At 38.0% G+C, this 72,089-nt stretch overlaps 1 long non-coding RNA gene across 4 annotated transcripts; it reads left to right on the forward strand.

Moving 5' to 3' along the window:
- The first annotated feature begins 33,796 nt into the window (after positions 1 to 33,796).
- On the forward strand, positions 33,797 to 37,218 carry LOC145099596 (uncharacterized). 4 transcript variants are annotated; one of them, XR_013704629.1, is made up of 6 exons: positions 33,797 to 34,210; positions 34,408 to 35,545; positions 35,676 to 35,758; positions 36,522 to 36,567; positions 36,832 to 36,912; positions 37,055 to 37,218. It is a non-coding gene; the product is annotated as an uncharacterized LOC145099596 (long non-coding RNA). The 4 variants fall into 4 exon arrangements; XR_013704631.1 differs by having other exon boundaries at positions 33,800 to 34,567; positions 34,998 to 35,545; XR_013704632.1 differs by having other exon boundaries at positions 33,806 to 35,389; positions 35,500 to 35,545.
- Positions 37,219 to 72,089: the final 34,871 nt, after the last annotated feature.

Genomic DNA, 72,089 nt, shown 5'->3' on the forward strand with positions numbered 1-72,089 from the left:
ATGATTGTGAAAGAGTTACAGTTTGTTCTTTCAAGATTATGAAAGAATATCGGTAGGTTGGAAAATCTTTTTTGTATATCAGATTAAATCCAGTCATTATAAGAATTGGTATGTTTCAATGAATTCGGTCGAGACTATATAAATGGATTTCATTTCAAATTGAATGCACGGAAATACTGTTTGAAATGAAAATTCTAATGTTGGAAAAGACAATACATTATGCAGGGTGTAAAGCAGTAGTCAAAGTCTATGATACCGTTGTAAAATAATGTGAAAGAGTTGAATTTATATAGATATAAATTAAACAAAATAAAGTGAATTCTTATAGAAGGTAGGGTTTTCTAAAATGGAAATGTTTTCTATTAAAGGAACATCTGACAACCTATTACATAGGGATTAAAACGACCATCAATGGCTCTGGCATTTCCCATTCAGATGGAAGGGGAACAACATTCACATTCCTAGTCTGGTATGTAGTTAAAAATATATTAGCCCATTAATATATTTGAACCATGTTGGCTAATTCCGTTTTGTTTATATAATGTGCTGCAGCAAGAGCATGACCACATGCTATACCAAGACTGCGCCATTTCCCACAAGAACATGTGTCAGTTCAGATCCACAACACATCTACGTTTCCGATCAAAAACATGGAAAATATCCGAAGGTAACAAAGACGGGATCTCAGGTGGGATTTCCGTCGCTTCCTATTGCAGAGACTTTTGCATCCTCCTTTGAAGGACCATCTCTACGTAACGGGTGAATACAGTGCTCAACATTCCTGAAAACTCAATGGATAATAAATTATCGATATTTAAGTGGTTTATAAAATGTTCCTATATTACCTCCCATGACATAGCGTTCTGCAAACGTCTGTTGGATGTACTGAACAATTGCATCAATTAGCATTATTATTGGTACATTGCGCTGACTAAACGATAACACCATTAGGAATTCTGGAATATTAATGTTTAGTACATTCCAACGTATATTAGGGAAATAAGCGCGTGCCCGTTTCATATATCTGATGTTGGCAAGAAACTTCCTGTGCACCATAGCTTAACTTAGAAAATGTTTGTTTAAAATCTTGCATGGTATATGCTTTGTATACACGGAAGAACAAGTAGTCTAAATTTATGCTTTGACCAATTCTTAATCGACAATAAATCAAAACACTGTTAGACGAATAACCATGATAAGCATTAGGGAATACTTGACCAATGCAAGAAGAAATGGTATCGCCCATGTTGGTTATGAGTGCAACTTCCCTACCCTCTTCGATAGCATCCTTCAACCTCATAAGGAACCAAGTGCAGGAGTTAACATTATTTGCTACCCTGATACCAAATGCTATTGGCGTAGTGTTGTGTTTTCCATCAATAGCAACAGCTACTAACATTGTATTAAGATACTCTCCTATAATACAAACACTGCCTATGAAGATGACCGGAAGCATGCATCCTAAAAATGTGTTGATCTATTTCATATTTTATACAACATAACTATTAGTTTTTAAACAAATCTAAATTTCTTTAGCAAAAAAATAAACAAATCTAAATTTCTTTAGCAAAAAAATAAACAAATCGACACTACATTACCACACATCGAATAGCGACAAAACATAGTTGGAACTGATCCAAAACATCAGTTTTGATGTAAGTGTAACTATGGGGATTTGTACGTTGAATGTTGTGGAGGTAAACAGGCAAGTTGGTAAAGCTTTCTTCATGGTCATTGTATGAGAAACTCATGTTTAACGTTGAGGAGTTAAATAGGAACCTTTGTAAAATATATCAATAAGGATGATTTAAATTACTTCAAAATCTTTTTATAGAATTGAAGCAGTAGTCAAAACCTAAAGTAGTAGTCAAATGCTAGTAGACATTAGTCAATACCTATAACACAGTAGTCAATCTACAATCTTGTGTCCGAAGTTAACTGTTAGATTAGACAACACATAAAGTAGTAGTCAAATACTAGTAGACAGTAATCAATACCTATAACAAAGTAGTCAAGCCATAATCCTATGTCCGAAATTCACTGTTCAATAAGACAACACGTAAAATAGTAGTCAAATGCTAAAAGGCAATAGTCCAAACCTATAAGACAGCAGTCAAGCTACAATCATGTATCCGAATATATAGTGTAATGGCACTATATAAATGAAGAGATTTACCTGGCCACACTAATAAAAATTTCATCTCAGAAACCAACGAAAATGGAAAATTGCAGTTGTGGGGCTCAAGGTATTATAAGGACATCAAGAACTTCCAACAACCCTGGACGGTTATTTTATGCTTGTCCTAAAGAGGTATTTGCGTTGTCAATTAATTATTTATATTTTTATTTATGATTGAGTCTTTAGAGAATACACATAATATTTTTGATATTTATTTATCAGCCACCACAGTCTGGGTTTATTTGTTGCGTGGATGAAGCGAAAGACAATAATTCATTAATAATTTGTAACTTAGTTTGATCGAAGAAGAAGCTTCAAAGCAAAATACTGCACTTGAAGATAGTGTTACTTTGTAGTTGGATTTTCTTTTTTGGTGTTGTTGTTTATAAGTTGTAGGCTAAATGTCCATTATGCAGGCTGTATGTACCACTAAGTAGTAGAAGTATGTAAGATGTAGTAATGTATGTTTTTATTTATAATGGTTTATGTTTCCATGTATGACAATTTGTTGTGTTAATTTTCTATATTGTTTACATGTTCTAATATATTTTGGCTGATGAATTCGTTCGAGTCTACAACACAGGTTGTTTAGAAATAAAAAAGTCAAAAATAGCAAACATAAGCATTGCATTGAGTATTTGATAAAACAAACATGACATTAAACACATCATAGCTATCTAGTTTACAATACGATACTCATTACAATACTATAACTTAACATTAACATAATTAGATTACTAAACATAGGTAAACCGAAATATACTACCTTAAAATTAAAAAATGAAAGACATACATAGACATATACTGTCACACCCCAAAACCGGAACGGCGGAAACTTTATGGGGTAGATGATGTCATGTCAAGTATCACAACATATGCAGTATAGTAATCAAAGTACAACAACCATTGCATTAATAGTAATAGTTTTACATAAGTTACACTTTATAGAGACATCAAAATAACACAGAAACTAGTATAGATGCAGCTCGATTCTGGGCTGGCTTCACAAAAGCTCCCGGGTGTACTTGTCTATTGCTGACCTGAGAATACAAGTTATTTTGAAAGCGAGTATCAACATTTTTATAAATGCTGGTGAGTTCATAAGTATTTAGTGTCATTTGTGTAAGTAAGTATTTTATTCAAAATAACTTTATAAAAAGTAGTAGTTTAGAATCTACGGTGTACTAGCGTCCTTTCCAGAAAATCCTATATTATCTAATTAAAAGCAGTCTTCTACCAAGACTCGACAGTGTTATGTTTTAAAGAGAAATTTTCCCTGAAATACTATCATTACCAAAATACGGTACTTGACTTTAAAGAAAGTAGGAGAATATCACTAGTAAAATACTAGTAGAAAATAACATATGCCTCAGCCGAAATACTGCTGACCAAGGCAAAAGAAATCATAGACTCCAGGAGAGTATCGAATGAATGATACGCCTGGCTCAGTCTAACAAAAGGAAACACAGACCCCAGACGGTATCGAATGAACGATACGGCTAGCAAGGTCTAAAACAATGAAACACAGACCCCAGATAGTATCAAATGAAAGATACAACTAGCAAGGTCTAAAACCAAATATCACAGACCCAAACAGTATCAAATGAAAGATACAGCTAGCAAGGTCTAAAAAAACGGAAAATCCTAAGTGGGTTGTTTCAAGAATACAGTGTTAGATTCTCGTTACCCTAAGGCCATGAATTATAAGGTAAACATGGAGATACTCGTAACCATACTGATTGACACTAGAGAACTTGACGCCCTGCAAGCGTCGGAATAATTATGACATTTGTCACCCCTTGGCTTGGTAGGTTGTGGACTGTAGCTAGCAGTCAGGGTGCGGGAGTGTCAGTCCCGTATAGATCTATACACACAATGCCCGCTCTCCCTACAGGAGACTCTGGTTACCAACTCGACAACGGGGAGATCCGTGTCTTGAATATGCATCTCGAATTCTGAATTCTATTGTAAGTACGGGAATAATGATGTAGACTCACGAATGAACGGACTCCTTTGGAATTCTTGTACTAGAAAGAGTAAATAGAGGCTCCTAACTATTCCTATAAGAGTTACTAATGTCTCTGATCTATGAATGATGAATGGAAGGATGCCCTTGCTACCCAAGGGAAATGAACTGGTCGATGTAAACCTTTATGTCTATACATGTATACATGATATATAATTAATGTTTAAACGACCTTAGGACGGATATCTGATACCTATCAGACCACATCCCAACGAGGAAAAGGAAATAGGGCGAACTAGCCTTCCTAAGTATCACACCCCCAAACCAGACGGCGGAAACGTCCGGGGGTGGAGGATTTCATTTGTAGTATCACAACACATGCATCATAGTAATCAAAGTACAAACAACCATTGTATTTAAAAGTGTAATATTTACATGTGTTCAATCATTGTATATTGAAACCAAAACAGTTATACAAAGGAAGAAGATAAGACTCCTAATGGCTTCATCTTCTCAAAAAGCTCGGGGAGTACCTGTTATTATTTCCCTGATAATACAAGTAATTTGAAAAGAGAGTATCAACAATAAGTTGAGTGAGTACATAAGTCTTTATGTTTTGAATGGGTGTATTTGTATTTTGAATATGAAAACACTTCTAGAAAATCCCATATTTTCTGTGGTATGTGAAAAGTAGTTTTATTCCTATAAAACCGTCTTATTTGTAAACCATTGTATTTGTAAAACTTGTATTTGAGAGTGTGCCTGGCTTCACCAGCTGTTATTGAAAACTATAGTATAGCATTGTACTTTGCATTTTGTAAACTGGTACTTTGAAGATATACTTACGTTTAGTTGTTTATACACTAACGTGTTGTTAATATCTTTTTAATGAGTTATTATAACCATACTAAGACATGAACGCCTGGAACAAACGCCTGATGAGCGCTTAAACTGTTGATAACAATTGCCACTCATTGGCATGTATGCCTGACTGTAGCTAGCAGCCTGAGTGCGGGGTTGTCAATCCCGATATAGATCTACACACAACTTGTTTCGATCCCCGGACTGGAGATTCTGGTTATAATGTCAGGGCTTTACCTTGGTTGTCTAGACTGAATCTAAACAACCTGAATTGAATGTCTCATAAAAAGCATATAAACGTTACATGTATATTAGTTATGAAAACCCAATCATTCTGAGATAAATGATTGACATTATGTTCTTGACTTAGTATCCCGAACATGTATTTGATAAGTGTAAACCCTTGATTTGTTTTGAGTTAAAACCCTTGTTGCATGTAAAAAAATGTATTCATATGAATTATTGCTCTATGTATCATAAACTATACCTATTATAATTTATATGTACTTTATGAATTGGTAAATAACTATTTTTGCATGTAATCCTTTGCTCAACATGTTACAAAGGGTGATTAAACTGATGAAATAACTTTTAATTTTATATACATATACAATTTTATAAATAAGTAAAATTTGAACGACCTTCGGACAAATAACTGGTACTATAAGTCCACATCCAAACAAGGAAAAGGACCTAGCATGAATTATTAGTCCTAAGCCTTTTAAATCTTATTTATATTAAATTATATATACAAATATGTATATTTGGGAAAAATATAAGTTTATAAAAGAGTTCAAAATTTGAAGTATTTTCGATGCTTTAAAATCATTTTATCGTGATTTGAAATCATTTATTTATAACACAAAGTTGTTGTGTTATACTTGTATTTCCCCCCTTAAAACAGTAGAAATTATGAAAATACGGGGGTATGAACTCACTTGGTAGGTGGTAATTCGGACAGGGTTTCGTTTCACGAAAAGGAGTTTATTTGTCGAGAAACCGGCTCAAATTGGGCAGAGTTTTGACAGGAGACAGGATGAATTCTCGAGAATTTCGGGGCTTCACGGCTTACTTCGGGCTCGAGTCTTGATACCGGGGATATAAGGGTTGTATATAAGCTTAAGGGTGTGGAAAAAGTGAAAGAGAGTAAAATTTGGGGTGAAAAGTGTAAAAAATCCGGAAACCCTCGCATGCCTTATATAGGCCGAAGCCTCGGATCCAAAGCTTGTGCGAGGCTATGCGAGGCTGACATTCTGCGAAGGGAAGCAGCTTCGGTTCGGAGGTGGTAGGCTCGGATTGGTCTAGCCCTCGGTCCAATGCAAAGAAGCCACGTGCGAAGGGGTGTCCGAGGGTGGTGCGAGGCGTGTGCGAGGAGAATCCCCGGTGTATCTCCTTGCGAGGCTGTCCGAGTGGGATTGGACCGCAGAAGTGGCCGAATCAGGAGGTGACACGCGAGACTTCGGTCCACTCAGCAGCTGACACGTGGAGGCTCGCATGCGAGGGGTGAGGTGGCGCTACTGTTCATGCGAATTTTCCCGGGTATTTCTATTTTTCTTTATTTTTTTGCCAAAACTTGTAAAATTCATAACTTTTGCATACGAACTCCGTTTTTGACGTTCTTTATATGCACGCGTAGCTAAAATTATACTCTACGACTTTCGTTTTGACTTCGTCGGCTAATTTTGAATTTATTTTTAATATTATTATTTTAAACAGACCGGGACGTGAATCCGTTATAAATTCATAACTTCTTCATACGACGTCCGTTTTTGTCTGTCTCTTTACCGTTGTACTACTAATGACGAGACCTTCAATTCTCGTTTAGGTCATGTCGGCTAAAAACCACTCGATCTTTATTTCGAGTTTTTAGCTGTACACTGCTATATTGAAACTTCGAAAAATCATAACTTCCTCATACGAAGTCGGATTTTGGCGTTCTTTTTATGAAAGTTCTCGGTTTAACATAAACTATAACTTTCATTTAGATTGTTAAGGCTAGAAAGCCTTTTATCAAAAATTCAGTTTTTACACTGAACAATGTTTTGCCGGTTTTGTCGCGGATTTTCGATTGGTCATAACTTCTTCGTTATAACTCGGATTTTAGTGTTCCTTATATTTTTGGAAACCTTGTTACAATCTCTATCACTTGGTTCAACCCAATTGAGATTATTTAATAATTTATTTTTGAGGGTCAATTATGTAAATATACATAGTATGCCAAAATTTCTCTTTATTTAATTAAAAAGAAGAACAATTTGACCTACACTATTACATAAGTTTGAAATAACGGTTTGTTACATTATCCCCCCGTTAGAGAGAATTTCGTCCCGAAATTTACTTTACAGATAGACTAGGGAAAAAGATGTGGGTATTTTTGTTGCATTTGATCCTCCCGCTCCCAAGTGAATTCAGGTCCCCGTCTTGCATTCCAGTGAACCTTCACTATCGGGATGCGGCTTTGTTTGGTTTTCTTAACTTCCCTGTCTAGTATCTCTACGGGTTCTTCCACAAAATTGAGGCTCTCGTTTAACTCGATTTCCTCGAGTGGTATCACAAGAGTCTCGTCAGAAAGACACTTTTTCAAGTTCGAAACGTGGAAGGTAGAATGAATGTTACTTAGTTCTTCGGGTAATCGAAGTTTGTAAGCTACAGGGCCGATTCGGGCAAGAATCTCGAATGGTCCTCTATACCTTGGGTTCAGTTTGTCACGCTTTCCAAAGCGTATCATGCCTTTCCAGGGTGAGACCTTTAGCAAAACTCGGTCGCCAACCTGGAATTCCAAGGGTTTTCTCCTTTTGTCTGCGTAGCTTTTCTGTCTATCTCTGGAAGCTTTAAGTCGTTCCCGAATTTGTACGATCTTTTCGGTAGTTTCTCGAATAATTTCTGGACCAGTGAGAGCACTGTCAGGAGTTTGACCTCTAGCTAGCTGCGTGTCACCCACTTCAGCCCAGCACAAAGGGGATCTGCACTTGCGACCATAGAGGGCTTCGAATGGAGCAGCTTTTATGCTAGTGTGATAACTGTTGTTATAAGAGAACTCAGCAAGGGGTAAATGAATATCCCATGCTTTTCCAAAGTCTATCACGCAAGCTCGTAACATATCTTCTAACGTTTGAATCGTCCTTTCACTTTGTCCATCAGTTTGCGGATGGTAGGCTGTGCTCATGTCTAGCCTAGTTCCCAGAGCGTTTTGTTAAGATTGCCAAAAACGAGAGGTGAATCTACTATCTCGGTCTGAAATAATAGATATTGGTACACCATTTAATCTAACAATCTCCTTGAGGTACGTTCTGGTTAGCTTTTCCATCTTGTTGGTCTCCTTGATTGGTAAGAAGTGTGCGGATTTGGTTAATCTATCGACGATTACCCAAATAGTATCATAACCACTTGATGTCTTGGGTAACTTGGTTATGAAATCCATTGTAATCCGCTCCCACTTCCATTCAGGGATTTCAGGTTGTTGTAATAAGCCTGGAGGTTTCTGGTACTCTACCTTAATTTTGGCGCAAGTAAGGCACTTGCCCACAAAGGTAGCGATTTCAGCCTTCATGTTAGGCCACCAATATAACTTCTTAAGGTCCAGATACATCTTGTCTGAACCTGGGTGGATGGAGTATCAGGTTTTGTGTGCTTCATTCATAACCACATCTTTGTAACCACCAAACTTTGGTGTCCAGATCCGATTCATGAAATAATAGACTCCATCATCCCTGACTTCGAAGTTCTTATCCATTCCTCTTAGAGTTTCACCTGCTACGTTTTTGGGTTTCAAGGCTTCAAGTTGAGCTTCCTTGATCTGCGTGGACAGATGCGAATGGATTGTCATGGTCAACGACTTTACTCGGCGTCCCGAGTATTCTTTTCTACTAAGGGCGTCAGCTACTACGTTTGCTTTACCAGGGTGATAACGAATTTCACACTCGTAATCGTTCAGTAGCTCCACCCATCGTCGTTGTCTCATATTCAGTTCTTTCTGGTCGAAGATGTGTTGGAGACTTTTATGGTCAGTGAATATTGTGCATTTCGTGCCATATAAGTAATGTCTCCAAATCTTCAGAGCAAACACCACTGCTCCTAGTTCAAGGTCATGTGTTGTATAGTTGACTTCATGTGTCTTTAGCTGTCTTGAGGCGTAGGATATAACCTTTCCTCTTTGCATAAGAACACATCCAAGCCCTTGATTAGAAGCATCACAGTACACTACGAAATCCTCTGTCCCTTTAGGGAGAGACAGGATTGGTGCATTACACAAGGCTCGCTTCAGCAATTGGAACGTTGTTTCTTGCTTTTCTCCCCAACTAAAGGTTACACCCTTTTGGGTCAGAGTAGTAAGAGGCTTAGCTATTCGAGAGAAATTTTGAATGAATCTGTGATAATAGCCAGCAAGACCTAAGAATTGACGGATTTCTGTAGGTGTTTTGGGTGCTGACCAGTTTTCAATTGCCTTTATTTTGGAAGGGTCGACATGTATTCCTTCTGAACTAACCACGTGACCTAGGAAATCTACCTTCCTGATCCAAAATTCACACTTTGAAAACTTCGCATAGAGCTTCTCCGACCTAAGTTTTTGTAATATTTGATGAAGATGCTGGCCATGTTCCTCTTTGCTCTTTGAGTAGATAAGGATATCGTCAATGAAGACTATAACGAATTTGTCCAAGAATGGATGACACACTCTGTTCATTAGGTCCATGAACACTGCAGGCGTATTCGTCAATCCGAATGGCATCACTATAAACTCGTAATGACCATAACGAGTTCTGAACGCGGTTTTGGGAACGTCTTCCTCCAAAATTCGTAACTGGTGATACCCGGATCTTAAGTCTATCTTCGAGAAGTAGTTCGCCCCTTGAAGTTGGTCGAACAGATCGTCAATGCGAGGCAGAGGGTATCGATTCTTAATGGTAAGTTTATTCAGCTCGCGGTAGTCTATACACATGCGGAATGATCCATCCTTCTTCTTTACGAACAAAACCGGTGCTCCCCAAGGTGAGAAGCTCGGTCTTATGAAACCTTTGCTTAGGAGTTCGTTAAGTTGGCTGGATAATTCCTGCATTTCAGAAGGTGCAAGATGATAGGGGGATTTGGCTACAGGGGTAGCTCCAGGGATTAATTCGATTCGGAATTCGACTTGTCGTTCGGGAGGCACTCCTGGAAGATCATCGGGAAATACATCGGGAAAGTTGCAGACTTCAGGAATGCTTGCGATGTCTTTCACTTCTTGCTTTTTATCTACCACATGAGCTAGGAATGCACAATACTCCTTGCGAAGGTATTTCTGTGCCTTGATGCTTGAAATGATCTGAAGGTTTGTTCCGGGTTTGTCACCATAGATAATAAGAGTTTCGTTAGTTGGTAAGTTCAAACGAATAGCTCTTTCATAGCATAGGATGTCGGCATGGTTGGGGCACAACCAATCCATACCTATTATGATGTCAAAACTTTTGATAGAGACCGGCATAAGGTCTATTGGGAAAGACAAGTCATTTAACATAAGGGTACATCCTATGTATATATCATTGGTGGATTCGGATTTCCCGTTAGCCATTTCTACTATGAAGGTTTTATTTAGTGGTTGGGAGTTCTGATTTAGTAGATGTTTAAAGTTATGGCTCACGAAGCTCCTCTCGGCACCACAATCAAAAAGAATGCATGCATAAGTATTGTTGAGAAGGAACGTACCCGTGACCACAGCAGGGTCTGCCACCGCTTCTTCGTGACCTAGTGCTAGAATTCTCCCAACCCCACGGGCATTTCCAGCTTTTGGACAATCTTTCTTGAAATGCCCCACATCACCGCATTGGTAGCATGCTCGACTTACTCCAGCGGCAGGTACTTGGTTAAGGGGTTGAGGCGGTGTTCTACAGAATCGGGCAGTATGCCCTTTCCTGTTGCAGTTACGGCATTGCATTTCAGGGCAATTTCCGGTGTGGTGAAAATTGCACTTGTTGCATTTGGGGAGGCTACCGGCATAGGGCTTAGTTGGTGCTGAGTAGTTAGGGGCAACAGCAGGTGTAGTAGTAGGTATGGTAGCAGGCATAGTAGTAGCATGGACTGCCACTATTTGTTGCTTCTTTGAAGGTTCCAGAGGAGATTTTCCCTTCCTTTTGTTCCAACCCTTCTTGTTGTTGTTGTTGTTGTTCTCCCTAGGTTGTTCTGGGGCGGTAACCACAGAGTTTTGACGGTTTCTGTGGTCAATAAGTGACTGTGCCAGTTCCTTGGCACTGTCAAAGGTGACAGGTTTTGATGCAATGACACTTGCTTGTATCTGGGGCGACAGTCCCCAAATATACCTTTCAATCTTTTTGCTCTCTGGAGCAACCATATCCGGACACAGAATCGCCAAGTCACAGAATCGATTCGTGTAAGTCGTTATGTCGGCACCGGCCATAGTAATACTCCAGAGTTCTTGTTCCAGTTTCTGGATTTCCCCTCGCGGGCAGTATTCACGCATCAGCATGGTTTTTAGGTTCTCCCAGCTTATAGTATTAGCCACCACCAAAGTTAGTGACTTAACATGGCCATTCCACCATGTTAGGGCCCTATCTAAGAAAGTAAAGGCAGCAAATTTAACTTTGCTACCCTCTGGACAGGAGCAGATTTCAAATACTGCTTCTATCTTCTCAATCCACTGCCTTAAAACCATCACTCCTCCAGTTCCATTAAAGGTCCTGGGTTTGGCATTCGAGAAGTTTTTATAAGTGCACTCCCTCGAGCGCTCATGACCCTCGACAAGGTTAGAAGGACGTGGATCAGCTCCCGACCCACTAGTACCGCCAGCATTGATATGAGATAAGGCAGCCGCTACAGCTGCCGTGAATGCCGCTTGGAACATGGCAGCATCGAATTGAGGGGGTGGTGGTGGAGGTGGTGTCGGTGCTTCCGTTTCATTGTTACGTCTAGGATTCCTACGAGGAGGCATCTTTTTCTATAAAAGTCAATAGATAAAAAGATAGTGAGATATCAAGAATGAATATGAATTTGATATCTCTGAACTTAAACACTTAATTCAACAAGAATCTTGTAAAGAATTGAAAATAGATGTCCACTGCAAGTATAACTTGCAATAGGATAATATAAACTGGAGTGGTTATTTTTCAAAGAATATCTAAATACATGTCGATTGTGTTGATATCTATGTAATCTATATATGTGACCTTCAAGTAGGTCCATAATACTATGAAAGTATCGACATTAAACCGACCTACCGAAAATAAAAATTTTCGCGGCCGTATCGAAAAGTATGAAAAACAACACTGGAACATATCCTTAATCCCAAAACTTTGGAATGGAATGTTTGTGAAAATTGTAATAGCTCTTGTTGAAGTAAGGTGCTTATTATTTTATTGATGCTTAATTTTGTACATGTCCTGAAAGTAGTCTATACATTCAGTATATTAAACTAGAAAAGTAGTGTAAACACTACTTGCGACGGTTGCTACGACGGTTACTGGGTTCCGCTTCGTCTTGTGATTTCCAGCGCCTTTCTTGGGCAGCTTGATGCTCCCTCAGTCCTCTGATCTCTGATTCGGCAGCATTAAGTTGCCTTTGAAGGGCTTCAGTATGGTGTTGGGTATCATCTTGCATCTCTTCAAGACGAAGGATATCGGCAGCATTAGCCTGTGCAACCACATTCACTTCTAGGATACGATTGATTGACATCCTTGATTGATCGAATTGTCGGGCAATTCGATTCACTATAACTGGAAGAGCTCTGTCAGCTGCTCCTCCTTCTGAGACGTTATAGAAACCCTGTTGCAATCCGTAGGGAGGGCGTTGGCCGTCTTGTCGACTCCAATGGTTTATGTATTGGCCCCACTCGGGTATAGGTATTGCTTCCTCTTGTCTCGGGGGATGTATCCCCGGGTTGCAGACTTGTGGCTCTGTATCGGTACCGCTTGACTCGATGTCCTCAAATTGTTCTTCATCTGAGTCTTCTTCTGGATCTTCCACTATCCATTCCTGATTGCCATGATTTGGAAAATAAGGGTCCCCTGGTGGATGATGTCCTGCTATTGTGTCTGTACGAGAATAAGGTTATGAGAAATGCTTGAAAAGAAAACTAAAGCATATCGATGTTTATAATATTCTTATAGTATTTTATGTTCTGTTCTTAGAGTTTCTTTGGTAGTTGGTAAGTTTTAGATACGTCACAACACTACTATCACTCCCAAACACATGTTGGTCATGTCTGAAATCAATATAGTTGATCAGGCTATATTAATTCTAGACATGATTACATAACTGCCCGGGTTTAACTATAATGTTCAACATCCAAATACTTTTAAGTTCTTATGACTATGTACTTGTAGGGATGAGGGTTAGTATAATTCTTGTAAAAATACTTAAAATTCTTAAAAGTATACTTGTAGTCAGAGCTCTTAGCCCCAATGTATTTATAGTTTGTATATCTTTTATGGATTGATATACTAAGTTCACTATAAACAATGCTCTGATACCAATCTATCACACCCCCAAACCAGACGGCGGAAACGTCCGGGGGTGGAGGATTTCATTTGTAGTATCACAACACATGCATCATAGTAATCAAAGTACAAACAACCATTGTATTTAAAAGTGTAATATTTACATGTGTTCAATCATTGTATATTGAAACCAAAACAGTTATACAAAGGAAGAAGATAAGACTCCTAATGGCTTCATCTTCTCAAAAAGCTCGGGGAGTACCTGTTATTATTTCCCTGATAATACAAGTAATTTGAAAAGAGAGTATCAACAATAAGTTGAGTGAGTACATAAGTCTTTATGTTTTGAATGGGTGTATTTGTATTTTGAATATGAAAACACTTCTAGAAAATCCCATATTTTCTGTGGTATGTGAAAAGTAGTTTTATTCCTATAAAACCGTCTTATTTGTAAACCATTGTATTTGTAAAACTTGTATTTGAGAGTGTGCCTGGCTTCACCAGCTGTTATTGAAAACTATAGTATAGCATTGTACTTTGCATTTTGTAAACTGGTACTTTGAAGATATACTTATGTTTAGTTGTTTATACACTAACGTGTTGTTAATATCTTTTTAATGAGTTATTATAACCATACTAAGACATGAACGCCTGGAACAAACACCTGATGAGCGCTTAAACTGTTGATAACAATTGCCACTCATTGGCATGTATGCCTGACTGTAGCTAGCAGCCTGAGTGCGGGGTTGTCAATCCCGATATAGATCTACACACAACTTGTTTCGATCCCCGGACTGGAGATTCTGGTTATAATGTCAGGGCTTTACCTTGGTTGTCTAGACTGAATCTAAACAACCTGAATTGAATGTCTCATAAAAAGCATATAAACGTTACATGTATATTAGTTATGAAAACCCAATCATTCTGAGATAAATGATTGACATTATGTTCTTGACTTAGTATCCCGAACATGTATTTGATAAGTGTAAACCCTTGATTTGTTTTGAGTTAAAACCCTTGTTGCATGTAAAAAAATGTATTCATATGAATTATTGCTCTATGTATCATAAACTATACCTATTATAATTTATATGTACTTTATGAATTGGTAAATAACTATTTTTGCATGTAATCCTTTGCTCAACATGTTACAAAGGGTGATTAAACTGATGAAATAACTTTTAATTTTATATACATATACAATTTTATAAATAAGTAAAATTTGAACGACCTTCGGACAAATAACTGGTACTATAAGTCCACATCCAAACAAGGAAAAGGACCTAGCATGAATTATTAGTCCTAAGCCTTTTAAATCTTATTTATATTAAATTATATATACAAATATGTATATTTGGGAAAAATATAAGTTTATAAAAGAGTTCAAAATTTGAAGTATTTTCGATGCTTTAAAATCATTTTATCGTGATTTGAAATCATTTATTTATAACACAAAGTTGTTGTGTTATACTTGTATTTCCCCCCTTAAAACAGTAGAAATTATGAAAATACGGGGGTATGAACTCACTTGGTAGGTGGTAATTCGGACAGGGTTTCGTTTCACGAAAAGGAGTTTATTTGTCGAGAAACCGGCTCAAATTGGGCAGAGTTTTGACAGGAGACAGGATGAATTCTCGAGAATTTCGGGGCTTCACGGCTTACTTCGGGCTCGAGTCTTGATACCGGGGATATAAGGGTTGTATATAAGCTTAAGGGTGTGGAAAAAGTGAAAGAGAGTAAAATTTGGGGTGAAAAGTGTAAAAAATCCGGAAACCCTCGCATGCCTTATATAGGCCGAAGCCTCGGATCCGAAGCTTGTGCGAGGCTATGCGAGGCTGACATTCTGCGAAGGGAAGCAGCTTCGGTTCGGAGGTGGTAGGCTCGGATTGGTCTAGCCCTCGGTCCAATGCAAAGAAGCCACGTGCGAAGGGGTGTCCGAGGGTGGTGCGAGGCGTGTGCGAGGAGCATCCCCGGTGTGTCTCCTTGCGAGGCTGTCCGAGTGGGATTGGATCGCAGAAGTGGCCAAATCAGGAGGTGACACGCGAGACTTCGGTCCACTCAGCAGCCGACACGTGGAGGCTCGCATGCGAGGGGTGAGGTGGCGCTACTGTTCATGCGAATTTTCCCGGGTATTTCTATTTTTCTTTATTTTTTTGCCAAAACTTGTAAAATTCATAACTTTTGCATACGAACTCCGTTTTTGACGTTCTTTACATGCACGCGTAGCTAAATTTATACTCTACGACTTTCGTTTTGACTTCGTCGGCTAATTTTGAATTTATTTTTAATATTCTTATTTTAAACAGACCGGGACGTGAATCCGTTATAAATTCATAACTTCTTCATACGACGTCCGTTTTTGTCTGTCTTTTTACCGTTGTACTACTAATGACAAGACCTTCAATTCTCGTTTAGGTCATGTCGGCTAAAAACCACTCGATCTTTATTTCGAGTTTTTAGTTGTACACTGCTATATTGAAACTTCGAAAAATCATAACTTCCTCATACGAAGTCGGATTTTGGCGTTCTTTTTATGAAAGTTCTCGGTTTAACATAAACTATAACTTTCATTTAGATTGTTAAGGCTAGAAAGCCTTTTATCAAAAATTCAGTTTTTACACTGAACAATGTTTTGCCGGTTTTGTCGCGGATTTTCGATTGGTCATAACTTCTTCGTTATAACTCGGATTTTAGTGTTCCTTATATTTTTGGAAACCTTGTTACAATCTCTATCACTTGGTTCAACCCAATTGAGATTATTTAATAATTTATTTTTGAGGGTCAATTATGTAAATATACATAGTATGCCAAAATTTCTCTTTATTTAATTAAAAAGAAGAACAATTTGACCTACACTATTACATAAGTTTGAAATAACGGTTTGTTACACTAAGTCCTTTAAACATTATTTATATAACTATACAAGTACAGGCATGCATTTAATGAAGTAGAAGCATAAAAGCATAGAAGAAAACTTTGACGAAAACTTTGGAAAACCTTTATACTTAAGAAAATCGTGACTTGATATCCTTTAGTAAAATAAGCTTGAAGACCTTTGGAAATCCTTTGAAAACCTTTCATAAACAAGTTTTGAAATTTTTTTTGATAAAACAATATAAGTAAAGAAAACCTTTGTTTAAAATACTGTTGTAACTGGTTTTGAAGTAAAACATACAGCGCGAGAGACAATTTGAGAAAAGATTTAAACAAGTAAAGACGTTTTGGAAAAAACCACCTATAGTATTATACTTGTTAAAACAACTGAAAGTGTGATTGATATGATAACTAGCATGTTTTAACTTGTATTCCCCCCCCCCCCCAATAAAAGCATGTAAAAACATTTAAAAGGTTAATTCAGGGGTATGAACTCACCTGTTGTAAGTGGATCGCACGGAGGTGTCGGTTGGGTGCTCGGTGTCAATTAAAGACTTGAACACACTTAGTGACCTATTAACATATGATGACATATGTTTACATACAATTAGTAATTATAATACTAATTAAACACGTATACGCATCCTAACATGCGGAAACCACTTTGGTCAACTGCTAGGAGGCTATTCGGTTGCAAATAAGGGAGTGTGTGGCCTAGATAGGGAGTTTACTCTTCACGAGTAAACTCTTTATAGAGTTTACGGCCCTAAGACCATATCCCCATGAGTATACGGCTGTAAACTCATGGGTGGTGTGGTCTTGGGTGCTAAAAGGTCTTATATCACTTGTGGAATTATGCTAGGTCCAAATATAAGGCATATGAAGGGGTTTAAGGCTCCAAATGGACCATTTAAGGAGTTCATGGCCCTAAACAAGGAGTTTACGGCCATAAACTCTTACATTCTCTATCCTTTGGTGTATTAAGGTCTTAACTGGTAGGGAATAAAGTTATATGCATTTTTCCAAGTCAAATGAAGAAGTTAAGGCATCATTTGGCTACTTTTTGGGTGTTTACGGCCCATGGACCAATCCTAGGGGGGTTTACTCTCCATATCATAAGATTTTGGTATTCTAAGCTCGAAGGTGTAAGTCCACAAGTCATATCTAAGCCCTATGGGTGATTTGGAAGGGTTTTGGGGCTTCAAAACCCCACTTATGGGTGTTTACGGTCCAAGAGTGTTCTTGGGCCGTAAACACATGGTTTGGCCCCTATTTGATGTCTTAAACACGAATTTGCATGTTAACTAAGCTACACAACAAGTTAGGATAGATTACTTACTAGTTTGGGGCTCGAAACGGGCGTTTTGGATCGAAAGCAAGTTGTAAAGAGAGAGTGGAAAGTCTCAAATGGACTCCACTCACCCTTATATAGGGGTTTGAGTTGGTGGCTCAGTGGAAATCTACCCGATACTGACGTTAAACGGGGCTTTTGGTCGCACCCGATTAGATGGTCGCATTTTGACTTGGTTGAAACTAAAACTTTTCAAGGGATTATTGAGGGTGTTTCTAATTTGTTTCAACCCTTACTAAGTCATTATAAAAGTCCCTAATTAATTAACCAATCCAGAAGGTTAACAGACAGTTTAATAAAGCGAGGCTTATTAACGGAAGGAGGGGTTAAAAATGACGGAATAAATTTCGGGTTGTCACATCATCCCCCCGTTAAAGGGAATTTCGTCCCGAAATTAGGGTTTAGACAAAGAAGTAGGCATGAACAACCGGGTAGAGGTATGAGGGTACTTCCTATTCGGTTGGTCCTCGCACTCCCAAGTGAACTCTGGCCTTTGCTTGTCATTCTGACAAACCTTCACTTACAGGATGCGGATTCCGTCTCGTGCAGTTAGTGATTCCTACAGGTGCATCTACGAAGTTAGGGTTCCCAATGGTTTCTATCAAGATGAGTAGGATACAAAGAGTGACGTCGTGCAAACACTTATCAAGTCTAAGAAGTGGATTGATTTGGGGTGAAACTTTTGGAATTTCCGAAAGTAGTAGTGGTCTGACGAGGGCTGGACCAATTTTGTGAAGAATCTCGGATGGTCCTAAGCTCTCGGAAGGGTAGAGCTTTTCAGTACTTAGAACATAGTGTACTTCTATGGTGAGATCATCACTGGCGTGATCGCCATTCTGAAGTTCCAAACGTTCTCTCATATTGGAAGTGTAGTCCTTCAGGTTGGTTCTTAGAAAGCTCGGGTTATCCTTAGATTCGTGTTCCCTATCGATTTGCTTTCAGAGGTTTTCTGGATCATCGGATGGATTGCACGTCTAGGGGAATGTGTTTGCTGCAGAGTGTCTATCTCAACTTAGTGCAAAACGAACCTGCACTTCTGGTTCCTGAGACGTTTCTAATGAAAACCCTCATAGTCGGGGAGATAGGGTTTCACCAGACGAGTGCTTAGAAAGTTTTTAAACTTCCCATCATCGTCTAGTTAGCGCTTTCACGACATGATTCTTATCGGGAAAGAATCATGCTCCTACTTGCTTTGCTATATCATGAACAGCAGGCTCTACTCAGGGCTAACTCAATCCTTAGAGATTTTTCGAAGTGTTGGACTATCTCGGGAGGTGATTCTACTATTTCTGTGTGAGATAGTATTCTTGGAACACCTATTAGTCCAGTGAATCTCTAAGACATGCCCTATTCTCTAAGGCGTTAGTATATTTCATTTGCAGAAAGCGCGTGCTCTTGTATAACCCATCGACTAACACCTAGACTGGTGTCAAGTCTATAATCTCTTCGGGATCTGGATTATAAGGCTTAACGCAACCTACTTTCGCACTTAAATCAAGTATTCTTGGCTGCGGAGGTTATCCTATGGTTCTTAGCATTCTAGTGTTCCCTACGGAGAATGCAGTCTATCGTCTTTAGGGCGACGGTGACTTCTTCCACGTGAGGGGGAGGCGGAGTGTCCTAGGCACTACTCGTCAGTAACGGGGTGGGCGATGTGTCTTAGTAGTGCGAGCATCTTCTACAACTACTCTTCCGGTGGTACTGAGTTTTCTCGATCTAGGTCAAATCTAGTGAGTATAGGGTTCCGTCACTCGGAACTTTAATCTCCTCATCCACACTTCTCAGAGTTTAACTTATCGCAGCTTCAAGGGTTCCGGGATATTTGCTGAGATGCTTAATTCGTGGGATTAACCGTGAGTGAATGGTCGTAGTTAATGTCCTTGACTCTTACAACTCAGATTTCCTTACCAACTGAGGGTGTTAACTACTATGTTGGCTTAACTGGGATGGCAACAATTTCGGATTTGTGGTCATTATAGTAGCTCAACCCGTAGTGGTTCTCTTGACTCTAGTTCCTATTCCCTAAAATAGGATGAAGGGTTTTACTATGAGGTTCGTGGTAGAGCTCATACTTGACTTAACCACTAACACTTGGTGTATGCAAGCCGTATATAATTGAGGTCGGCAGGATGTTCAGTTGTGCAACTCCACCCCAGACCCACAACCCAACGAGGAACAAGGAGTAGGGAGGAATCACACTTCTTAAATCTTTTTGATCTCAATTATATACCACTCTTATGCATACACTCAGTTAATAGTAGTCAATCCCATGAGTTCTATCCTCTTGATTCACGAACCCGATTGTGAAGTGCGACGGGTCTTTCTGGGGGATCTACGGAGTATGCTTCGGGTGGTTATCGTCTTCTGGAATACCTGTAGTGTCTTTCACTTCGGTTCCTATCTGTCTAAGGAGGGTTGGTTAACAGCGCGCGGTACCCTTCTCCTGGGTACTTCGGAAGGTTTGAGATAAGAGAGACGACTGACAGATCGCATTAGGTTTTATTATTTTTAGGTTCAGAAGAACCTTTATTTGCCGAAATGGCTACGGTGAAAGTTCCTTTTTGTTTTTTTCACAGCACTAGGGATTTACAGATGGTTGCACTAAGTCAAACCATGATTGATAAGGGCGTCGAAGTTGGCATACATCGACATGATATAGAATAAGGGCTGATAGGGCCATGTGCTGAACGGGCACACAAGTTCTAAGCGTCTCGGGTTTCGTCCCGTGCATCATTGTCATGGATACTTGGACTGACAGAGTTGATGTGGAACTGTAGAGGGTCCTGATTGTTTCTGAATAGGGTACCTTTCATGTATGGTTTCTCACGAGGCCCTTCTATAATTGCCTAACATATACTAGTCATGTATAATTAAGGTGGGGAGGACTGTTGACTGAGCGAATCCGCGTTAAATCCACAACCAAACAAGGAACATGAAATGAGGCAGCATCACTCACTCTAGGTCTATCCATCTTAATTGTACATGGCTTTGATGTATATGTCGAGCCATTATAGCTCTACCTGATGAAATTTATATTTTATAACAGTGCTGCGACTTTCGCCTTAACGGGGAAGTAATTACATTTAGAATTAGCCTTCTAATGTTTTCGGTTAGTTATCTGAGATTGAGAGACGTACCAAAAATCTACCGGGTTCCTCGATGCTTCTCCCTAAGCATTTAGAGTTAGACTCCTCTTGCGCCTTTTTCGTTTCCTTCGGTTGGACAGTCCTTCTTGAAGTGCCCAATCTCACCACATAGACGGCAAACTGGATTGGACCCCACATTGGTGGTTGATGTAATGAACTCAACTAGGGATCTGCAGGTATGAGAGGTGTGCCCCTTCCTGTTGCACCTAGCACAGAAGAGTTCTCGACATACACCATGATGATGGTAGCTACACTTGCTGCAGTGGGGAAGGTTTCCTAGGTATGGTCTTGTAAGTGTCGGGATGGAAGGGTTGGTAGGGGTATTGACTGTCTCAGCTCGTTGCCCTTCGGAAGGTCTTTGAGCCGAGGTACTTCCCTCCTCGTTCTTAGACTTTCTCTTTAGTGGATTTGGTTGAGGTTCTTGGGTGGCTGGGTACACAGAGGTTGGTTGTTGCTGTCTATTGCTTGGATCGGAATTCCCGATAGGGCTCTTGCTAACATTGGCGTTGTTAGCATCTAGTTGAGCCATGACAGCTGATATGGCTGCCGAGACTGTAGCCTAGAACGTAGCTTCATCGAATAGGAGAGTCAGTTTCTTGCCAGCAGATGGTTTATGCTTCTTCGGAGGCATGGTTTTGCTACACGGAAAGGAACTCAAGTTGATGAGGGACGATGGTTAACCCTTAGACGTATCTATCCTTACTATATTAGACATAAATTTTTCCCGTGCCTTGGATATTGGTTGTCTGAGTGTCGACCTACATCCCTATGATGTAGTCCGGGTATTCAAGGTAGGAGTATGAGTATCGGAAAAGCCATAAGATGGGAGTCGTTCCTACTAAGTTACCTTTATACTGGGAAAGGTTCACTCTCTGGCTTGGAAAGATCTGAGAACTGTTTGGAACGAAAACCGCAGGAAGAAAGGCTCATGAAGACTTATGGCTAAACACTCTCAATAGAGGTGTGGGGATCCGCTCTAATCGTATTACTTGCAACGGGAAAAGGCGATTTACTTAACACATAGCGTGAGTAGTGTGATCAGTAACTCACTAAATTGTATTATTTTATGGGTGTATTAGCGTGACGAACACGAGGAAAAGACACTTCTCGGGCTCCATGTACTGGCTCCCTCTGTCTACCTCGTATCTTTGACTGGGACCGGCGTTGGTTTCCTTCAGGTAGTTACCTAGGGTTCTCTTCTCCTATAGACATATTGAATTTCTACTCCGTCTTACTTCCGATTTTGACTCTGGGTGTCATCACTTCATGATGGATGACTGGAAATCTCGGAAGTTTAGGTGAATTTCCCACCATGTCCCTAAAAAGGTATAGGCACTTGGTGATTTCAATAGTCTCGACCTAGTTCATTTATTTCCGACCTGGAAATCTTCTCAATGAACCTCTTCTAGGTCTGAATCAACTCTACTGTCGAATACTGAAGTGGATAGGATTTTCTACAGGGTTCGTGCGAGAATGGAAATGTCTAAAGAATCCTAAGAGATGATTAACATTTCACTGGGTGATCCATATCGAGTCCTGCTACAATTACATAGGGTACACAAATCATATATAGCTTAGATCCGATAGGCCTTCAAATATGTGATACTACTCTATATCCACATCCCAACGAGGAAAATGAAGTAGAGCGAAACCACACATTCTTAGTCTATGGGATCCTTATTATGTATAACCTTGGGAGTATACCCTCTATAATTGTAGGTATATCAATAAGGATCTTTTTAGTTCTTCACACAAGGTTATCTATGGACCCTAAAATACCCCTATGGTATTTTAATTTCTTGTTTGTTTCATAACTTCTGAATATGATTCTGGAATTAATGTGAGTCTTTTAGTATTCCAAAATACTCCTATAGTATTTTAAACTTTATGTTTGGCTCTAGCGTTCCTAGTTGGTAAGTTTCATACCTGTTGCAACACCACTATCACTTCCAAGCACACGTTCATCGCATCTCGAATAAATGTAGTTGATCAGGTTACATTTATTCCAGCTTACGATTACATAACTCCCCAGGTTTGACGGTAATGCTCAACATCCGAAGACTTTTATTCTTGTTCTTCTTGTGATACTTGTGTTCGAGTGTTTAGATTCTGGATGTTCTTATACTTTGGTAAAATATGGTTATATTTTAAAGTATAATTCTTGGTCAGAGTGTTTTATCCCTATGCATTTATAGGCTATATATCTTTTATGAATTGATATACTGAGCTCACTATAAACAATGCTCTGATACCACTCTGTCACACCCCAAAATCGGAACGGCGGAAACGTTCTGGGGTGGATGACGTCATGTCAAGTATCACAACATATAGTATAGTAATCAAAGTACAACAACCAATCTGGGTTGGCTTCACAAAAGCTCCCGGGTGTACTTGTCTATTGCTGACCTGAGAATACAAGTTATTTTGAAAGCGAGTATCAGCATTTTTATAAATGCTGGTGAGTTCATAAGTATTTAGTGTCATTTGTGTAAGTAAGTATTTTATTCAAAATAACTTTATAAAAAGTAGTAGTTTAGAATCTACGGTGTACTAGCGTCCTTTCCAGAAAATCCTATATTTTCTAATTAAAAGCAGTCTTCTACCAAGACTCAACAGTGTTATGTTTTAAAGAGAAATTTTCCCTGAAATACTATCATTACCAAAATACGGTACTTGACTTTAAAGAAAGTAGGAGAATATCACTAGTAAAATACTAGTAGAAAATAACATATGCCTCAGCCGAAATACTGCTGACCAAGGCAAAAGAAATCATAGACTCCAGGAGAGTATCGAATGAATGATACGCCTGGCTCAGTCTAACAAAAGGAAACACAGACCCCAGACGGTATCGAATGAACGATACGGCTAGCAAGGTCTAAAACAATGAAACACAGACCCCAGATAGTATCAAATGAAAGATACAACTAGCAAGGTCTAAAACCAAATATCACAGACCCAAACAGTATCAAATGAAAGATACAGCTAGCAAGGTCTAAAAAAACGGAAAATCCTAAGTGGGTTGTTTCAAGAATACAGTGTTAGATTCTCGTTACCCTAAGGCCATGAATTATAAGGTAAACATGGAGATACTCGTAACCATACTGATTGACACTAGAGAACTTGACGCCCTGCAAGCGTCGGAATAATTATGACATTTGTCACCCCTTGGCTAGGTAGGCCATGGACTGTAGCTAGCAGTCAGGGTGAGGGAGTGTCAGTCCCGTATAGATCTATACACACAATGCCCGCTCTCCCTACAGGAGACTCTGGTTACCAACTCGACAACGGGGAGATCCATGTCTTGAAGATGCATCTCGGATTCTGAATTCTATTGTAAGTACTGGAATATTGATGTAGACTCACGAATGAACAGACTCCTTTGGAATTCTCGTACTAGAAAGAGTAAATACAGGCTACTAACTATTCCTATAATAGTTACTATTGTCTATGTGATGGGTTTTAGGCATAAGAACAATCCTATGTGCTCATACAAACCCTAATGCTTGGATCTAGGTTTCTCTATTGTACATGCTTTGAATCCAAGACTAATAACCTTAGATCTAACATATTATAAACTGAATTAGGGTTTATAGAATTACCTTTAATTGTTATATAGTAACAACAATTAATTCCTTGCTTGAATAGGCCTTAGAAAGCTTAGTGCCTCAAGTGCTGCACCTCTAATGGAGTCACAAACACCTTATGCAACTTGGATGAAGAGGAGAAGAGAGGGGAGGCACCAAAAACGGCTGGAAACCCTAATGGAAGACTTGTCCACGTTTTTGGGGCATAGGGGCCCTTTATATACATGTAGGCTATTAGGGTTTACAACTAGGAAACCCTAATTTGACTGCTTAGGCCCTAAGCAGCCCATGGACTCCTTAAACATATCCCTTGGACGATTTCTAATGGGCTTCCCATAGAATTCGTCCAACCTATATATTATTAGGTGATCCATAGCCCAATTATAATTATCTTATAATTACAACTTCAGTCCCCTAAGTTTAATTAATCTCTTTTATCCATAAAATTAATTAACAATTAATTCTTGACTAATATTAATTAAACAATATGATTTCTCCTTTAATATATTATTCTCATAATATATTAATAAATCATATTTAAACCTTTCTCTCCTTAAATCATCCTACATATTGCTATGGTGAAGGCAACCCAAAAGGACCATGCTCATAATCGGGTCAAGTACATACTAAAATAGTTATGGACTTAGACACTAATCCAACACTATGATCTATGAATGATGAATGGAAGGATGCCCTTGCTACCCAAGGGAAATGAACTGGTCGATGTAAACCTTTATGTCTATACATGTATACATGATATATAATTAATGTTTAAACGACCTTAGGATGGATATCCGATACCCACCAGACCACATCCCAACGAGGAAGAGGAAATAGGGCGAACTAGCCTTCCTAAGTCCTTTAAACATTATTTATATAACTATACAAGTACAGACATGCATTTAACGAAGTAGAAGCATAGAAGCATAGAAGAAAACTTTGACGAAAACTTTGGAAAACCTTTATACTTAAGAAAATCGTGACTTGACATCCTTTTGTAAAACAAGCTTGAAGACCTTTGAAAATCCTTCAAAAACCTTTCATAAAGAAGTTTTGAATAAAATTTTGATAAAACAATATAAGTAAAGAAAACCTTTGTTTAAAATACTGTTGTAACTGGTTTTGAAGTAAATCATACAGCACGAGAGACGATTTGAGAAAAGATTTAAACAAGTAAAGACGTTTTGGAAAAAACCACATATAGTATTATACTTGGTAAAACAGCTGAAAGTGTGACAAATCTTTTTGCATGCGGGTTATCAATCACATGTGATTGATATGATAACTAGCATGTTTTAACTTGTATCCCCCCCCCCCCATAAAAGCATGTAAAAACATTTAAAAGGTTAATTCAGGGGTATGAACTCATCTGTTGTAAGTGGATCGCACGGAGATGCCGGCTCGGTGCTCGGTGTCAATTAAAGACTTGAACACACTTAGTGACCTATTAACATATGATAACATATGTTTACATACAATTAGTAATTATAATACTAATTAAACACATATACGCATCCTAACGTGCGGAAAACACTTTGGTCAAGTGCTAGGAGGCTATTGGGTTGCAAATAAGCGAGTGTATAGCCTAGATAGGGAGTTTACTCTTCAAGAGTAAACTCTTTATAGAGTTTACGGCCCTAAGACCATATCCCCATGAGTATACGGCCGTAAACTCATGGGTGGTGTGCTCTTGGGTGCTAAAAGGTCTTATATCACTTGTGGAATTATGCTATGTCCAAATATAAGGCATATGAAAGGGTTTAAGGCTCCAAATGGACCATTTAAGGAGTTCACGGCCCTAAACAAGGAGTTTACGGCCGTAAACTCTTACATGCTCTATCTTTTGGTGTATTAAGGTCTTAATTGGTAGGGAATAAAGTTCTATGCATTTTTCCAAGTCAAATGAAGAATTTAGGCCATCATTTGGCTACTTTTTGGGAGTTTACGGCCCATGCACCAATCCTAGGGGGGTTTACTCTCCATATCATAAGGTTTTGGTGTTCTAAGCTCGAAGGTGTAAGTCCACAAGTCATATCTAAGCCCTAGGGGTGATTTGGAAGGGTTTTGGGGCTTCAAAACCCCACTTATGGGTGTTGACGGTCCAAGAGTGTTCTTGAGCCGTAAAAACATGATTTGGCCCCTATTTGATGTCTTAAACACGAATTTGCATGTTAACTAAGCTACACAACAAGTTAGGATAGATTACTTACTAGTTTGGGGCTCGAAACGGGCGTTTTGGATCGAGAGCAAGTTGTAGAGAGAGAGTGTAGAGATAGAGTGGAAAGTCTCAAATGGACTCCACTCACCCTTATATAGGGGTTTGAGTTGGTGCCTCAGTGGAAATCTACCCGATACTGACGTTAAACAGGGCTTTTGGTCACACCCGATTAAATGGTCGCATTTTGACTTGGTTGAAACTAAAACTTTTCAAGGGATTATTGAGGGTGTTTCTAATTTGTTTCAACCCTTACTAAGTCATTATAAAAGTCCCAAATTAATTAACCAATCCAAAAGGTTAACGGACAGTTTAATAAAGCGAGGCTTATTAACGGAAGGAGGGGTTATAAATGTTGGAATAAATTTCGGGTTGTCACATATACTATCTTAAAATTACAACAACAAACAGGCACATTATTAAAATACTACTCATCTTATTCCCACATCGGAAACCTATACGAATACTCTTTTTTCATAGTAATGACTTCCTTTTTTTCCTCCAAATAGTACTCACGAAGTGCCAATTCACTCTTTAGCTTTCGCAAAATTTCTTCACTAGAGCGGATCGAACTCTCAGTAGATTGGATTTCTTGTCTGGTGCTTATAATCTAATTCTTTATACGATCAATGTCATCACAATAGATGCCTAGAAGGTTTCTTTGGAAACGATAATCTTCAAAAGCCTTATCCACTTCAGCTTCTGTTTGTAACAACACTTTTTTCACTTCCTCATCCATCTTCTCCCTAATATAGGAGGATCGACGTTAGGAGGGGGATTGGTTGAAACATTATTGGAACTTGACCCCAAAGGAGGCCTATTGTTGGACGTATATGGCCAATTAAATTTTTCCAGGATCATTTTCATCTCCTCTGATCTTTCTGTCATTTTCACACTTCAATTTTTTTTATTGTTTCTTTGATTTTTGAATTGATAACAAATTTACATTAAATATAACATTTGATAACAGTCAACGGCTACAAGATAGTATTCGAAACCTATAAAAAGTAGTCAATCAAATAAAATAGTAGTCAAATGCTAGTAGACAGCAGTCAAAACCTAAAAAAAAGGTAGTCAAATAAGAATATTCACTGTACGATAAGACTAAACATGAGATATTAGTCAATGACTGGTAGACAGTAGTCAAATCCTATAAGAATGTAGTCAAATTACAATAATGTATTGGTAGGATATGACAACACATAATATAGTAGTCATAAGCTATTTAACAGTAGTCAAAACCTATAAAAAAGTAGTTAAATTGTCAATTATATATAGAGACTTATATGTATGCGTCTAAGATTTAAAATCATATACTACTGGTTATTCTATAAACCTCATACACATACACTCATGTCCACCTCTCAAGAAAAATGGTGGTTGATGCCAAAAGAGAAGCGATTGCAACTGTTAATAAAAGAAGAAGAGATCAAGAACGAGATTAAAGGCATTGAAGAAGATAGGAAACGATTGGATAAGTTACAAGACGATATCTGGTCTAAAATGAGGTTGGTTCAAGACAAAGAACGAGACATAAAATCTACAAGGGTTTGGGTACAAGATGCAATAGACTACGCCAACAAAGTAGAGGTTAAAATGGAAAAGATTCTCAAAAACATACAAAAAAAATTACGACTGGGTGATTCAAGAAAAAGCAAAATTTCCAAATGATTTTCAAAATGTTTGAATTTAATAATTCTTGATTAATCAAGTACTAAGTTAATGCATTATTTATGAGTTTATCTATGTAATAAGTTTAATATTTGCTTGTTTATTATGATTAATCTATATAATATGTAATTTGTCTTGATATGATAGTTTGTTTATGTTTCATAATAATGGGACATTTTGTTAACATAAACAAAAATATAATGTTACCAATCGTCATGAAACAGTACACATTAAATGTCACTAAAAAACTACAAATCAGACTAACTCAAAATTGCCTTTGCAGCAGATCCATAGTATATCATGCCCATCCTATTACGAAATTGAGTAGCCGCAAAACAGGTGGCGTCGATATACCAATCGCAGCACTAGAAACAAGTTGCTCCATGTACATCAACATAAAGACACCGCACTCTCCAAACATCCCTTCTAGTTGGGGCACGTCTGTAACATCCGTAACAGTAATGGATGCTTTCTGAACACGCAAACCCATGTGCTTCCAATAGTCAATGTCTAGAAGAATGCGGTCCACAAGCTCTTCAAACTGCACAAAATCGATCATGGTGAGGGCACCAAAAGATCGCAAGTTGTTATACAAATTCAACGACAACGTGTCCAACCATAACTCCCCAAGTACCCAATGATGTGGGTTTATGCATATTGGAAAAAAAAACTATTTTAACACACAACCGTTGCAATTAGTTACGACGTTTAATTAATGTAATATGACAATTAAAGTGACTCATAAATATTATTTGTTTACTTACACGCTCAACTTTTAACCAAGATTTATATCCATCAAACGGTTCAAACGGATATCCCAGTGCACTTCCTGCCCACTTGAACATCTCAAATGCACCAAAAAATGAAGATGACATAATTGTCCATCGAGCATCATGCGGTCTCCGCTTATTCAAAAGTCTTCCCCATAAGTCAACATGCTGCATTTAAATCTATTTTAAACATAAAGAGCTTATCAATTATTTAAATTTTAAATATAAACAAATGTCTTCATACCGCTTCATCTAAAAATCCCAAGTCAATTGCATAAAAAAGCAGATCCCAAAACCTTGCTTTGATTCTTTCATTGTACAACCGAGGTTTCAAATAAACAGCCGGTTTTTGTTTCCCATGTATAAAGAAGGGGTGGTACAACCAGGATTCACATACGGCTCCATTAAAAGTGTCGGGGGATCGCTAAAAGATACGGGGGTGGTGGTCCATTGCATATTACCCCACCCGGACGATATCGAGGAGCATTTTAAACCTACATTGTACATGTAGTCAATAACTATCCATATAGTTAAAAATTATAGTAAATATAATTTTTAACATACTTACAGAAACGTGTGGAGAGCTAAGATATTGATAATGTTTCAATACCCTAACCGGATGACTTGGTTTTGTAACAGGAGGCACGAGTATATGATTTTCCGCATCCAGCTGGCAACAACCTTCTTTTTCTTCTTCTACAAAATACATATTAATTTATTTAATATACTTTGAAAAAATAAAAAAAATTAATATACAAAAAAAATTATAACCTCCTTCACGATTTTTTTTTGTTTTCTACGATCAACATCATCATCCTCGTTTACTCGATTTGAATTCGGTGGATTACCGAATTGTTGGGTCACCGGGCTTGGCATCCGATAACTACCTTCCACATTCTCATTCACCTACATTTAAAAGGAAAAATAATTAATAAAAAACAAACATAATTTAACAATTAATTATTTTACCTCGAACCCTTCGTTAAGAATTGATAGTAAATTTCTAAAATTAAATACTTTACGTCAAAAGCTTTGTTAAAAAATTCATTGATGTCATCCTCTTTTTCAAATCCCCCTTTATTTTTCATTCCTCGGATTTCTTCCTCCAAGCTTAGAAGTTTTGCCATTATTTCTCGGGATGTTCTCTTGTTAATTCCCACCGTATGAGTTTCTTCGGTGGACTGGGTAGATCGGTTGTTTCCACATGATGGATCAGATGAAGATGCCCCCTACATAAATTATTTGATATATCAATAATAGTTGAAAAAATTTAATATACTAGATTCTAATTTTACCATTTTGCTTACATCTTTTCTAAAGTTGTAGCGTACAGAACAAGGGACTTCAAACGATTCAGGATTCAGACAAGTAATATATGTCAAATAATGTGGAGTAGATGACTCAACATCTAAGGCAATCATCTTTCTTTTGGGTTGATGTGCCTCGTCCTGGTCAACATCGAAAAGATCGCAAACTTTCTGCAAGTTAACCTCCTAAGGTGAAACCATCGCAAGACACGAGGATATAAATTATTTCGTCGTATCGCAGCATGCCCCCGAGCTAGTGGGAACATCTCCCATATCCATATCTTGTAATAAATATACATTAATTTAAAAGTGTTAGCAATAAATAATATTATCAAAAAATAAAAACCAAAAATTTAAAATTATATTATTACCTTCAAAGGAATAACAAAACTAGATATTGTATACACATATGGTTTTGTGGGATGTTTGGACATATGATTCTCAAATTTCTTAAACATACCCGACAAACTAGGGTATGTTTTACTCCATAGATAACTCCTCCCACGAGAACCTATATTATATGCAAAAGTATAAGTTACACGTATAAAAAATAGTATTTTATTATAAATATTAAATTGATAAATACCTATTCCATTTATCCAGGTTCTCCACCACCCACAAAAATTCCTTCGTGACTTTGTCTTTGGGCTCTTTTCCCAAAAAACCTTGATTGAGGATATATAGCAAAATCGCATGGACACCATCGTGAGCCGATATCTCATTGAACCGTCGATTCAAGATAAGGAACTCTAAATGTTCTACAAGTAAAGTAGTGTATGTGCGATATGGGAAGACTTTGGACCGAAATGTATTATCACCGTATACATGATTATACATTGTTGAAAATTCGATCCTTGATGTAGGACACCGGCCCATGTAAAGTCCCGAGACAATACAAAACTCTTTCGGCCCAAATGATAAAGCACGTCTAGAAAGCATAAAATGTAGATGCTCAGTTGCGTCCGTTTCAACGGTAGGATGCAACATATGAAGTAATAAGTCATGAATAAGAAGTCCGTCTCCGGACTGAGCTGGTAGATCCAACAGGTAACCGAAGCTAGTTGTTGAAAACAGCTCTCGCACTGGCGCATTCAACCCACTCAAAACTTCATGCAACTTGTGACATGAAGCTTTCACATATATGTTGCACGTCAACCTTTTTTTAGGAAGCTACAAAATAAAATAAATATTAAAGTTAAATAAGGTTTTATAAAAACAAAAAATAGTGTTAAAGAAGTAGACAAATCACACAATATAACAATTAATGATTTCATATAATCTATTTACTTTGTATAAAATACCAAAAGAAATTAATTTACACCAATTTTTGTATTTTCTATACTACTAGTATACCAAATTTAGCATTGTACTTTGAAAATGGTATGAAAATAACATATTTTATAATAAACCCGAAACTACCAAAACACAACGTTATTTTATCAATAGAGTATACTCCAAAGTATCTACACATTATAAACATAAAAACTTCTTCAAAAATAGATAGTACATTGCTATTATATGCTATAATTGAGACATGAAAAATAACATCATTTTTAACAAGATGCAAACATTGAATCATAACATGCATACAAGGGGATACAATAGTTAAAAATACGTGTAAACAATTTTTTTTTTGAAGAAAAATGAAAAAAGTATATATATAAAACCATAGGTTTTAGGAAACCTACGATTTTTTTTTCCAACAAAAACTCATAAGATACATACAAGGGGATACAAATGTTTATTAGTTATAAATTTTTTTTTATTAAAAAAAATCATATTTTTTGGGAAACCTATGATGTACAAGTGTTTACTGCACAAACTGTGCAGTAAATGCTTGTACACCGTATGTTTCCAGAAAACCTACGGTTTCCCTTTTTTCGTTTTATAAAAAAAATTATACCACTACAAAATACATACAATTCCGATCCTATTAATACAAATTTAAAAAAAAAACGAAAAAAAAAAAATTCGTACGGTTCATACGAAACCTACAGTGTACAAGTCGACACTACACAATCTATGCATTGGGCACTTGTACACAGTAGGTTTCGTATGAAGCCTACGGTTTTATATATTTTTTTTCAATTTTTTTCAAAAAAATTTAACCTCATATACAAACCTACTCCTAATCACAAGCACGGTAAAATTTTGATGAAAAATACACAAATCTGGCTGTTTTTGGATGCTCCATTGAGAGAAAAAAGTAGTCAAACTAAAGAAAACAATAGGAAAAATCATCTAATCTAAAAAAAAATATTATATACTATAGGCTAATGGGCCACGAAAAAGTAAACGGGCCCGTGAAACGGTAGCCCATTAACACGAAAGAGTACTTTTCGGCCCAAGACGTGGTCAACGGCGTTGACCGTGGTCAACCATAAATTGACTACTCTTTTGTGGGCTAGTTTTGGTTAACTTGTATTTTTTTGGCTATTTTTTGATAAGTAATTAACAAAAATGATTAGATTTGTATTTTTCCCTTTTTAGATTGCCTCGAAAGTTTTATGAACTATTTTTTGTATATTTTTTTAAATATATGGGTTATTTCTATAAAACAGTTGCCAAAGACCTTTTTTTGTAAAATATGTGGAAAGTTTTTGTAATTTATTTCATATAAGAGGACCAAATCTGTCAACATACAAAAAACTTAAATATAAGAACATTAAAAAATAAAAATAAAAATAAAAATAAAAATAAAACTCTAGGGATTAAGTGTGGCAATATTCAAAGCACACTTATACATAGGGACTTATTTTGTAAACAACAAAACCTCTAAGGACTAAATTTTGAAATATCCAAAAACTTTGTGGTACAAACATGAAATAAAAAAGTCTATCGTTCATTTATCAATTGAATTTAGTATATATAAAAATTGTTAATGAAAATTGGAATTACATGTTTGAGGTGACAACTAAAACCAAATAACTTCATAGTATCTAAACAAACTTTAGAAAAAAAAAAGTTAACGAAAATTGGAGTGTTGCATTTAGTATATGTAATTATTGTTAATGAAAATTGGAATTACATGTTTGAGTATCTAAAGAAACTTTAGAAAAAGAAAAAGTTAACGAAAATTGGAGTGACATGTGTTGGATAAGAGTTAAACAGGCAAACAAAAATTTTAGTGTCTATAACAATTAATATATATATATATATATATATATATATATATATATATATATATATATATATATATATATATATATTAAAGTTATGAAACTTATGAAAAGTGAAATTTTTATTTGTTTCAGTTTTAAACCCTATATTTACATTCATCGTTTCTCCTTAACTTTAAGTCAATATGTTTTTCTGCCCCCTACTTTGATTCATTCTATCTTCGCATTCTTTTTATTTAATCCATATTTTTTTAATTTACTTCTCTTTCTTGCTTACTCATGGACTTTTCCTCCTTCGTGGTTCATGTTTACACATTCTACGTGTATTGTTGCCGTTTATTGTTTTCTGCTTTCCCGTTTCCTTTTTCTTTTTCTTTTCTATTCCTTTTTACTTCCTCCTCTGCTCCCCATTTCAGTCGCAGGTAATTTTCTTCTGCTCTTCTTCGCTTTTTGTCTTTGTTGCGTTGGTCTCTGCTGTCGTAATTTTCTTTCTCTTGTTGCCGCTGGGTCCTCCGGTTATTTTGTAATGGTTGTCCCGCTAAAGCGGACAGCTTACGAAGCTGCTTCATCTTCTGTTGCTGTTCCTGTGACTAGCCGGCGTAGGTCCCGTCGTTTTGAAGGTTTTTTTGTTCTTCCCCAACATGTTGATTGTGGTGATTGTACGTGGGTTTGTGAGTTCTGTGGTGCTTTTTTCTAGTATGTCGAGAGGGTCGTTAATGTATCTACATCTACTCATCCGAGGTATAATCATTATTGTAGGGGTGGGAGTGTAGTTCTTCCATATCCTTTTAGGTTTCCCTCTGATTATGTTGCCCTGTATCAAAATTAAATTTTTTTAAAGGATATTAGGGCTTATAATAGCATGTTTTCCATGACTTCGTTTGGGGCAAACGTGGATGAGAATGTCAATGATAACCTTGGTCCTTATGTTTTTAAAGTATCAGGTCAGATCAGTCACAAGATTGGGTCCCTGTCTCCGGATCCTTCAAAGGGTCCCAGATTTCTGCAGCTCTACCTCTTTGATACTGAAAACGAAGTGGAGAACAGGTTCAAGGCAATATGATGGTCCGAGGAAGAGAAGTCTTGATTGTAATGCTGGTAAAAGCATGTAGAAATCTGAGTGGAAAAAGCAAAACTATAACGTCTTAAAATCAATAACATGGGAATGAAATTGATATTTTTTCTTAACCAAATGAATATGGATCCGATTTCTTTTCTTCTAATTATAATATTTAAATTTGTATTTTATTTTTCTTGACATAAGCATGTATGTATTTAAGAAAATGTAAAATTTGATTTCTTTTTTCATTAAAACATGCATATGAACTTACTAATTGTTTGAATTCAACGGCTGATTTTGCAACCTATAATGCAAACCATACATTTTTTATGAACGCCTGAGGTCCTTAATTTTCACAGCTGAGTCATTTCATTTTTTATGCATTGAGTATAAATTTAAAATATTCTTTTTGCAAGTTCCAGTAGAAATATTAAATGTATTTGGGTTTGTTTCTCTTGGTGAATGTAGGTTCCACATTCCATGGAAATACTACTTGCCAAATTAAACAAAGTAGTTTGCTGCATCTTCATAGTTCCAAAGTATCTGAGTTACTCAGAGATCAGTTTCCATTAGATTTGGCTACAATTCACAAAACCAGATTGCATACCTGCAATTGCAGAAGAAGCTAGATGTGTGGATCTTGCAGATCAGTATGTAAATTGTCAATGTGTTAAAAGAATGGTTCAACCTAGGCTGATCTGGGCCAAAATCCAAATATATTCTTTAATTTTTTGTTTTACTCTTTATTCTTTTCTAAACTGTGACATGATGTTTTCACATGTTTCACTTGCTGAAAACACATCTGTCTTCACAAAAGATGGTGATCAACATAATAACTTTGATGACATGGTGTGCATGTGGTTAGTCTTTCATACAAACTTTATGCTCAACATATGGGCAATGTACTATATATTTTATCCCTTTCAATTAAATGTTGTGACTTTTTTATTTTTATTTTTATTTTTATGAGTATTAAAAATCTTTTGGGGCGTTGAGAGAGATTACGTGGGTATAAGGTCAGTCAAGCAAACCTTCTTCTGCTTATCTTTTTTTATATTTTAATTTCGTATTTTATTTATTTATTGTTGTTATACTATTGTTATATCAATCTGTATGATTCTCCTCCCACATCACCAATTGAATAAGATGATGAACTGAGAGAACTGCCTGCTTTGCAAAAGAAGAAATTGAAGAAAAAACAGAAGAAGGCTGAAGCAAGGGCAAAAATGGTATATTTCATTTTCGTCACATTTTACGATTTTACACTTTCGTAATATAATGCAGTTTTTTTGGTTAAAAAATAAAAAAAATAACATTATTTCACATAAATGCAGTCTTTGATCATAATGCCCCAAGATTTACTTTTTAATTATGCCCTTACATACACTTTCACCACAATGTAGTTTATTATGTTAAAATTTAGAAAAATTATAACTTTTTGACAAAATTGCCACAACCCACAGTGTTTGACGATAATGTTGTTAATAATTTTAACAAGTATGACCCAAATGTCCCTACGAACATAAATAATTGGTAAAAAAAATATAGTGATTGTAACAGTATTTTACCACAATGCCCATAAATATCAAATTTTTTGTTAAAAATTTGTAATTTAGGCAATTAACAATTTGCCCTTACATAAAATTTTATAATATCCATGATCAAATTGCCACTGCAAACATTATTTTAAAATATGCCTCTACATATTTTTTGACCATAATGTAGTTTACATTGTTAAATATTTAGAGAAAATAAATTTTTTTTGACAAAATGCACAAACAGACATTTTTTGGAATAAAACTGAGTAATTTATACAATTTTAGACCAAAATGCCTGTACATATAGTTTTTAATTATGCCCATACATACACTTTGACTATAATGCAGTTTTTTGTGTTAAAAATTAGAGGAGTTAAAAGTATTATCACTAGAATTTGATAATAATGTAAATAGTGAAAGATGTTAAAGTTTTTTTAACCATCTTGTGCTACAGATACATCAACAGGAAGTCAAAATTCAACTGGCCAGCTTCCATAAAGGTGTGTAATTTTCGTTAGAATTAGCTTTCATACTATACTATTTTCCTGTTACCAAATGGATTTTCTTTTTCATATTTATCAACTAAGAATATAGTTTCCATCTTTAAACAATTTCTTTTAATAAGCATTCTTTAACTCAATATCACCTCCTTTTATGACTATTTACAGATAAGTAAAAAACAGTTTGCAATTTCTCTTTTCGCCTAAAACTGAATAAAATAATTATAAATTCAAGACTTAATGTAATGTTGGTGTCATGTGCAGTTATGGTTCTACAAATAGGAAGACAAGATTGACTACCACTTTATACAACTATTTATTAATGACTCTAAATTATTATTAAAGGTAGGAATAAAATGTCAAGTTCAAGTTTTACATCTATTCTTCCATCTTTTCAAGACTCAAATCATAGAATGAGTGTTTGTCATCAAGATTATGCTAATGAGAAGATAGTGGTTGGTATATTTACGTTTGGCATTTGTTGCAGGTAGTGGGGGTGTCTGCATCTTCTTGGATCGGGGAATGTGCTGGCATCTAAAATACTGATAGTCTTCATGTTTGTGACATTTTCGTTAATAAAAACGCAATACCATTTAACAATAACAAAAAAAGCGACATTGAAGGCTTCCGACCCCAACAAAGCGGGGGACACTTCTCTAGTTGTTAATAAAAATTGGAATTACATGGCGACAACTAAAACCAAAAAACTTCATGGTATCTAAACAAACATTGAGTGTTTTTTTTAAATAAGAGTATCATTTTTGAAGCAATTTCCAATGTGTCTCTTCATTCCTCCGATACCATTTAAAGCAATTTTAAAACCCTATTTATTTCAGATATCGATCCAACCATGAGATACAAAGACCATGCTCATTCTCTCCCTCCCTTCCCCTTGAATGCTAACAATCAATTACCATCGCCAACACCATTCTCCATCGCCACTACTCTTTGTACCACCTATTTTTCTCTTTTCCTCTTCTTAACCACTTCAATTGTAGGTTTTGTAACGTACCGATTTTTCAAGGAAATTTTTTTATTTTTATTTATTAAAATATATTAGAATGTAAATACATTATGCTGAAACATGTTGCGAATGCATGTGTATACAGTCAACCCTTGTACTTTCTTAGGAAGTACCTGAAAAACATTTATAACAAATATGTAAGGCACTAGACTTAGTAAGTTCTGCAAAATATCATATACCACAATACATATACATGCATACAAACAATAGCTCACAATCAGTGACATCCCCAAATTCACGGTCATTCAAAAAAAAATTATGCTTATTTTAAAATAAGAGTATCAATTTTGGAGAATAATGTTGCGGAATTTGTTCCTAGAAAAACATGATAATAATATTATCAAAGCATTTCCGAATAAATGTATTTCATATTAAAACATTAGAATGTCAACGTTAATACAAGAACATAAGCATAAACAGACCTTACATTTATTTACACTAATAATTAAATCTCTTTTAATCTCTCAGTGTAATGTGTTTCTTTATCGATACCTATGATACAATTAAACTGAGTGGGCCTGATTGGGAAACCTAATGAGTACATAGAGTTTTCATCCCATAATAATACAGTTAATTTGTTTCTTCACATACTCAATGTCAGACAATTTATCCAATTACCCATCCACTTATCTTTATTTATTCTTCCCTAAGGATTTACCTTAAGGGTCATCTCCTACATCACATTTACCATTCATCACTTTACATCGCGTTTCCTTACCTGTTTCATCCTAAGTACTTTTCCTAAGGATCATCGCCTACATCGCATAGACAGTACTGATTCGGGGATTGCTCCCCCAATAGGTGTCCAGTTAGGGTTAGAGTATCATCGAATGAATACATAGTTACTATATCGCTTAAACTCGTAATTCACATACAGGTTATGAGCCTACCGTTGTTTCCACATGACTTAGTCAGTGGTCACCATCTATACTATGGTAGATGACTACATCGCAACATCGAAGGTTAAGATTATGACATCTCCTAATCATCTCTCATCTTGCATCACCTTTTTATCATCACCTATCTATCGTCACCTAGTTATCATCACCTATCTCTCATCACCCCGTCGCTACCCAATACATAATAGGTATAAAAGACATACAATTTAAATCCGTAAAACATGTATAAATCATTCATCTAACATAGATATCAGGAACACAGATAATAAGCACATATAGGATGTATTACTATTAAAATACTTCATATCTATGCGTAAGATGAAAATAACTATGCACTCACTTGTTAAGGTGATGACTCCAAACTCGGGCAACATTTTCTTTCTCACAATTTTATTTTCCTTCAACGAAACCTAAAATCATTACCACTAGATATTATTCTAATATTTATTACGACCAATTATTAGTCCAGATTTATCATTAAGTCAAGGTCTACGAGCAATATTGATTTTCTTGTATTATATAAGTATTAAACAATAATTTTCAACTATTATGTACAGACAGAGGCAGACATGAAACACCAGAGGGAATGACCATTTTAGCAATTAAGTCGTTCTGAAATCCAACAACCAAGCGGCCCTTCAAACCAGATCCTCCATACCATGAGTAGTTAAAAGGTATTATAATAACTTGTTTACATGTTTATAATAACGATAATGAACTTAAACATAAGTTATACATAAAGTAAGGTAAGCATAACTCGCTTACAAGGGGGTTTAGCGAGGAGACGAGCTCGGCGCGAGCAGAACTTCTGAGCCGAAAGCTCTTCTTCTCGGGGCCTTTTGGCGCTCCGTGACTCACTTCTAACATCTAGGAGGTGCTAAGGGAAAGAATAGAAGGTTTGGGTGTGCTTGGGAAAGAGTTGGATGAGATGATGTGTGAAAAATGAGTGAAAACGCCTTCTATTTATAGGCTGCCAACAGCCGCATACGCTGGGCATAAGGATTGGTACGCTGAGCGTAATGACCAAAACATCAAAACAATGGGCGTTTGTGTGTGAAATATGTCTGTGGGTTTTGAAGAGAAAGGGAGGGGTGAACGATAACATACATCAGAGATGTTCTACCCCTTTGGGTTTGATCGCCTGTGAGTATCTGTTTGTGTGTGTGTGAGAGAGAGAGAGAGAAAGAGAGAGAGAGAGAGAGAGAGAGAGAGAGAGAGAGACGTAAGATAGAGAAAAGGAGAGTTTTACCTATTTTCTTGTTAATATTATTATTATTATTATTGAAATGTTAATAAATTGTAAAAAAAAATGTAAAAATGAATAAATAAGAGTATAACCGTCTTTTCAAGTTTTTTTTGGACTAAAATCACAAGAATTTCTTGATTTTGGACCTTCCATGCAAGCTAAAAACTTTTTTGACCCTATCCAAAGTTTTTTTACAAACCACAAGGACCAATTTTACAGTTTTGTCATTTAATTTCATATAAAACGTTAGTAATTGAAAATAAAAAACAAGGTTTCAAAATTACTTTTCTAATTCGGTTTATGAAATAAATAGCAATGTACTTTTTATATAATAAATAGTTGATATAAAAGGGCAGAAAGAAAGGGAAAAAAGCCATTTAAAGTCATTCCGCGGAGGTTAGAGGTCATTCTGGGGAGTGACCTACACCTCTACGGAGACACATTTTTCGCTTGTTGGTTCATTCCACAGAGGAAATAAATCAATCCGCGGAGGTCCCTCTGTAGAGTGACATACTCCTCCGCGGAATCGATCTTCCCAAATCTGGTTGCCTATTAATCCTAAAATACACCAAAATCTAAATCTGTACATTTTGACGATTATCAATTGCATTTCCGTAACATTTGAATCATAAATATATAAAATACGACATTAATCCAAAGATGGGAAGGTGAGAGATACCCGGGAGTAGTATCCATCGGCGAAAATATTAGGGAAATTGCCCTTTATCGGTGCCGGATTTTGTTGGTTCAAATCGATTTTGCCAAAAATGACGTTGGTTTTAAACTCCTTCTTGTCGGAAAATTGGAACAAAGTACCGATGCGGAGAAACATTCGAAATGGAAGAGGAATCGGGGGACCAGTGGGGGACTAAAGAGGAGGACCATTTTTGTCAAAGAGGGGATGGGTGAAATTACGAAAATACCCCTTCTCCATGGAGGATTCTTCGTTCTGCGGAGCCCCATAGAGGGACCTCCGCGGAATGCGTATCTATAGCCGGAAATGTCTTTTTTCATGACTAAATTTTGAAATACCCCCCCCCCCCCCAAAAAAAAAAAAAAAAAAAGAATGACTACACCCGGTATTTTCCCAAACTTATATGAACGTGTATATACTTTAAGAATCGACACACCTTATGAGAAATTACACCACACACGTTTGGTCCCTAAAGTTTGCACAAATAGTTACATCCATCGTACTACCTTTACTTTAAGTGCAGGAACCTTTTCTGTCATTATTGCAAAATTATGCAATAGTACATAAATATACTAGATGCATCTTTTTCATTATAAAATTAGACTAAAGGCCACATACAGGCATACATAATACCGGCCACATTGGATTCATCTTGTTTTGTACTAATATAAAAAGTAGAAAAGAAGTAACCTTATATGTCCCTTAGACATGGGACCCTCGACAATCACATTTTGGTACTTCATATAAAACTTAAGATTAATTAAGCCAAATGAATTTAAACGTTAAGTGTACTTAAGTCGGTACATTTGTCTATATAAAAAGGAAGTGTATAGAATTTATTAGTATAGACAAATTGTATATAACGAATGATAAATAATCAACTACATAGTAACTAAAATTAAAAGTTCCAGTAAAACACTATGTTAGAACTTATACTAGGTCTAGCTTTAAACCCATAAACCCATATTGACGACCTTTTGTTAAAATATTTTGGGTGTTGGGGATTACATCTTCTGATCCACTAGCATTTTGTAAGTGCTAATGACAACCGAGACAATCGTCAAAACTCATGTTAGAACTCATCTTGAACCTTGTCTTTTCCATGCATGTATATAACATGGATTTAGATGCAATAAGTTGGGCTAGATCACGACTTAATCGATCACTTGGAACAAGTAGTGTAACTGTCACACCCCCAAAACCACGAACGGCGGAAACGTTCAGGGGTGGAGGACGTCATGTATAGTATCACAACAGTGTAATATAATAAACAAGCAACAACATCATCCATTGCATTATAAGTAAAGTTTTAATACATGTGTGTTCTTTCAGTGTAGTAAGACACCAAAAATATACAAGCAAAATAAAAGACGAGACTTGTCTGCTCCGTCTTCTCAAAACCTGGCCTCCGTATCTGTCTACTGGTGACCTGAGAATACAAGTTATTTTGAAAGCGAGTATCAGCTTTAAAGCTGGTGAATTCATAAGTATATAAGTGTCATTGCCTTGTTTGTGAAAATCTGTTATGAAGGCCATGTAAATAGTTAAATGAAAATGTTGATGTAAATATGAAATCCCTAGAAAAACCCTTTCTTTCTATAAGTATGAAATGTAGTCTTCTACCAAGACCCGAATGTTCTGTACGTATGAAGTGTAGTCTTCTACCAAGACCCGAATGTTTTGTAAGTATGAAGTGTAGTCTTCTACCAAGACCCGAATGTTTTGTAAGCATGAAGTGTAGTCTTCTACCAAGACCCGAATGTTCTGTAAGTATGAAGTGTAGTCTTCTACCAAGACCCGAATGTTTTGTAAGTATGAAGTGTAGTCTTCTACCAAGACCCGAATGTTCTGTTTGTAAAATGATAGTTTTTCCTTTGTGTAGACTAGTACTAAAAGTGCTTAGTCTAACTCATCGTTTATGTGAATGTGTCACAAAATAAAGTAAATAGGAAAAACATAATATTGTAAGTGTTGTCACTGGGTACTAGGACCAACACAACATCGCATTAAGCGAAATGTATAACCTAATGAACATCCGAAGATTGTCCAATTGTCCTCTGTAGCAGCAGCAGGTGGGTGGAAGGGTTAGTCCCAAATCGATCTACCTAATATACGTAGTAACCTTACACCTCCAAAGATGGTCATCGACCACTGGTGCTAAACAGTGGGGTTCGGAATGGTAAGTGCCGTCTAGTTATTCCCATTGAACCGGGATAGGAAAGACAATTTACACAGTAAGTACTACTAAATCATCCTCATAGTCCTAAGTACAAGTATCCAGGTAAGTGAATGCAGGATAATGCACCTATGTAAAAGTGTTCCTGTATGGTGATCATGTATGTGTGTCCATGTAATAGGTAAGTATATGTAAACATATTCATGTATCAAGTAAACATCTGTACGTACTCATGTATCAGGTAATGTACTAGTATAGACTCATGAATGAACTGACTCTTCTGTGACTCCTTGTAATAGAAGTAATGTTTGATATCTTCCCATTATCCCCATGATAATCTACTGTAATAACTAGTTGCTCATGTAAGTTTACACACTCTTACTACTCAAGGTGTGAGAAACTAAATGAAAGATGCAAACTATAACATCAATACATATATAAGAATATAAGTGTATATGCATAGTTTAATTCAAGAATGTAAAATGGTTTTGTAAGACATCTTATGGGTTTTGAAGAATAAATAACAATGACTTGATGTCATTTGAATAAACATTTCAAAAGTAAAACATTTGGTAACAATGTGCTTTTAAGATGTAAAACCATTTCATGCATCACATTTTGTAGCATGTGAAATCTGTTAACTGACAAACACAGTTATAAAATACATATCAATGATTTAATAACATGTTTGTTTCTACTTGTATTCCCCCCCCATTAAAGCATTTAAAATCATTTAAAACATTGATTAGGGGTATGAACTCACCTGTAGTTGGTGATTGGGATGAATTGGACGGTATCGGATTGCTAGGTGTCAAGCGAGGACTTGTGCACACACTACGATCCTAATGAACATATAATCACACATATATGCACTCAATTAGACTCAAAAGACTAATTGATAATGTTTAAAACATCCTAGACATAGTTAACACTTTATATAAGTGTTTTAAGCCGTAAGGGCTTCATCTAAGCTATTGTGGGACAGGGTACTTGTGTTTAGGGTTTCCAAAGGACCCTATATGAGAGTTTACTCTCCATAAACCATCACACATGGAGTTTACGGTTGTAAACTCTTGAGTTTACGGCCGTAAACTCCCAAACATGTGTGTTTGGTGTGTTTTGAAGTCCCAAATGCTTTCTAGAATTATTCTAACCTAGTGGCTATGTCCTTGGAAGGGTTTAAGGTCTAGAAGTACTTCAATTAGGAGTTTACGGCCTCAAGGACATTTCCCTTTGGAGTTTACGGCCGTAAACTCCCTTGGGGTGTTTCCTTTGTTGCTTTCAAGCCTCTTGCACTTGTGGGATATGTTCTAGACTCTTATTCCTAGTATATGAAGGCATTAGGCACACCTTAGTGCCCTTTTTAGGAGTTTACGGCCCAAGAACCATGTCTTGGCCGTAAACTCACTTGGTTAAGTGATTTTGGTGTGGTTTGGTCCTTCCATTTAGTGGGTACAATTTCTTGTAAAGGTCTAGGGCTTTAGGTGTCATGAAAACACCCTTTGTGTCCATTTATATGGAGTTTACAGCCTAAGCTTCACTTGGGCCGTAAACTCACTTTCATTTGTGTCATTTGATGTGTTTAAGACCTTAAACTACTTGGGAAATTAGCCTAGAAGCAAGCCTTAAAGTCCTAGTGTCCTCAAAACACTTTTTAGTTTTAGGAAATGGAGTTTACGGCCTAAGAGAGTTCTGGGCCGTAAACTCCCAATCTTGGGTGGATTTGTGTGTGTTTTCATGTCCCTAACATGCATACCTAATGGTCTAAGGCCTTATCCTAGCACAAGTGTCGGTTTTGGCTTCGTTTTGGGAGTTTACCGCCCAAGAACACCTTGGGGAGTAAACTCCTAGATCTAATGATTTAGCCATCTAAATCATGTTATAAGCATCTAATATGTATTCTAACACTACTAGAAAGAGTTACTCACAATCTGGGATAAAAACCCGAAGATCCGTCAGAGAGAAAATGGCTTTTCTCTAGTTGGAATTGTCAATAATGAATTAATTTAATTCAGAAAACTATTTATAGTCCTGAAATATTTTGACAGAAAATATTTTTATTCTGGAACTTGGACTGTAACATTAGGAAACCTGGAATGCTCAAGTTTCACAAATCCAGGAGCATCCACTCTCCTGATATCTCCTAAAGTGTAAACCCTAACGTACACAAACTTGTTCGGAAAAGCCTGAAAATCACTGAAATTGGATTGGCTTCTATTGAATAGATATTGTTCGTACAAATGGATATTTCGGGTTGTCACAGTAACTTAGTTTGTACTAATCAACGACACTAATATGTGAATACTTCAACTAGGTTGTAAAGTGCCAAAGTTCAATCTCAAAACTATACACAAAAACCATGTTCGGAAGATCCAAGCTCATGGGTATGTAGAATACCCTAATTTCTTAATCGGAACATATGACGTGTTTAACTAGTTTGATAACTTATGAAAATCAATTTAATTAAATCATAATTTGATTTAATTATAAGTTGGAAATAATATACACATATCATAATTTGAATTATGAGCCAAAAATATAATCCAAAGATTGTCTAATCCTACATTCATATGTCAACCTTTGATTCATTTATATGAAATATACAATTTGATGTTATAAAAATCAAACCATATGTTATCATTTCTATAATTTGATTCAAGAGAATAGAAGTTTATGACTTATTTCAAAAAACAAAATACTTGAACAAAAACCAAGAAAGAAACTCTTGGAAGTTTATAAAAATTCATAGAATATTTATAAAAACTAAAAGATCATTTTTATAAAAATGGTTAAGAGGCAACATTATTAAATAATTCCAGCTTTGAAGAGCCTCATAAAGTCTCTCTTCACCCCAAAAATTCAGCCATACAGATCTAACACACACTCTCTATCTAACTCGTTATACCATGCTTCTTTATGCAAAATCTCGAAGTCAGATTTTGCATGTCCCTGAGAGAGAGAAAATCTGATTCTAGAAAAACCTTCCATGGGAGAGATTTCTCCGGTTCATTGTTCATATATTAATGCACATGTCTGGAGTTTTGTCGCCAACTTTGATGAAGTATATCATCAAAGATATGACGAGAGAGATAGTCTATCGAGAGAGATAGAACCTCACGTTCTTTCCCTCTTCTCTCTAAAAACACTCCGCCACTTCTCTCTTCTTCATAGAATCATTTATATCTCAAAAGTCCCTCAACTTCAACCATATCCACGAATTTCTCAGCCATATTTTGATCATTTTTGAGGCTTCTGAAGTGTTCTTGAATTTCAAAATCGAAGACAAGGTAGGATGCTTCACTCTCTTCTTCTTCTTCTTCTTCTTCATTTTGATGTAGATTTTTGCACTTTTTCTTTATAAAATTGGATTATATGCCTCCTCTTTGGCTAGAACCTTTTATTCCAACTTAGTGTTTTGTAGATTTTCACCAAAACACATTGCATGTGTCAAACATGATGAAAATCTGGGACCAAACCAAAGCTATGATCAAAAGGAAACTAGTATGTTCTTGTGACTTCGAAAAGCGGATTCAACACCTTCATTTTTTCCCTTTTATGTTTTCGTATAATAAAACCATGTATAAGACATATTAGATTGTTGTTCACTCCATGCATGTGTTAGAAATTGGATTGTAGTGCAAATCCTTGTGCAATATTAGGTTCCAAGGAGTTCATTACATCAAGAACGAAACACCCATTTTTTGGGTCTTGGATAAACCTAGATCTATGACTTGGATGACTACACACCAAAGTTTCTTGTTCCTTTGTAAACTACAGTTTTTTATCCTTCATTTTCTACCAAAAAGAATATGCATGTTGTTCTTGTGAACATATGGCCCAAAGGGGCACTTTAATCAACCAAAGATAACATGCATTCTGTCAGAAACATTTGTTCGTATTTGGACAGCCATATGCCACTCATTACTCAACGAAAACACGATATTATTTTTCTGGAGACTAGTTCCATGAGTTAGCTTTCTAACCCAAGTGGCCTTACTGTAAAAGATTGAAAATTTGATTTTTGGTGATTTTTACAAAATAGTTGCACAAACAGCACTTTATCTGTGATCAGTAGTTTTGTATTACATGATTAAAGGCCTTAAATCCCACAATAAATCTGGAGAAAAATATTTTAAAAACTTGACATACTTATGTCAGAAGAACTAAAATTTCATGAACTAAAACCTTATAGAGGTTTCTACACAATTTTTCGAACTTCCAGCTACATTTGGAACTCATGCACTAGTTAGTGCTACATTTCAAAAATTGTTGGGGTTGAATACCCCCATTTAGCTCTGAAATTATTTTGAAACAAATTGTTTTATGAAAGGTCATGTTTTTAAGAGGTGTTCTGTGAAACCCTAACTGCTTAAACAAAATCCTTATTTTTCTACAATAATAAGAATATAATGGCCATAAATTCAAAATAATCATTTACAGATGAGATAAAAATCTGAAAAATTTTAGAACTCATTTATTATCAAAATAAGGATCCGATATAAATTTTTATACAATTTGATCATTGTTTGATATATTACTCAAATTTTTCATTGAATTAGAACATGAATTTACAAAACCAGGTCATAAGACTCAAGGGCTTGAACCAATATTTTTCCCAAATTTGGTAACATTATGAGAACCAGTAAAAATTAATTTGAGAATTTTTGCAACTTTTTTCTGTTACCTTTAAAATTTTCCTAATATTTAGACTTAAATTGCAAATAAATAACATGAACTTCAAAATTCTCTATAAAATTTATGGACACTAACACCTTCTATTAGAACCAGAATATAAAGTTTTACAATTTTTGGAGTTCATTTTGATGCCTTTATGGATTTTTTAACACAAGACACTCTGAATTCAATATTACCAATAATGAACCGAACGAACTTTGGGCACCTTGCGACACCACTAGTTGGATAAGTAGTTCTTAGATAATGGTTTAATGAGTTGTATCTCACTAGAAACTATTTGTTCCATAGGTCACTAGTAGAAATCGATCTCTAAAACACTGAACCATGAAGCTCGAACGACAAACTCCCCCAGTGAGTATTCACAATACTCTTTTTTACTATTTTCATGTTTTGGGGTGGAAAGCATGCTATTATATTATGAACTATGAGTACTATTTTATGAACTTGTTAAAACTTTGATTTATGAACTTGTTGTGCCTTGTTTTATGAACTTATTGAACTTGGAACAATATTGTTTTGTGAACTTATTGAACTTGGAACGATACACTTTTATGAACTTTGTGTTATTAACTTGTGCTGTGAACTTTATGTTATGAACTTTTGATATGAACATTGTGATATGAACTCTATGTTATAAACTTTGTATGTTAAGTCCTCGAGAACCAAACTACAACCTATTAACTCATATTCGAGCCAACAGTCTTATGGAAAGCGCTATTTAGGGTAGACGGCCCCCACTCGACGAGAACCATGAGTGCATATTTCCGTGAACTGACATCATGGGAACCATGGACATGATGGAATGGGGCAAGAACCATCGTTAGGCTTGGTTGTGAACGTAGTGCTTTGGCATTCAAAACTCTTTTTGAGTTGGAACGTTTGTTGAACAAATCTATGTTTTCTTACTGAAATGATGTACCTCTATAAACCTGTGAACTCACTAACTATTTTATAGTTGACCCTCATTTTTGCATGTCTTTCAGGGAACGGTCAATGATTCAATAAGACGCCATCTCGATTTAAGTTTATTGCTCTTCTTATGTACTAGACAATGTAGTATGGAACTAAAATGTAATATAGTTTCGAATATGATGTAAACTTAAAGTACTCAATGATTATGGTTGATAATCCTATTTAGCTTGTGTTATGAGACCTTACCCTGTCACCCATCGCGTTTCCGTTATAACGGGGTGTGACAACAACTATCATTCTTCTTGGTTTTGCTTTCAAAATAACATTAAAACATGAAAAAGTACAATGTAGTTTTACCATTTTATCGATTTATCAAATTCACTATGACTTCTAGTTAACTAAAGTATTATGATCTATATACTTTAAAAATATCTAGTCTCTGATTCTTTTTCTTAAAGTGTTATATGAAAGAAGTGTTCATATGCATCAATGATGCTTAAAAGATATTCAGGAAAATTACAACACACTTTGGGCAATTAAAGGAAAAAAAAATAATTAAGGCAAATTTCTAAAAAAAAAAATTCCAGATATTACACTCTTTATTAAGTCGTTCTTTTGTATCAAATCAAGAAGAAACATCAACATATAGTTTACGTGATTAAGTGTGCCTCTGTGAACTCCTATTGTTAAAAAAGAAACAACGCCTTAGCCACTAAACTATTATTATCGTAATAGTAATTATGAAAAATAATAGTTCATCTCCTCATTCAATAAAAGGATGAAAGTACATAGTTACCCACCATGATAACAAAAGATTCGACAATGCATTTAAATAGATTAAAATATTGAAAGAAAACAATAATTGATTGTGAAAGCATTATACCTTTCCAGATGTTGTGCCAAGTGTTTCTAGGATAGAAGATGAATGAAAAGTATCCTCAATGCAGTTGCAACACCTTCATGAGATACTTTATTCCTTATGGATGAAAACATAATAGATGATCAGCAAGTGAAATACCAAAAGTACCATTGGTACAGTTAGACTCACTGATATCTTGTAATGACTGGTAATAGGTAGAATATACTTTGACTGGAAATTCATAAACAAAATAAATAAAATATTATAGAAATGTACTTTCACTTATCTGTTTATTAATGTCCTACCTTCATTCATTAATATTATATCATTATACTTTCAAAAAACCCAATTATAACTATGTCATCCATATACAAAGCAGTTTTCACTACTATAATTAGTTAGATGGTACAAAGTATAACATCCTAATGAGCTTACTTTTCCATAGAGTCATATGGACCCTGTTCTCATATATAAAACCGGGTAATTTTATGTGATTCAGATCCAATTTTAGTCGATTATATACAACATAATGGATACTAATAATACCTAAAGTACCCTTCATATGACAAACCAGTGGACCACAGTTAGTTGGTCTAAGCGATATCTTGTAATTATTGGTAATGAGAAAAAATAGCAAACTTTGACTGGCATTCCATAAAAGATAAAGCAAATATTGTAATTTTTATAAGGGTTTTGTAAGGAATAGCAATGTAATTCCATTGATTTGTTTATTATAGACTTTTTGCATCTTGCTTTCATTTTTTTCTATTACAACAATCTTCTTCAAAAAATATACCCAACTATAACGATGTCATTGCTCAAAGTATAATGTCCTAATAGGAAAAAAATTGAAAATAAAATGCTACAGTTGAGCATATTAAAAAACAGTTCTCAAATCTCAATCAATACATCGTCGGTTTAACTTTCATGGAAGACCTTTGGTTTGAATTCATCCAGGATTCTTAAATACTTATAACATATTAATTAACCACAGCATATGATAAGAATCAATCAACAAATGTCATAAAAAACTCCAAGTATTATCATAAAATCCAAATCACCGGCTTGAATAGCAACTAAAAAATGGTTGAAGATAAACTAGAGAAAAAAATTAGGCAACTACACAGCTACAGATGCCAAATAACAACGACCAATGGAATTATGTTTTACCTTACCATAGATTGAGTCAACTTGGTGACCAGGGTAGGACTGTGGATACTTCAAGGAAGGGATGACGATGCAATGGAAAGGGTGATGGCAAACTACAATAATTTTTTGTTTTGGCTCTTACTTTTGGAGGGAAATAGAATTGATGGCAGGAATCAGTAAAAAAACGCAATTATCGTGATTTTGGTTTTGATCTTTGGTGTTGGGTTTTATTTTCGTTTTAGTTTTCTTTCAATTATTCATAAATTGTCATTTTCATTTACTATTTTTGATCACTTTACAAAAAAAAACTGAAACATTTTCATATACCCTATTTTGAATAGGTAAAACATGTACAAAAAAACATGGTAACCTAAATGTGGGCAAAAAGCAAAGTTAGCTACTCTCTTAGGTCATTAACGCTAAATGTTTTAAAATTGAATATTTTTCCCTAACTGAAAACATAGAAATCGGTTTTCTCCATAGATTTGTTATATTAACTAGATTATATAAATAAAAAAGATAATTGTTGGCATATATGTAATTGTCTAGTAAAAATAGGGTGTTCAAGCTTGGGTACTCAGACGGATTGATAAACAACCTGGTCCATGTTACTAAGTATCGTTTTTACCTTGAACATTTGGGATGAGTGTTTGGACCGGTACTAGTTAGTACCAAATAAGCTTTATCAGTTCGGTTCTCGGGTGTTATAATTTCTCTTAGTTAGTAGTTAGGTAAACCCGGTTTAGAACCACCAGTTTTAGGGTAAACTGGTTCCAAATAACCGGAACTATAATGTTAAGAAATATTGTTTTAAACAAGTATTCTACCTTGGGAAAAAAGAAAATAATTGGCTCCATATTCCTTTGTGTGTTCACTATGGAATATGAGTAAAAAAGCATTTAACGAAAATTGTCAACCTCCCACATCATCCCTCCTAGTCCGTTCAAGAACCGACAGTCTTCCGACAATTGTTCACCACCAAGGAATCAGAATCATTCCCACATTGAAACCTAGTCGATTAAGAAACTCAAGTAATGGACAGTTGGGCTAATTGACTGTTCCCCTCATCTTAATTCTTTGTAAAATCAACCTCAATTCCTTATTCCGTAGTTCTTTGCAAAATCAATATCGGTTCCCTATTCACTGGTCTTTGCAAAATTAGTCATGGTTTCGGTTTTTCCAATTTAATTTTATCGGTTTTACACGTGAACTCTGAAACATCAAAGAATTCAAGACTAAAAATTTCGATTTTTAAATTAATAAAACCATTGTCTAAGACAACATCATCAAAACCATAGTGAATCACAGTGTATTAATAACATCCAAATATATCAGATTAATATAAAGTGCGGAGCGATGTGGTCTGTGTACTGCAATCATATGGGGCTCTTCTCTTCTGAAATAGAAGTACCTAAAACATAAACTGAAAACCGTAAGCACAAAGCTTAGTAAGTTCCCCAAAATACCCTATACCATACATAGCAAACATATAATGGGCCATGCCCGATGAGTGTAACGGGCCCTGCCCTAACTCGCATAACGGGCCCCGCCCATTGAGTATAATGGGCCTTATCCTGACTCGCATAACGAGCCCCGCTAATGAGTATAACGGGCCTTTCCCACCGAGTATAACAAGCCTCTCCCTAACTCGCAAGACGGGCCCTGCCCACTAAGTATAACGGGCCTCGCCCTAACTCGCATAACAGACTCCGCCTAACAAAGAAACATACAAGTATAACAAAGGTAATAACATACATAACAACTATCGGGCCACGCCCAGTAAGCATACAAGTACATACACATGTAAGAGTCATGCAGACATCTGGCATTCTAACATAACAAACCATGGTCCGACATTGGTGCCTTCCACCAACTAAATATGGTGAGGAAACTCACCTCACAGTCTGAAAGAATAGCTGCATTGATCACTACTCTAAAAGCTATCTCTACCGGTCACCTATACAATAAAAAGGAACCCAAATCTCAAACTATAAATCAAATTACCCAAAATGCTCTTAGGTCAAACATTGTCAACTCTGGTCAAAATCAAAGGTAAATTCAAAGTCAACAATCAATGTACAAAAGTCAATATTTCTTCCGAGTGGAGTATGCCCTACATACCAACAGTATACGCCCATCATACTCTGGTGTTGCACAAAAGTGGGGTGTTGACCGCGTATGTTCAACACACTGCTAGGTATGCCCAACATACACATCCCAGTCCCAAAACTCCATTAAGAGCTTATTCCATTAAGGCCTCACGTCCAAAACTCAGATCCAAGCCCAAAATGATATCCTACGTCATAAAGTTTTCAACATTAAGACTTTGAATGGCTATAAAGTGCTTAATGACCAAAACCCTAAGTTATTAACGCAATAAGACGTCACTACTCTTGTATGGAAGGGATGAAGGGCCAAGATCACATTTTTATGGTTCATAATTATAACGTCCGTAGATTCGGGCTACTCAATTTAGACACAATGAGCATTAACAATGAATTTTTGATAGATGATTTTTTAGAGTAAATAATATTAGCCAATAGTATACATCATAAGGGTTCCGTACATATAAAGAATGTCGAAATCCGAGTTATAAAGTAGAAGTTATGACTCGTCGAAGTTTTATGGCAAAACTGGCACGACACCGAGAATCGTAAAAACTGAGTTTGCAATGAAATACTTTTTAGCCTTAGCGATCTAAACAAAATTCGTAGGATATGTTAAACTGAGAGCGTTCTGTTAGGGTGCAAAGTCATGCTTGGATGTATTGTTTAGGCTTTCCTCTTTGTATGTGTAAATGGGTTGAGTCTTTCCTATAAATAGGAAGTGAGTGACTCCCATTATAAAAGAGTCCATTTGGAGTGTTAGACTAGAGAGAGAAACTTGTACAAACCCATTTGTATATTCTTTCTAGATCTAATATGAGCTTACAAAGAATTATTTACTCCTTGTGTTCTTGAATTTGTATGATGAATCACTAAATCTTTTCTATTCCGCACAAGCCATCAAAATCAACACCACTACAATTGGTATCAGAGCGGGTGTTCTTGATTTTCATCAAGAATTGATCCTTGATGGCTATTTTGATTTGGTGATTCTTTTTCTTCATTGATCTTCTTGTTTAGAGAGTGTTTTTGTGTTCTAGAAGTCGAATTTTTCTTTGATTTGATCCATAATTCGACTTTCTCTCTCTAGAATACTTGTTTGTATCACTTTCTCTTTCTAGAAAACCCATTCATAATCACTTTCTCTCTCTAGAAATCTTCAAGTTCTAGTGATCAAAAATGACGGTTTTCTTGGAGCATGCTTCTTGGATTGCGATCATTAAAGATGTCAAATACAAAATCGGTTTAGAACAATTCCTTGGATTAATATTGAAAGGCTTAATGATTTCATGGGATACTTTGATTTCTTATGGAGGTTTGAAGGATGATCATGGAGGATTGATTTTTCAACCACTTTCAAAGATTGAATGCTTGACTCAAATTTTCCATAATCTGAAGAATGAGTGAGATAAAAAGGAAAGAAAGGAAAAAGAATTGTTTGATAAGTATTTCATTTCTCTTGTTGAAAATCCAAGTGATCTCCATGCTCTTATGTTTGTTGAAGATGTTCTTGATGATCATCATGTTCTTGATGTTCAAGAAAAAGGAGTTCAAGTTGATTCTCAAGATGAAAAAGTTTTTTGCTCAATTGGAGTTCAAACCGATGATATTGTGTGTTCTTGTGATTCGTTTGAAGGAATGATTCCTTATCGAAAGCCGGTAGTTCAAGAAAATCACAAATATCAAACCCCAAAAGATTTGATTCAAACTCAAAATGTTCATGTTGTTGAAAGTGGGTTTGTTCATGAAGTCAAGTCTTCAAGATGCAAAAAGATGAGAAAGAAAAAGAAGAAGATGATGAATCGGAAGAACAAGCGGGTTTACTCACAAAAATCGTCAAATGATGTGAAGCCGAAATCCGTGCAACAAATTTGGGTTCCAAAGCAACAATCTCCAAAGGTTGCATTGAATTTGAAGTCAAAACCCAAAAGTGTTGGTGGTTCTTTTGAAGATGTTCTTGGATCGTTGAAGAACACGAAGAACACGAAGAACGAGTTGTACATCTCGCATGGTGGGTGGTACAATGTTCGATTTGGAGATTTTCTCATTCCGACAAAAGAACCAAGATCTTCCAAATTTGATTCGTTCGTTGAAAACGGAACTCGATTCGTCAAAAAGGTATCTCAAATTCTCAAATGGATTCCAAAACGTCCATGATTTCGATTCGTGCTTTGCGTTTTTCAATTTTTGATCGATTTTCCTCATTGGATCTAATTTGTTTCAACCTCATTGATTGATCCAGTTATTTTTTGTTTAGATCAAATCATAAAAATCAAAATCAAATATTATTCTTTCACTGTTAATCCACATTTGTTTTTGAAGCCCACGATAAATCAATTAACTTTTTCATTTGATCCAACACATCGAGCCCAAACTGTTTGATACTGTTCATATATTGAGTCTACTTGATTTCCATTTGTTTTATAGCCCATTATCTAAACGAATCGGTCCATTTGTTCTTAAAGTCAAAATTGATCGTACCTTTGCATACAGTCTTCATCGATTCTTCATCTGAACATCAAAATGAGTAAATCGAAACTCAAAATTGATGATCAGAGTAGATTTCATCATATATCTTGTATAATTTGGAATCTAAACTTGGAATTAAAATTGATTGTCGATTGGGAAGACTTAGGTTGTGAAAACCGTAAGTTGGAATCGACTCGGAATTAATCACGAAGTTTGATTGATTTGATTTAAAATTGAGAATTGGTGTTGAGTTTTGTGTGTTTGAAGACTATCAGTTGATTGTTTTGATTTCGTTTTTGATTGAGGTTTGCGAATCAAGGGTCTGATAATAGTGAATGGAAATCGAAATCGATTGGAAACTGATAGGAGTCGTTGTTCATTCGATTTTGATTGAAATCAAACGCCTGTTACTGAGAATCAAAATTGATAGTCGATTTGTCTAAATCTGTTTTTATGGTTCTCTTTGGGTTCGCATTTTGATAATCGATTTGGGTTATTTGAAATCGAATGCCTATGGATTGTGTTCATTGTTTCGAAGGGAAAGAAGTGTGGTTGGAAACAAGATGAGATAATTGACGTCCTTGTTGTTGAAAAGCGAAGTTTGGAAATTGGATGGTTATTGGTCGATGAAATTGAAAAAAAAAACTGGAGTCGATAGATGGGTTTATTGATTCGCAAGCTTGGAGTGGAAGAACTGGAGTGTGTTAGAATTCTTTTTGGATTAGTTCACAGTCAAACAAGATTTGCATCTTGATTTTTTGGTTCGCATATTAAGATGGAAGAACTGGGTTCGCATTTGTGGAAATCAAAATCTGATTTGCATTGGTTCAAAATCAGATTCGCATTTGTGTGAATTGGTGTTCGCATATGCAATCAAATCGTATTCGCATCTGGATTTCAAACAAAGATTCGCACATAACGTTGTAATACTGTTCGCAATTGGGATGTTTATTCGCATTCTGTTTTGATTTGAAGATGTTCGCATTTGTTTAGAAGGATATACGATGCGAAACTTTTATAAGAAAAGATGCGAAAAATTGTGCAAATAAAACATGCGAAACAATTAACTGGAACATGCCAAGTCTTTCATGGTGATTTGGGGAAGAACAAAAAATGTTTCAATTTACACCCCTAATCTTTTCACGAAATGACAAAATTGACCCAACTTCGCAAATGGCAATAAAAGCTGTGAAATTACAGAATTTACAGTTTTGGTCCTTACAGTTTGTACGAATTTACGCTTTATGCCCGGTTTCGCAAATGGGCTAGAGTTTCGCATATTTGGCTGTTTTTGGCAACGGGTCCCTGCAAGTTTCATAAAGTGACAATATCTACCCGGATTTTGAAAAATCTTGCAACTTTCACTCAAAAAGTCAAAATTTTTCATAAATTGGAAATATTTTGTGGCTTTTTCGTGATTGTTTTTCCGTGCAAGATTTTTGGTGATTCATTTTTGGTACACATCAAGGGGGAGTATTGTGAAGATTATTCCTCAGGCGCTTCTCATCCTTAGTGGGTTTTATAATCATTTTTTGATTATAAAAAGGGGGAGAATGATGGGTATTCGAAGGTTCTCGGGTTTGTCGAATATTCATTTGCGGATTTGAAGACCGGTGTTACTTCGAGGGGGAGTTTGGTCTTGATCGCGCTAGCTCGTTGGAGATTAAAGCCGGACATCCAATCCTAACTTTGAGGGGGAGAATGTTAGGGTGCAAAGTCATGCTTGGATGTATTGTTTAGGCTTTCCTCTTTGTATGTGTAAATGGGTTGAGTCTTTCCTATAAATAGGAAGTGAGTGACTCCCATTATAAAAGAGTCCATTTGGAGTGTTAGACTAGAGAGAGAAACTTGTACAAACCCATTTGTATATTCTTTCTAGATCTAATATGAGCTTACAAAGAATTATTTACTCCTTGTGTTCTTGAATTTGTATGATGAATCACTAAATCTTTTCTATTCCGCACAAGCCATCAAAATCAACACCACTACACGTTCATAAAAAGAACGTCCAAATCTGACTTTGTATGAGGAAGTTATGATTTTTCTAAGATTTGGCATAACAGTATGCAGCCTGGAGTTCGAAGATTAGATCAACCGATTTTTAGCCGACACAACCTAAACGAGAATCAAAGAACTCGCTAATAGGATCTTGACGATAAAAAGGCAGATGAAAACAGACGTCGGATGACAAAGTTATGAATTTTTAACAGACTTTTCCTATCCCGACCTGTTAAAAATATAACTTTATAAATAAATTCAAAATTAGCCGACAGAGTCTAAACAAACGTTGTAGGGTATGTTACCACCTAGGCGTGGATATAAAGAACGTCGAAAACGGAGCTCGTAAGAGAAAGTTACAGATTTTAGAAGTCGGAAGGAGGCTGATGCGAAATGGGTGACGTGGTCGAATCTTGGCCCTTGCTTGCTCCCTACGATCCTCGCCTCAGATGCTGACAGATGGCCTTCTTATGCCCATCATAATACATCAGACGCCTTGCGTACCGAGTACTCCTAATGTACACCGAAGGTACACCCAGCAGTCTCCCAATGCGCAGTTACAAAGCAGCCATGATGCCCAGTCCGAAAAATGACATGTGCTCCCTTACGCGCAACGTGCCATCAAGGGTACACCCAACATAACCCCAACTTCAGGCCTATAAATAGAGGTGCAAGGCAACCATAATCTACACACCAAAATCCATTCCTTTCTCTCTACTCTCTCTCTCTCTCTATGCCTCCCAAAGCCCTAGTAACCTGAAGGTGCTAGGAGAAGGCCCCGATGCACCTGAAGGATCCGAGTAAAAGAGCTTTTCGGCTCAGGAAGTTCTGCGGTTACACTCCCAAACTGAGAAGGCGGAAACGTGTGGGGGTGGAGGACGTCATGTACAATATCACGACAATTTCATCAAAGTAATCAAAGTAAACACAACCATTACATTGAATATATAAGGTATTTACATCTGTTTGATACATAGTTTGTATACAGCCAAAAGTATAACAAAAGTATAAAAGACGCGAATCTAAAAGCACCTTCTTCTCAAATCATGCGGGTATACCTGACTACTAGTTCCCGGAGAATACAAGCGATTTTGAAAGTGTATCCACATTTAAGTTTGTGAGTTCATATGAATGTTTTTGTGATGAAAACCTATCATTGTATCTATGAAAAATGTTTGCATGTTTCACCAGAAAATCTAATATTTTCTTTAGTAGAGTAGATTGGTCTTAAACCCTAAGACCAAAAACGTATGTTCATTACTGTATTCTATAGTAGTATATGAAAATGTTAGTTGGTATGCCTGGTTACGACCATCTGTATTGTATAGTGTTGTTTTGTACGAAAACCTTTATATGAAAACCCTGGCTACCACCAGTATGTATAGTATGTTCTGTATGAAAACCCTGACTACCACCAGTATGTATAGTATTATCTGTATGAAAACCCTTGCTACCACTAGTATGGTATGGTAATTTTATTACTTAAAATAAAACCATATATTTGTATCCCCTGGAATATTCTAGTGTAATGAATAGTAGTTCTATTAATTAAAATAAAACTAATGAAAAATTAAATCCCGTAAACATTGGTTAGTTTATACCGTTCTGAGTTTGATATAACCATGCTTGATATGACATAGTGACCTCTACGATGTTCTTCAGGCGTCGAAACTGTATGATATTTGTCACCCCAGGCATGCCTGCCTAATTGTAGCTAGCAGTTTAGGTATGAGATTATCTGTCCCGAATAGATCTATTCTAAAATCTCACGCTCTCCTTCTAGGAGACTCTGGTTATACTGTGGTAGGAATTAGTTCTGCACCCCAGAGGGTACAATTGAAGTAATGCCTCACAACTCTGTATTAACTAGTTTACGTGTAATGTTATAGTGCTATATTGTACTCGAAACTGTATGTATGTCTTGTAGAGTAAAAATAATTATACTTAAATAATTATTTAGTAGTGTACTCTTATATTCGGAAGATAGTATCGTATACCATAAACTATATATATATATATATATATATATATATATATATATATATATATATATATTATAGTTTATATGTTTGTTAATGTATAAGCTCTTGAAACGGGTAAAACTATGTATTGAATCCCAAACTATACCTATTATAGTTTGCATGTATGTTATGTACTCGATTCACGTATTGTACTAAAAACATTGCAATTATGGTTGTATGTTGAAAACTTCCCTTATGCTTAGCATGTCACAAAAGGAATAAAATATCTAAATATTTTATAAAACGTAGTGATTTCTTGTTTGTATCAATTGCATAAGTTGGAAAACTGTTTGAAAACCTTATGCATAAGAACACAAAATTCCTTGATTTGCTTGTATTCCCCCTAAAAACGTTAAAAACCATAAAAGTATAGGGGTAAGAACTCACAGTTGGTTATGTGTATGTGTCGGACAGCGATGCTGGAAAGAAGACCCTCTGGTTGGTGTACGCGGGATTAACGGTATCCTAATGATAATTAAACACATAATTGTATTTGAATTAGCAAAACCATTAATTAAAGTGTTAGAAAACACTTGTTTTTGAGTTAGGAATGTTACCGAGACTTGGTTGAAGTGGGAAAGGAGGGTTTTCGGCTAAGGCTTAACAAGGTTCTCGGTCCAAAGCGGGTTTCGGCCGCAAACTGGGTTTTCGGCTGAAATCAGGGTTCAGATCTGCTGGTGTTTTTGGCCCTTGAAGATATGAAGGTTGTTCTTGGTGTTCTTGTTGTTCTTGAGGAAAAACTTGAAGATTTGAAGGTTCCTTCTTGAAGATGAGGGTGTTCTTGGATGATCCTTGGGGGAGAATTGAGAGAGTTTTCGGGTGGAAAGAGTGAAAAATGAACAAGTTCTCGGGTGAAAACCTTTATATCGGCTGGGTTTTCGGCCGAAGATGGGTTCACGACCGAAAGCCGTTTTCAGCCAGAGGGTTTTCGGCCAAAAACGCATGGCTGAACGAGAATTCTGCTGTTTTTCGAAGGAAAACTTGATTTTTTTGAGTGATTTTGGTTCCGACACTTATATAAATTTTATTTATATAATTTAAATGGTTTTCTAACCCTTTTGAGTTTAACAGAAGACACGAAATTTGGAAATTTTGTTTAATGGAATTGACTTTTGTTGACTGAAAAAGTGTCGGGTTGTCACATCATCCCCCCGATAGAGGGAATTTCGTCCAAAATTCTACTTATTGAATACAATCATGGACTAGGAAAAAGATGCGGGTACTTCTGCTACATCTGGTTTTCTCGCTCCCAAGTGAATTCTAGTCCCTGCTTGGCATTCCAGCGAACCTTCAGTATCGGTATGCAACTTTGTTTCGTTTGTTTGACTTCCCTATCCATGATTTCGATTGGTTCTTCCACGAAGTTAAGATTCTCGTTGATCTCGATCTCATCGAGTGGGATCACAAGGGTTTCGTCGGATAAACACTTTTTTAAGATTGACACGTGAAAGATGGGATGTTTGTTGTTAACTTATTGCTGCAACCGGAGTTTGTAGGCTACGGGGCTGATCCTTGTGAGGATCTCGAATGGCCCAATGTATCTTGGATTTAGCTTCCACGCTTTCTGAAGCGTATCATGCCCTTCCAGGGTGAGACCTTCAACATAACGCGATCACCAACTTGGAATTCCAAGGGTTTTTGTGTTTTGTCGGCGTAGCTCTTTTGTCTATCTCTAGAAGCTTTTAGTCATTCTCGGATTTGCACGATCTTTTCGATAGTTTCTCGAATGATTTACGGGCTAGTAAGAGTGCTATCAAAGACTTGACATCTAGCGAGCCGCGTGTCGCCTATTTTAGCCCAACACAGAGGGGATTTGCACTTACAGCCATAGAGTGCTTCAAATGGGACAACCTTGATACTGGTGTCATAGCTGTTGTTGTAGGAAAACTCAACTAGGGACAAATGGGTGTCCCACGACATGCCAAAATCAATAACACATGCTCTCAGCATGTCTTCCAGCTTTTGAATGGTTCTCTCACTCGGCCCGTCGATTTGTGGATGATAAGTTGTGCTCATATCCAACTTAGTTCCAAGAGCCTTCTGTAGTGACTCCCAAAATCTCGAGGTGAATCTGCTATCTCTATCCGAGATAATAGATACAGGCATACTGTATCGTCTTACTATCTCTTGGATGTAGGTTCGGGTCAGTCTCTCCTTCTTGTATGTTTATTTGATTGGCAGGAAGTGGGCGGACTTGGTCAGTCTGTCGATGATTACCCATATAGTGTCATGGCCACTTGGGGTCTTAGGCAATTTGGTGATGAAGTCCATTGTAATTCGTTCCCACTTCCGCTCAGGTATTTCTGGCTGTTAAAGTGAACATGAGGGCTTTTAATATTCCACCTTCAGCTTGCCGCAAGTTAGTGACTTGCCCACGAAGGTAGCAATTTCTACTTTCATGTTTGGCCACCAATAGAGCTTCTTGATATCTAGATACGTGTTATCTGAACCTGGGTGAACAGAGTATCGAGTTCTGTGAGCTTCGTTCATGATAACCTCCCTGTAACCACCGGACTTTGGGGTCCAGATCCAGTTATTGAAATAGTAAACTTCGTGTCCCTTGATCTCTAAGTTCTTCTCCATTCCCCTCAACGCTTCATCTGACATGTTCTCTGGTTTTAAGGCTTCTAGCTGAGCCTCTATGATTTGGGCGGACAAATGGGAATGGATCGTCATTATCAGTGCCTTCACTCTATGACTAGAGTACTCCTTTTGACCAAGGTTGTAAAAAACGCTCGATGTTACCTAGTCGATGGACTAGGGTCAAGGGATTAATCAGCTAGGCGGAGATTTTTCAGGGGATTAATCGGGGACCATTAATTGTTAATTTGTTGAATTTTAAAAAATTAAATATGACTAATATCATATCAAAGCTCGTAAATACCACTAATATGATAACAAAATAGGTTAATATGATTAATACAACACCAATCATGCCTCAAATAGTTTCCATTGAAATAAAACTTCTTCAAAATGTTCAAATTTCATTGTTTTATAATGTTTCACTCATTATCTATGCAGGGATTAATCACTAGGCTCCCTCTAATCAGTCGAGTAGTGCCTAGGGATTAATCGAAGATTAATCGGGACCTATTCGGGATTTTTACAACAGTGCTTTTGACTAAGGGAATCTGCTACTACATTGGCCTTGCCGGGATGATAGCGTATTTCACACTCGTAATCATTGAGTATCTCTACCCATCGCCGTTGTCTCATGTTAAGCTCCTTCTGATCAAAGATGTGCTAAATGCTTTGTGGTCGGTGAAGGCAGCGTACTTGGTACCATAGAGGTAATGTCTCCAGATTTTTAGCGTGAAGACTACTACTCCCAACTCCAGATCATGAGTTGTATATTTGACTTCAAGTGCCTTCAATTGTCTCGAGGCATAAGAAATAACTTTTCCTCGCTGCATTAGCATATAGCCTAGCCCCTGATTGGATGCATTGCAGTAGACAACGAAGTCCTCTGTCCCTTTAGGAAGAAACAAGATAGGTGTGCTGCATAGGGCCTGCTTAAACGTTTGGAACGTAGTGTCTTGTTTTTCTACCCAACTAAAGGCTGCACCTTTCTGAGTCAAGGTGGTAAGAGGCTTAGCAATCCTGGAGAAATTTTGGATGAATCTGCGATAATAGCCAGCAAGATCCAAGAATTGATGGATTTCTGTGGGCGTCTTCAATGCTGACCAATTCTTGATTGCATTAATTTTGGAAGGGTCTACATGTATGCCTTCTTCACTAACCACGTGACCGAGGAAAGTTACATTTCTGATCCAAAATTCTCACTTTGTGAATTTTGCGTATAGTTTCTCCGACCTTAAAGTTCTTAACACTTTCCTGAAGTGCTGTCTATGATCTTCCCCACTCCGAGAATAGACAAGTATATCATATATGAATACTATCACGAACTTGTCTAGGAAGGGGCGGTACACCCGGTTCATCAAATCCATAAATACAGCAGGTGCGTTGGTTAGACCAAAGGGCATCACTACAAACTCATAGTGACCATAACGAGTCCTAAATGATGTCTTAGGAACATCACCCTCATTGACTCATAATTGATGGTACCCTGATCTCAGGTCTATCTTTGAGAAGTAGCTGGCTCCTTGGAGTTGATCGAAGAGGTCGTTGATTCTGGGTAGAGGGTAGCGATTTTTAATGGTGAGCTTGTTTAGTTCGCGATAATTTATGCACATCTGGAAGCACCCATCCTTCCTTTTCACGAATAAGACTGGTGCTTCCCAGGGTGTGAAGCTTGGCCTAATAAATCCCTTGTTGAGCAGTTCATTCAGTTAGTTAACTGGATAACTCTTGCATTTCTGTCGGCGCTAGACGGTAAGGGGGATTTGGCTATGGGGGTAGCTCTGGGGATGAAGTCGATTCGGAACTCGACTTGGCGTTCGGCAGGATCTCCTAGAAGGTATTCGAGAAGATATCAGGAAAGTCGCAGACTTTAGGGATGCTGTCGATGTCTTTAACTTCGTGTTTTTCATTTACCACATGGGCTAGGAATGCATGACACTCCTTTAGCAAATATTTTTGGGCTTTGATGAACGATATGATACGAAGGTTTGTGCTGAGTTTATAGCCATAGATGATGAGAGCTTAGACATTTGGCAGATTGCGGCGAATGGCTTTTTCGAAACAAACAATATCTGTACGATGAAGACTTAGAAAATCCATGACGATGATGACATCGAAACTTTTTATGGAGACTGGCATGAGGTCGATTGGGAAGGAGTAATCATTTATGGTGAGGGTATAGCCTATGAATATGTTGTTAGTGCTCTCTTTCTTTCCGTTAGCCATCTCGACGGTGAACGTTTCGGTTAGAGTTTGGGATTTATTCTTGAGTAGGTGTTTAAATGCATGACTGACAAAACTCTTCTCCGCACCAATATCAAAAAAGAATGCATGCATAAGAGTTGTCAAGGAGGAACGTACCCGTAACTACGGTGGGATCAGCGACTGCCTCCTCCTGGCCCATAGCTAGCACTTTTCCCATGTTGCCAGTTGCCGTTGCTTTAGGGAAATTCCACTTGAAGTGCCCGGTTTCACTACAACCATAGCAGGCTTGGCTTACTCCAGCTCTCGGAGCCTGATTGGTAGGTTGGACTTGTGCTTTGCAAAAACGGGCTGTGTGCCCCTTTTTGCCACAGTTGTTGCATTGCATGTCACGACAAGGTCCGTGATGATGGAAGTTACACTTTTTGCACCTTGGGTGGGTTTCATCATATCTAATGGCAGGTGCTTCAGTTGTGGGAATAGCAGCAGGTGTGGTAGCAGCCTGAACTGCCACTATCTATTGTTTCTTGGAGGGCTCCTGCGAAGATTTTCCCTTGTGCTTTTTCCAGAACTTTTTCTTTCCACCACTCTCCTTGGGTGGTTCGTAGGCGACTGGCATGGGTTCTTGATGATCCCCGTGGTCTATCAATGTCTGCAACAATCTTTTAGCACTATCAAACGTCAGTGGATTTGCAGCTAACACATTCCCTTGTGTTGGAGGAGTTAATCCCAATATGAATCTCTACATTCTTGCTCTCCGGGGTAACCATGCATGGACATAGAAGAGCAAGATCACTAAACCTCTCAGTGTAGACAGTAATATCAGAGCCCTTCATCTTTAGGCTCCAAAGCTCTTGCTCTAGTTTCTGCATTTCGCCCGACTGGCAGTATACGACGAGCGTCAACTCCTTCAAATCGTCCTAGCTCATGGCATTAACCACCAGAAGAGTTAGGGATTTGACTTGGCTATTCCACCAAGTTAGTGATCTGTCAGTGAAGGTGCATGCTGCAAACTTCACATTGTTGGTCTTGAGGCATGCACATATCTCGAAAATTGATTCGGTCTTCTCGAACCAACGGGTTAGAGCAATGACACCTCCAGTGCCATCAAAAGACCGCGGTTTGGCATTTATGAAGTCCTTGTACGAACACTCCTTCGCGTGTCCATGACTGTCACCGAGATTTGATGGGTTGGCACCACTACCCGCCCCTCTAGTGCCACTAGCATTAATCTAAGGCATGGCAGCAGCCACGACGGTTGTCACCGCTGCTTGAAAGACAGTAGGATCGTAATGAGGAGGTGGTGGCGGCGGATCTGTCAGAGGGTTGTTGTTCTTTCTGTTGGACTTCTTTTTCGGAGGCATCTTTCTCTAAAACAATTAAGGAGAAAAGGATGGTAAGTCCTCTATGATGGTTCTGAGTCAGGTGATATTGAACAAGATATATCTCACCCTGACAGATATAGTGTTCTATTAAGCGATTTTACATAGGAAGTCTACTAATAAAAGTAAACAATCGCTAGAAAATAAATAGCAACACTTTGAATGAAATATCCACAATGTGTTTGGCTCTAGATAAAATACTCCTATAGTATTTTAGGTTGTGTGTTCTATTCTATTGTTCCTTTGTTATATAGAGTTTGGTAAGTTTTAGACTTGCTGCCACACCACAGTCACTCCCAAACACATGTTGGTCACATCTCAAATATGTAACAACGCAAATTTTCAAACAAATTTTTCATCTTGAAAATATATTTATTTCCATTCAAAACAAGGCATAAATAGTTTAAGTATTCTGTCAAATACAAATAGTCAAAATCCCAAGATCATAAAAGCATTCTTCAGTGTGTATCGATCACGCCGGCGCCTTCCCACGGTCCTCGCTAGTACCTGAAATACATGCACAACAACTGTAAGCATAAATGCTTAGTGAGTTCCCCAATATACAACTTACGCACATACGCCTTTCCAGGCCCTGACCTTCCGGTCCATGTGTCTCAGGGGACTTCTGTCCCTGCTGGGTAAACCTTCCGGTCCTACCCACGCCGACCTTCCGGTCCATCACACAATATATTGCCTTCCGGCCCATAACATATTGCCTTCCGGCCCATAATATAATCGCCTTCCGGCCCATAACATACATAGCACATATAACAAGCAGCTTATCACATATAGCATACATATCACATATCATAGCTGACCTTCCGGTCATACAGTCAAACCCTTCCGGGTACAGTATAGTGAGAAGACTCACCTCGCGAATGTTGAAAGCTAGCAAATCCTGAAATCACTCGTGCACAATCCGACGAGCTACAACCTCCCTATAGCATCACATATCCCTCATTAACACTTATATCTTCTAAGTGTGACTATCCCTAAGAAGTCAGACTTAGGTCAACTCTGGTCAACGGTCAACTCGACCGGACTCGGCGAGTGCCATGGCGACTCGGCGAGTCTAGACGTCCTCCCCAACTTCCCTTGATGTTCCCTTTCTACTCGTCGGGTATCCCTCTTGGCTCGACGAGATCCTCGTGGAAGAATCGCGGGGCCACCCCGACTCCACTCGTCGAGTCTGAAGAACAGCTCGACGAGTTCCAGTAATCTCCAAGCTACTCGCCGAGTCTGTTCATCGGACTCGGCGAGTCCATGCCATGCAGTCGATCAAACTGCTTCCTGAGATAAGTTTTGTCCCGAAATACACAAACATGGGACCTTCTGGACCTCTAAGGGTCCTAATACAGGGGTATAGTCGTTTGGGTAACAATGTATTAATTCATCTAACCACCAAATGGGTTCCATAAACCCTAAATCCATACACACATCAACAATACAGAAAGAATTCGAGATATTACCTGAATAACGCACTCTCTGTGTCCCCAAACCACAGAACTCGAATCCCTTGCAGTTCCTTTAGCCAAAACTCTTCTCCTCCTTGCACCACAAATTCTTCAAAAGCCCTAATACCCTTCAATCTTGCTCTAGATGCCCACAGCCGTTTAGGGTTCTTCTCAATCGACTAAAAACGAACAATGACGGCATATGATGCGTTATATACGACCCAAACCTGAACGGTTAGGGTTTTCGCTAAACAGCGTAGACTCGCCGAGTCCATATCTGGACTCGTCGAGTCCGGTCGCGATCCCGCGACCAAGTCTGCGGTCCTACTCGGCGAGTCTAGGCTCCAACTCGCCGAGTCCCCTCTTAACTCACCCCAAAACATAATTTATCAATACCTGAGATTTCGGGCTGTTACAACTCTCCCCCACTTGGATTAGACTTCGCCCTCGAAGTCTCATTCTGAAAATAGTTCCGGATGCTGCTCCCGCATCTCACGTTCCGGCTCCCAAGTCATTTCCGACCCCTTACGGTGTTGCCACTGAACCAACAGCAGAGGTACTTCCTTGTTCCTCAGCACCTTGATCTTCCGATCCCTGATGGCCACCGGTCTCTCGGCATAATTCAGGCTCGCATCCACCTGAATATCCTCCAATGGAACCACTGCCGACTCATCGGCTATGCACTTCCTCAATTGCGACACATGAAAAGTGTCGTGGATCTGACCCAACTCCGCTGGCAACTCCAACCGATAGGCTACCCGGCCTATCCTTGCAATCACACGAAATGGCCCAATATACCGGGGCCCCAACTTTCCCCTCTTCCTGAATCGAATCACTCCTTTCCAAGGAGAGACCTTCAGGAGAACGAAGTCGTCGACCTGAAATTCAAGCTCAGATCGGCGCCTGTCTGCATAACTCTTCTGTCGGCTCTGGGCAGTCAATAACCTCTGTCTAACTTGCTGAATCTGCTCTGTCGTCTGAAGCACGATCTCTGTGCTACCCATCACTCTCTGTCCCACCTCTCCCCAAAAAATGGGGGTCCGACACCTCCTACCATACAACAGCTCAAAAGGCGGCATACCAATGCTCGAATGATGGCTGTTGTTGTAGGAAAACTCTGCTAAGGGTAAATATGCATCCCAGCTACCCCTGAAGTCTAACACACACGCTCGAAGCATGTCCTCTAGTGTCTGAATCGTCCTCTCGCTCTGACCGTCTGTTTGGGGATGGTATGCGGTACTAAAATGCAATTTAGTACCCAGCTCCTCATGAAATTTCTTCCAGAACCTGGAAGTGAAACACACATCACGGTCCGAAACAATCGAGATCGGTACCCCATGCCGAGATACCACCTCTCTCACATATAACTCCGCCAACTTCTCCGCTGAAGAACTCTCACTGATGGCAAGGAAGTGTGCACTTTTCGTCAACCTATCCACAATCACCCAAATTGCATCAACTCCCCTGGCAGTCCTCGGCAATTTGGTGATGAAATCCATAGTGATTTGTTCCCACTTCCACTCGGAAATCTCCAATGGCTGTAACTTGCCATGCGGTCTCTGGTGCTCAGGCTTAACCCTACGACAGGTCAAGCACCTCTCAACGAACCATGCGACGTCCCTCTTCATACAGGGCCACCAATACTCCTTCCTCAAATCCAAATACATCTTCGTAGCACCGGGATGGATCGAGAATTTCGATCTATGAGCCTCTTCCATCAAAGTAATACGCGTACCGCCCACGAACGGTACCCAAATCCGACCCTGAAACGTCATAAGCCCTCGTCCATCCTTAACGAACTCTGAAATTAACCCCACAACCCGCTCTTTCTTCTGCATTTTTGATCGCACCACTTCGGCCTGTGCCCCACGAATAACATCCAGTACTGGAGTCATCACAGTCAGTCTCAAACATACATCTCGTAATGGAGTGCTCTCCGCTCTACGGCTCAATGCATCGGCTACCACATTAGCCTTGCCTGGGTGGTACAGGATCTCACAATCATAATCCTTGACCACATCCAACCACCTCCTCTGACGCATATTTAGGTTGGGCTGATCCATCAAATACTTCAAACTCTTATGGTTCGTGTATATCGTACATCGAACCCCATACAAGTAGTGACGCCAAATCTTGAGAGCGAACACTACTGCTCCCAACTCTAAATCATGCGTGGGATATCTCGCCTCATGAGGCTTCAGCTGCCTTGATGCATATGCTATCACATGACCCCTCTGCATCAACACTGCACCCAGTCCCGAAATCGATGCGTCGCAATATACCACAAAATCTTCCATCCCTTCTGGGAGAGCTAATATCGGGGCTTCGCACAACCTCTGGCGAAGTGTCTCAAAGGAGGTCTACTGCTCGGGCCCCCATGAGAATGCAACACCCTTCCGGGTCAATCTGGTGAGTGGCACCTACCAACTCATCACCGCCTCAACTTTGGCCGGATCGACCAATATCCCTTTCTGATTGACGACATGTCCTAGAAATTGGACCTCCCGCAGCCAGAAGTCACATTTGGAGAACTTTGCATAAAGCTTCTCCGACCTCAATACCTCGAGGACCTCCCTCAAATGCTCCTCATGCTGCTCTCTAGATCTAGAATACACCAGAATGTCGTCGATGAATACAATCACTGACCGATCTAACATCGGTCTGCATACCCTATTCATGAGATCCATGAACACAGCCGGGGCATTGGTGAGCCCGAAAGGCATCACCACAAACTCATAATGCCCATATCGCGTCCTAAACGCTGTCTTCTGGACATCCCCATCCCGCACTCTCACCTGATGGTACCCTGACCTCAGATCGATCTTGGAAAACCAAGATGCTCCCTGCAACTGATCGAATAAATCATCGATCCTCGGCAACGGGTAACGGTTCTTGACCGTTAACTTGTTCAACTCCCGGTAATCAATGCACATCCGGTGTGAACCATCCTTCTTCTTGACGAACAGAATGGGTGCTCCCCATGGCGAGCTGCTCGGCCGAATGAATCCCTTCCCCAGCAACTCCTGGAGCTGCGAGGACAACTCTTGCATCTCTGGAGGTGCAAGACGATAAGGCACTTTGGCAATAGGCGCGGCCCCCGGAACTAGATCGATGCCAAACTCTACTTGCCTCACAGGAGGTACTCCCGGCAGCTCCTCGGGGAAAACATCTGGAAACTCGCGCACCACAGGGACCTCCTCAACTGATTTCGGTCTCTCGGAAACCTCCCGCGTATCCATCACATACGCCACAAAACCCTTACAGCCCTGCTGTAGACACTGCCCCGCCCTGGCGGCCGAACAAAAAGCTGATCCCGAACGGGTACCCTCGCCGTACACCGAAAGAACTCCCCCACTATGGTCTCGTATAGTCACCAACTGACGCTCACAGTCGATGACAGCGCCGAATCGGCTCAACCAGTCCATGCCCACGATGACACAGACGTCACCCATCGCAATAGGAATCAGGTCTATCGGGAACTCAACCCCGAAAATCTCTAGCACGCGTCCCCGAAGAACTTCCGTGGCACAAATCACTTTCTCGTCCGCTATAGAAACTCTCAAAGGTCGACTCAACGACTCACGACTAACGCTGATATGCTGACTAAAGGCTAAGGACACAAAGGACCTACTCGCACCCGAGTCAAATAACACTAAGGCAGGCACAGAGTTCACAAGGAAAGTACCTACGCATATAATAACATAAGCATAACATCTCGACATAAAATAAATACATGAATTACAACATACCTGCCACGACATCGGGCGCAGCGCGGACCTCCTCCGCAGTCAGCTGAAAGGCTCTTCCTCGAGCCCTCGGGGCCTCGGCCTTCACCGGTCGAGTCGCAGTAGCTCCGGCAGCAGGTGCAGATCCCTGAAGAAGCTGAGGGCACTCGGCCTTCCTATGGCCTGTCTGGTTGCAATGAAAGCAAACCGTAAATCCCTTGGGACACTCCCTAGCAATGTGCCCCTCCTTGCCACACTTGTAGCAAGCACCAGATCGACACGCCCCCTCATGACCCTTGCCACACTTTCCGCAAGTGCGGCCCTTCGAACCTCCTTTGCTCGCATCGGCGGACTTTATCCGCTTGGCTGCCGGCTGGAACTGAGCCGGTCGCCGGTTCACCCGCTGAGACTCGGCCTCCTCCCTGGCCTGGGTCTCCAACTCGATCTCGCGCTTCCTAGCATTCGCCTGAAGCTCAGCAAAAGTATGATAAGTGGAGTTCAACACAAACTCCCGGATATCCCTCCTCAACACTCCCAAGTACCGGCTCATCCGAGCCTGATCAGTGGATACCAGCTCGGGGCAGAACATCGCCCTCTCATGAAACTTCCGCGTGATCACCGCAACAGAATCAGTACCCTGCTTGAGGGTTAAGAACTCCTGTACCAATCGTTCCCTCTCCACCGGGGGAACATACTCATCCCTGAACATGGCAGTAAACCCCTCCCATGTCACTGCTGTAGTCTCTGCCAAAGTGAAGTTCGCCGTCACGAACTTCCACCAGTCCTTCGCTCCTAGACGGAGCTGGTTCAATGCGAACCGTACCCTCAGGTGCTCCGGGCATGAACAAGTGTAGAAGCACCCCTCTATATCCGCGATCCACCTCATCGCAGCAATCGGATCCTGCGTTCCATCGAACTCCGGTGGCTTCGTGTTGCTGAACTCTCGGAACAGCAACGAGTCACCCCCTTGTGGCCTAGCAGCGGCCACAGCTGCGGTAGCTGCAGCGGTTGCAGCCTCAGTCAACGCGGCGTACCGCTCATCGAACGTCTCCATCAGGGTGGTCTTAATAGACCCAAACATCTCCGAGATCTCATCCCGGATCGTCGCCGCTACCTCCTCGTGAATCATCTGACGAATCTCCTCGTCACTCACACTGCTCGAACTCGCTCCGTGGCGTGGTCTAACCATGATATCTCTGAAATACAACATAAATCTATCAGAGACTCCATCGAGTATAATCGTACTCGATAACGCAACCCTACTCAGTCTCCGATATCCAGGGATTCTTACTTGGGCCTCCCACTGACCCGGTGTCTTCGGTAGTACGGGCCCAATACTACCGACCACACCGCATCGGCAGTCATCCCAAATCTTCCTCCCCAAACCCCGGATAGTGAGTACTCTACTTCTGTTATGCACTATCTACTCGCACACTAACAAAGCATCTCATATCGGCAAACTTCCCTAGACTAAGGCATCACAAATCAGGCCACTCTAGTCCTATCATGAATACCTAGTCTTCTAGCATGCATAACAATTCATATCATATAACATTGTAAGGTATTTTGGGGGTCTTTACCGTTCGGGCGCTGACTGATCGTACACACTGCTTCTTTCTTGCTTACCACAAAACCATTTACAAAAGTTTATGCCTTTATTTTAAAAAGTTTCCTCAAATCCTCGGTTTGAGTTCAGTTACCCCGAAGGTGCACCCGAATCCCTCAAACCAAGGCTCTGATACCAATTGTAACAACGCAAATTTTCAAACAAATTTTTCATCTTGAAAATATATTTATTTCCATTCAAAACAAGGCATAAATAGTTTAAGTATTCTGTCAAATACAAATAGTCAAAATCCCAAGATCATAAAAGCATTCTTCAGTGTGTATCGATCACGCCGGCGCCTTCCCACGGTCCTCGCTAGTACCTGA

The sequence above is a fragment of the Lactuca serriola genome, chromosome 1, assembly GCF_051521515.1.
Source record: "Lactuca serriola cultivar US96UC23 chromosome 1, Lser_US96UC23_V15, whole genome shotgun sequence".
Lineage (NCBI taxonomy): Eukaryota > Viridiplantae > Streptophyta > Magnoliopsida > Asterales > Asteraceae > Lactuca > Lactuca serriola.